General features: G+C 34.5%; 11 protein-coding genes and 1 non-coding gene across 14 annotated transcripts; 5 read left to right on the forward strand and 7 right to left on the reverse strand.

Annotated features, from left to right (window-relative positions):
* The first annotated feature begins 3,389 nt into the window (after window positions 1-3,389).
* LOC120265761 (pentatricopeptide repeat-containing protein At2g30100, chloroplastic) lies at window positions 3,390-6,111 on the forward strand. The gene is made up of 2 exons (XM_039273724.1): window positions 3,390-4,185; window positions 5,114-6,111. Exons 1-2 carry the CDS (start codon window positions 3,502-3,504, stop codon window positions 5,885-5,887), a joined length of 1,458 nt encoding a protein of 485 aa, XP_039129658.1. The 5' UTR covers window positions 3,390-3,501; the 3' UTR covers window positions 5,888-6,111.
* Window positions 6,112-6,630: 519 nt separating this feature from the next.
* LOC120265335 lies at window positions 6,631-7,223 on the reverse strand. The gene has a single exon (XM_039273204.1). It carries the CDS (start codon window positions 7,221-7,223, stop codon window positions 6,684-6,686), a length of 540 nt encoding a protein of 179 aa, XP_039129138.1. The 3' UTR covers window positions 6,631-6,683.
* Window positions 7,224-7,539: 316 nt separating this feature from the next.
* On the reverse strand, window positions 7,540-7,612 carry TRNAE-CUC. The gene has a single exon. It is a non-coding gene; the product is annotated as a tRNA-Glu (tRNA).
* Window positions 7,613-12,501: 4,889 nt separating this feature from the next.
* On the forward strand, window positions 12,502-19,313 carry LOC120264862 (kinesin-like protein KIN-5A). Its single transcript, XM_039272734.1, has 23 exons — window positions 12,502-12,645; window positions 12,821-13,036; window positions 13,135-13,264; window positions 13,371-13,529; window positions 13,624-14,097; window positions 14,247-14,344; window positions 14,435-14,591; window positions 14,682-14,751; window positions 15,033-15,109; window positions 15,239-15,292; window positions 15,371-15,451; window positions 15,531-15,642; window positions 15,892-15,978; window positions 16,081-16,256; window positions 16,396-16,557; window positions 16,643-16,750; window positions 16,854-17,012; window positions 17,104-17,187; window positions 17,872-18,077; window positions 18,202-18,303; window positions 18,399-18,508; window positions 18,595-18,746; window positions 18,846-19,313. Exons 2-23 carry the CDS (start codon window positions 12,879-12,881, stop codon window positions 19,065-19,067), a joined length of 3,138 nt encoding a protein of 1,045 aa, XP_039128668.1. The 5' UTR covers window positions 12,502-12,645; window positions 12,821-12,878; the 3' UTR covers window positions 19,068-19,313.
* A 340-nt stretch (window positions 19,314-19,653) lies between these two features.
* LOC120264863 (nuclear factor related to kappa-B-binding protein-like) lies at window positions 19,654-23,537 on the reverse strand. 2 transcript variants are annotated; one of them, XM_039272736.1, is made up of 3 exons: window positions 20,865-23,537; window positions 19,958-20,021; window positions 19,654-19,845 (listed from the first exon to the last, which is right to left on the reverse strand). In XM_039272736.1, exon 1 carries the CDS (start codon window positions 23,513-23,515, stop codon window positions 20,936-20,938), a length of 2,580 nt encoding a protein of 859 aa, XP_039128670.1. In that variant the 5' UTR covers window positions 23,516-23,537; the 3' UTR covers window positions 19,654-19,845; window positions 19,958-20,021; window positions 20,865-20,935. The 2 variants fall into 2 exon arrangements, with proteins under 2 accessions (XP_039128670.1, XP_039128669.1); XM_039272735.1 differs by having other exon boundaries at window positions 19,654-20,021.
* Window positions 23,538-24,055: 518 nt separating this feature from the next.
* LOC120264864 (nuclear factor related to kappa-B-binding protein-like) lies at window positions 24,056-25,359 on the reverse strand. The gene is made up of 2 exons (XM_039272738.1): window positions 24,937-25,359; window positions 24,056-24,853 (listed from the first exon to the last, which is right to left on the reverse strand). The coding sequence occupies exon 2, from the start codon at window positions 24,829-24,831 to the stop codon at window positions 24,079-24,081; it is 753 nt and encodes a 250-aa protein (XP_039128672.1). The 5' UTR covers window positions 24,832-24,853; window positions 24,937-25,359; the 3' UTR covers window positions 24,056-24,078.
* A 220-nt stretch (window positions 25,360-25,579) lies between these two features.
* On the reverse strand, window positions 25,580-28,312 carry LOC120264462 (protein SENSITIVITY TO RED LIGHT REDUCED 1-like). Its single transcript, XM_039272277.1, is given in 3 exon segments — window positions 25,580-25,796; window positions 27,209-27,592; window positions 27,594-28,312. Coding segments are annotated over 3 exon segments (690 nt in total). The 5' UTR covers window positions 27,893-28,312; the 3' UTR covers window positions 25,580-25,789.
* A 3,221-nt stretch (window positions 28,313-31,533) lies between these two features.
* Window positions 31,534-34,703, forward strand: LOC120265336 (WUSCHEL-related homeobox 3-like). Its single transcript, XM_039273205.1, has 3 exons — window positions 31,534-31,833; window positions 31,915-32,110; window positions 34,573-34,703. Exons 1-3 carry the CDS (start codon window positions 31,534-31,536, stop codon window positions 34,701-34,703), a joined length of 627 nt encoding a protein of 208 aa, XP_039129139.1.
* A 4,906-nt stretch (window positions 34,704-39,609) lies between these two features.
* LOC120265337 (WUSCHEL-related homeobox 3A-like) lies at window positions 39,610-40,238 on the forward strand. Its single transcript, XM_039273207.1, has 2 exons — window positions 39,610-39,906; window positions 40,002-40,238. Exons 1-2 carry the CDS (start codon window positions 39,610-39,612, stop codon window positions 40,236-40,238), a joined length of 534 nt encoding a protein of 177 aa, XP_039129141.1.
* A 9,319-nt stretch (window positions 40,239-49,557) lies between these two features.
* On the reverse strand, window positions 49,558-52,539 carry LOC120264445. The gene is made up of 6 exons (XM_039272254.1): window positions 52,322-52,539; window positions 52,098-52,233; window positions 51,448-51,532; window positions 51,324-51,371; window positions 50,168-50,268; window positions 49,558-49,996 (listed from the first exon to the last, which is right to left on the reverse strand). Exons 1-6 carry the CDS (start codon window positions 52,449-52,451, stop codon window positions 49,864-49,866), a joined length of 633 nt encoding a protein of 210 aa, XP_039128188.1. The 5' UTR covers window positions 52,452-52,539; the 3' UTR covers window positions 49,558-49,863.
* Window positions 52,540-52,657: 118 nt separating this feature from the next.
* Window positions 52,658-55,808, forward strand: LOC120265673. 2 transcript variants are annotated; one of them, XM_039273627.1, is made up of 5 exons: window positions 52,673-52,877; window positions 53,693-53,868; window positions 54,477-54,666; window positions 54,928-55,159; window positions 55,712-55,808. In XM_039273627.1, the coding sequence occupies exons 1-4, from the start codon at window positions 52,820-52,822 to the stop codon at window positions 55,149-55,151; spliced, it is 648 nt and encodes a 215-aa protein (XP_039129561.1). In that variant the 5' UTR covers window positions 52,673-52,819; the 3' UTR covers window positions 55,152-55,159; window positions 55,712-55,808. The 2 variants fall into 2 exon arrangements, with proteins under 2 accessions (XP_039129562.1, XP_039129561.1); XM_039273628.1 differs by lacking the exon at window positions 55,712-55,808 and having other exon boundaries at window positions 52,658-52,877; window positions 54,928-55,328.
* On the reverse strand, window positions 55,474-59,647 carry LOC120265672 (protein NETWORKED 2A-like). Its single transcript, XM_039273626.1, is given in 4 exon segments — window positions 55,474-55,564; window positions 55,649-57,824; window positions 57,826-58,232; window positions 59,524-59,647. Coding segments are annotated over 3 exon segments (2,664 nt in total). The 5' UTR covers window positions 59,618-59,647; the 3' UTR covers window positions 55,474-55,564; window positions 55,649-55,661.
* Between the last annotated feature and the right edge of the window lie 1,301 nt (window positions 59,648-60,948).

Here is a 60,948-nt window from a genome sequence, read left to right on the forward strand (position 1 = left end):
TAATTACAACTTATTGTCAAATGGCAGGTGTGAGTCCATTAATTTTACGTCATGAGAGAAACTTATAACATAATATATATATACATATATTTATTAAATTAAAGAAAATTATTTTATTTTATTTTTTAAAAACCAAACAACATTTTTTTATATGTATTTTAATTCACTACAGATTTTATGAATTTTATTAAGTGGAAGTGTGTTGGACTCTTCAATCCATAAATTATAGAGAATTAAAAATAAAAAAATATAATTATAATTTACAATGACTTAGCGCTTTTGTTATATAAACAATTATTTGATGTATTGATTTTATTTTATTTTAGTTTTTAAAGTATTTATAATTCTTTTAATCATTAAATTTGAATAAAGTATAGGGATGTAGGTAAAGTACCAAAAGCATATTTATCACATTTCTATTCAACCATACCTACTGACCATACATATATAAATATATATTAAGAGTTGCTTGTGGACCAGATTAAGCTGCCAAATGTTATACCTAATCCAAATCTAACCCTTAATAAGTTCTAAGGATAGGGAATACTTTTTTGGAGAAGGGAATTCAATGGTTAGTGATTGAAAAGATATATATATACCTATGTCGTAGGTTTGTGGTGGCTAATCAAGACAGGTACACAACATGCTCCCAATTAATTAACTAGTATTATTATTTTGGTAGTCAAAGATTAGAGAACAGTTGCATCCTAACTCACCAACCGGAATGACATGCTTGAAAAGTTGATAGGAATTTTGCACTGCTCCTTCCCTGACCTCTTCTATTCAACAATTCTACATGATTTCAGCACCAAATGATAGAACTTTCCATTTGTTCTAATACAAGCTTAATTTAAGATATATATATATATATATATATATATATATATATATATATATATATATATATTCTAAGTAGTTATTATGATTTCCAAAAAAACACCAAAGGATTTGTAGCCTAGTGATACTAGGGTCTTTTTCGCTAGAATAAAACACTAATTTAGTTATCTGCCGTTAAAAAAATGAGCATACTTGGTGATTGAGTATATATACTCCTCATTGGTAGAGTCAAACTCCTTGAAAATAGTTTTTCTGTGAGCTCATGTCATTGATTACGATTTGATCAAACTTAGTGGTTTTTAATAAAAAAATTTTATAAAAAAAATTTTAAAAAAATACAGTATTTATGATAAATTTTTAAAAAATACATGTGGAGGGGTACATTAGAAGTTCAACTACCACATGTGATTATAGGCTGAAAAAATAAATAAATAAGTAAAAATATATAAAAATTAAATAGCTTCCATGAAATGTTCTCCTAAGGTGATCCTTAATTCTATGGCAGGACCATGAGATCAGCATTTAGCCTAACTCTTTTGAGTTCATAGAGGATTATTCTTCCATGTCTACTGTGTTTCTACTGAGATTAAGGCTGTACATGATGATTGCAGCAAATTTTTCAAAATTCATTTATATGTAAAATACCTAAGCTATGCATATATATAACAGTTCAACCAAATCAATTTTATTTTTTTATATAAAAAAATAAATTAACTATAATTTATTGAAAAAGAAGACTATATAAAGATGTAGAAAAAAAAAAACAAATAACCAAAAAACTCCATAATAAAAGGAGTTAAAAGATTTAAAATTATAAAATAAATAAAACAAAAGAAACTTTTCGTCCACTAAAGAGGTGAATAAAAGAATTACGCAAACACTGGAGTAACTGACAGACAGACAACAAAACAAAATCATGACAAATAGACAATAAAACAAAATTAGATTGCGGGATCTGGCAGATCTCACTGAACTCTTTCAGAGAGAGTAACCAAGGGTTTCATGAAATTGAGACTCTTTTTGATCAGCAAGAAAGTGACTCTTCAAATTTCGTTATTCAAGAGCCTGGAGCCGAGGCACCAAGTCAATAGACCCCTCTTGCCCCTTGTCCCTCTCCTCCCGTCCTACCACCCTCTCCTCCTCCCCCACGTTTCTCCACGGTTCGTCCCTTGCCCAGTTGCCCTCTATTGTTTATCTATATACAATTTGTGTGGGGCCATTGTGTGTGAGAGGTGAGAGATTTGGTAGACATTGAAACTTTATCCAATTAGAGAAAAAATAATTAATTTATTAAAAAAAAAAAAAATGATATAGTTTGGATGATGATAATAACGATTTTTTTTTATATTCGGTAGAGATAAAAGAAGGGTGGGTGTTTCATGTTAATCCTTAAAAATTGATGCATTTCATAATTTATAAATTAATATATTTTTAAAAAAAATAAAAAATGATAAAACTTTACGGATAAAACTTTTTTTTATAAATATGATGAGTTCATGTTGTAAAGGTTTATTTGATATTTTGATCGTGATGAATAAAATAGTGTCACACGGCGGTGGAAGGTTTATAAAAGCCTTTGTTGGTATTCGGGATTGTGTTCAATTCGAATGAATCCATCACATGTTTTATACATGGACACATATAAAAATGCGCATAAAAAAAATCTTCAAATATTAGTCGTAGACTCAGTGTAATATACTTACCTATAAATTTATAAACCAAACTTTAGTATTAAAGATATTTTTCTATCATTCATTGTTAATTTTACAGTATTTTTATTTTATATTTTAAATAGTATGCCTATTGTTTTATTTTAAATTTCTAATAATAAAAATTTTGTTGATTAAATATTTTTAGTTTATATTTCGCTAGTCTTGAGCTACATTCACCCAAGTGATACGCATATATTAATTTTAAAAATATTCAAACAATTGGGACAGATAAGATGCGGTTATTTCGTCCAAGTCTTCAACTAAAATATCACACCAACTTATTTTTTCCAAGGGATAAAATAGTTAGGGGCTTTTTGTAGGTGTACCCCTAAATAATTTTGAAATTGTATATTTACCCCTGAATAAAAGTTAATTGCATACATACCCTGAATAATATACATAATTGCGTATATACCCTTGGGGTTCAAATTAGTTGAAAAACCATCCATTAACAAATAACAACCAATAAATATATAAAACTACCATTATACCATTGCATATATACCCTTGAAAAGTTTTTTTAAAGTTGTACAATGGTTATTTTGAACCTTTTGTATATCTTAATCCAAGTTATAACCATAGTTAATCAAGTTTGATTACCGGAATCTAACAATAAGGGGCATATCCATAATTATCTATATTTTTTAAGGGTATATATACAATTATGTTTTTTCTGAGGGTAAATATGCAATTATAGAATTTTTGAGAGGTTTATAACCAAATCTCCCAAATAGTTATTATGCACAGATTCATGGGTCAAGAGAGCCCAAAATGACCCTTCATGGGCCGTGTTCTCAAATGCAATGGGCCCTGAAAACAGAAATGAATGCGCTTGTTGGTCGTCTCGTGGCCACGTCTCTTCACTCCCACCTCAGTGGCTGTCGTCTCCGACGACCTTCTCCAAAGCCCCTAGCCCTAACCCTAACCCTAATTCCATGTTTGAACTCTAGATATGGCGATCCAATTTCCCATCCCCACTCGCTTCCTTGTCTCCTCCCCTCCCTCTCGTCATCTTCACCTTCTTCCTCCCCGCTTCGGGACTAGCTTTCAGCATCCATGGCTGAGCTTCAGATTGCCGTTCAAGTCGCTGAAATCTGTCAGATTTGACCAGATCCTGACGAGCTCAGAGGAGGAGATGGGGGATGGCTTCTTCGAGACTATTGAGGAGCTGGAGCGGATGGTGAGAGATCCCTCTGATGTTCTTGGTGGGATGATTGAGAGGCTATCAGTTCGTGAGCTGCAACTCATGCTGGTATACTTCTCGCAAGAGGGGCGGGACTCGTACTGCGCTCTTGAAGTCTTCGACTGGCTTCGGAAGGAGAACAGGGTGGACGGGGAGACGATGGAGCTGATGGTTTCGATAGCGTGTGGATGGATTGAGAGAATGGTTGGTGGAGAACACGCGGTGGCGGATGTTGTGGGGCTGCTGAACGAGATGGAGTGCGTCGGAGTGGAACCGGGTTTCAGTATGGTGGAAAAGGTGGTATCTTTGTACTGGGAACAAGGGAAGAAGGACGCAGCAGTGGCGTTTGTGACGGATGTGATGAACAGAGGGGGCGTTGGAGGTTATAAGATCGGAAAGCAAGGTGAGAACGAGAAGGAGGGGCCGGTTGGGTATCTCGCCTGGAAGATGATGGTATGTAGTTCCTGAATCCTTTAGTTTTGCTTAAAATTCAGTGAAGAATTGCAATTAGTGATCTTGTTAGTTCTCCGTGTGATTGCTTTTATGGATTTGTGTCTTCTATGATTCATTTTTATCATAAACAAGTTCACTGCATAGTGACTCAATTTTCTAGTTGATGAATTACTGGGGCACTTGGCTTGAATAGCTCTTTGAATGATGTGAGTGAAATGAAATACTGGACAATCAAGTCCATGAGTTTATATGACATTCTAGTGTTAAATGACAATGCTTGGTCATTGAATGGCATTTTCCTGACTTCAAGAAAGACAATTTAATTAACTCTTTGTATGTAGAAATTGTGTGCAGGGCTCCGCGTAGGTAATTTTTAGATAGAAAAAGTATTGAGGTGATCTGGAAGAGCAAACGCTTTTATGCTGTGTAGTAGATTGACCCTATCCCATTTTCATTTATATGACTTATTGATTGGATGTTTATGTTTCTCCTGTCGCTGATGTTCTATATTTTTGTTGTCACTTGTTAGTAGATTCCTGGAAGTTCATTATGCAAATTAGCTCACTTCTTCCATTTCACTTTGAGTACTAACTGCTGAATACCTCATCTTTGCAATGTTGGTTGTATTTGCTGTTCATCCTTTTTCAGGCATGAAGCATTGAAGGGTAAACCAAGTCACCACATGTTTATTTGTGGACAATTTAATGATTTGAGTGTAAAAGAATAAATGAGTCTTAGTCTTAGAATAGTCGGCGTCAACATGTTATAATTAAATACTCTCAAGTGTTTCTCTTTGATTGATTTTCTTTTATCATATTACAGTAGAGATTTATTTTTCTATCACAGAACAACATTGGTTTCAATGTTCCATCTAGGCAATCAGTGGTTGGATGACCTCAACAACATTCTTTGTTTTTGATTCTTACAGGGAGATGGCAACTACCTGGGTGCAGTCAAATTGGTTATAGAATTTAAGGAGTACGGATTAAATCCTGAGGTATACAGTTACCTCATTGCCTTGACAGCATTAGTTAAGGAACAGAAAGAGTACTCCAAAGCTTTACGCAAGTTGAAGGCATCAAGAAAAGCTGCCTTGGTAGCTGAACTCGATGCTGTTGATCTTCAACAACTTGGAAAGTATCAATCGGATCTTATAAGGTATGGAATCCGCCTGTCAGATTGGGCAATTAAGGAAGGGAGCTCTGTAATTCCTGGAGCTGTCCACGAGAGACTTCTTGCCATGTACACTTGTGCTGGATTTGGGTTGGAAGCCGAGAACCAATTGTGGCAAATGAAGCTTTCAGGGAAGGAGCCTGATAGGGAGCTTTATGATGTGGTTTTAGCTATCTGTGCTTCTCAGAATGAAGCTGATGCTGTGCGCAGGCTGCTAGCCGGAGTAGAGGCTACTAGTGCAGCACGCAGGAAAAAGACCTTATCTTGGTTACTTCGAGGCTATGTTAAAGGAGGTTACTACATTAATGCTTCAGAAACCCTACTGAAAATGCTGGATTTAGGCTTATGTCCAGAATACTTAGACAGGGCTGCAGTGTTGCAGGGACTAAGAAAGGCCATCCAAGAATCTGGAAATCCAGAGCCATACATCAAGCTCTGCAAGCGCCTGTGTGATACAGATCTAATTGGACCGTGTCTCATTTATGTGTATATAGATAAGTACCGCCTTTGGATTGTGAAAACTATATGAAATGCCACGCTGTAGAATATGAGTGATTTGTTGTACAATTGTATAGCAGAAATGAAGGTAAACCACACATACAGATTCAGCTGTATAAGATGTGTATATATGTTCAAAACCTGTTGAAGAGAGTGAATTACTATGTCAACTTTGATGTCTGTAAATTTGCACATTTCTCTATTCTTGTGTATGTTTTTTCTTTCTTTATGTGAATCGTTTGTGGAAAAGCATTTCTCTGTCCTGGTTGTGCAGAAATCACATGAATAATGTTATTTGTATTTGGTTCAATGAGGAAGCTTATTTAGGGCTTGTCTGGAATAATTTCTACAGAACGCATTTATTTTTTAATGGAAATTTTTGTAAATATTTCTTTTGAATAAATTGAGTGTTCTTTTGCTCCCTGAGTTATTGCACTTTTTATGTTCACCAAAGGTGTTTTTTAAAGATCTCTCAGAAATGGGATGGCTTAACAATAGTTTTTTTTTCATCGTTTCTGTTTTTCTTTTTTAAAAACCAATATGCAGTGAAAAATAGATTAAGAAATGTGTGACTAATGAAAATAAATATATCTTATCCTGAAATATACCAATCCAATTGTCCAAATAAATTTAGTAAATACAAATAACAACATGTGTTTTTTATTCCCCCACCAAATTTACCAGGAATGAATGCATAATACTCTTACAATGTTTCAAATATAACTGGCAAAAGTACAAAGTTAATGAAAACAAGCAGAAAAACGCAACAAACACTTGGGAAAAAAAAATCAAATAACAAGCAACATATATAAACTTCACAACCAAATTCAATAATGGACAGGAGGGAGACAGTGAGCAGGACGGAAAGCCAAAGGCCCTGCAGAATAAACCACAGCCCCAGACACCAACTTCTTCTTCTTCTCATCTCTCAGTTTTCCACCTTCAATCCCTCCATTAATATTAGTGAGAACATTACAACCCATATCAGCAGATGATACCAATCTCACAGAGCAAGCATGAATTGGATGACCAAGATAAAACTTATAATTATTAATATCAAGACCATGAAGTGGTGAATAAAAATATCCTCCAAGATCAGTCTTGACAACCTGGTAATGCTTAACACGGTTCTTGTGATCTTTGCAAGAGATGCTAACCTTGGCTGATGGCAGTGGTTTGGCTTCAGCTAGTGACCATGATCCTGCAGCTTGTTTGCAGCTCTGGCACATGACCATGCCTTCAATGATGATTGTTGGTTCTTTGGGAGTGTTTGGTGTTTTCTCTGAGTGAGAGGTTTCTGGGTTTGCAGTGATGATGGTTGGGAGAAGGATGAGGAGTAGGATGGGGATGAAGTGTTTGCTGGCCATCTCTTGTTGATGTCTTTTGAGTTATGTATGTTTTGTGATTTGAGGAATGGGATTATGTACTACTTGTATGATATATATATATAGAGAAGAGAGGTTGTTTGGTTTGTTGTTTGGATGTTTGTTTATTGGTTTGATTGGAGACATGTCAGTGAGTGATTGCTTGCATGATATGAACGTGAAGGCCATGAAGCGGAGAGAATGGACCATGAGAGTTTGAATTTTATTGTGGAGATTTTTTTTTTTAAAAAAAAAGAATTATTATTTAAAGAAGACTGATAAAAGTGCTAAATAAAAATAAATAAAGAGGAAAAAAAAATTCCGTTGCCGGGACTCGAACCCGGGTCTCTCGGGTGAGAGCCGAGTATCCTAACCAACTAGACTACAACGGATTTATGATGATGTAAAAGAAATTTATTTTACTATAAAATATTTAAAAATAATCTAAATTATATAGTCTGCTATGGTATTAAAGTATGGAAATTTATTGTAATATTTTTTATTTTTCTCTCATTTCTTCTTAAATTTTTCTCCACCCGGTTCCCTTCTCATTTGTTAGCAATTTTTAAAAATAAAAAAATAAATAACATATATTAGTAATGCCACTAAATTTATATATCATTTTAAAATTTAAGGGAAAACTAATGATACATTATTAAACACACCTGTCAAGAATTTTCTCAATATCATTTTTTTACTATATGTATTTTACTAATAATCATATAAAATATTATTTTAATAAAATTTGGACAAATCACATCAAAAATGTACATAAGTGTGGAGTTAATATGTCAACAAATCTATACTATCACCCTATACGAATTGACATACAAACGTATCTCCTTAGCATGATAAAAAGCACATTACATATATTGAGGGCCCGATATTAACAGACTAAAAAATCATTAGCACATAAAATAAGAACTATTTACGTTTTTTTAATTGTGGACATAATATAAGTATGATTCAAACCCTCAATCTTTTAAGTAGAAAAATGAACCAAGTACCAATTACCATTGTTACAGAGGAAGTCAGTTTTTTTTTTTTGAAAAAGTGAATATACCATTTCGAATTAAAAGAACAAGCATTACAAAAGATCATTTTAGAAACATTTTAGCGAAAAGGTAGTCAATCTTTTACTTTAATAAAACATCATTTAGCGAAATAAGTTCCGACAAAACATTTTAGAAAATGAAAAAAACCAAACCCATAGCCAAATCAACAAATCATTTTCAAAGTCACTGATTCCCAACGTTTAAACAAACATGAGTTAAGCTGTAACTCATGTGCATACAGTATCCTATCCTTTCAACACCTGCAGTACCTCTGTGTGTTCTTTCTTTCTAATCAAAGCAACAACAAAAAAAAAAACTGAAGATTATTAGTTGTCATTCATTCATTCATTCATTCAAATATATTTATATGTATATATGTCAGTAAAACATAGAAGCAACACTTGAACTCCAAGTTGAAGCAATATGAAAGCAAAAGCTCACTCAGAGTATCTCAACATGGAGTGAAACCAAAGCCATTCTATCCACATGGTCTTTGGGTCACATACATATATCTAATATCTAATATCTTCACTTCCAATCCCTCTTTCTCTTTCTTTATCTCTCTGTTATCCTTTTATTTTATTTTGGACACTGTCTTCCTGTCTTGCATGTGGTCTTTTTTTTCTATAATTTTTTTTATATTGATAAATAATAATAATAATAATAATAATACTAATAATAATGTTCTTTGTTTTGAGGCGAAAGACTTCTATCCTTCTATGTACGGCAACTTGAGTTATTTATATGAAAAGAACTATTAACAGTAATTTAGTTCAAGGTGTTTGTTTTGGTTTGGTTGGACCATTGCTACTTAGTTTGGATTGGACCACCATTATTTTTTTGTCTGTCTTATTGAGAATGATTTTTGTAAAGAATTTTTAAATCAAAATTTATCAAAAATTATAATTAAAAGTAAACATGAATAATTTTTAACAATCAACAAAATTTTAAAATTATTTTTAAATCTTTTTCTTAAATATGATTAATTAAATCACAAGGTAAAAACTACAAGCACGTAATCCTTTACTTTAGAGAAAAATAAAATAAAAACTTTATGTATACATTTTTGAAGAGAAAAAAATACAAATTCCAGCTTTTCAATTAAATTACATTTTGTTGTTCCTTTAAGAGTTTATCATCTCTGGTGACAGACTTTTTTTGGTGGCTTTTCTAGTCTTTGATTTTTTGATATACTAATTGTATTTATTTATTTGTTATATTTTTCAATAAATTTATGATTTATTTATTTATTTTTTTAAAAATTACAGTATATAACATTGGAGCTAACTTAGGCGTTATGTATCACTTTGCTCCCTCTGATGCCACCTTAATATGATTGATGAACAAAAAAAAAAAAAATCAAATCAATGGCGTGAATTAAGATTATAATGATTTATTTATCTAAGTAATAATAAAAACAACTTTATTATGTCACTTCTGTTTTCCAATTAATATGAATGGAAACTTGCACAGATCCAATGATGAAAGATTCCTTAACACTGTTCAATTGAAGTTTTAATGAAAAACAAGAATGAAAAAGAGAATAAAACTTCTTCAAAGAGCCAAAAAAAATAAAAATAAAATAAAAATAAAGGCAAATAAAATTTATATTAAAAAAAGGCAAAAGAGATGCTACAGTAATGGGCTTGGGAGACCAAAGGATCACGTGCCGGGGCCCCACTCATCCTTCCATCACGTGGGATACATTTGACACCACACAAACAAAAACAAATAATGAAAGTGATACAACTTCATTGACTATTATTTTTCTTTTAATTTTTATTTTATTGAAATAATTAACTTCATTGACTCATTAAATATCACCTAAATTTAGTTTCAATTTCAAAGAGTTTTTTTTTTAATGTATAACTTCTCAATCATTTTGTCCTTCTAATGATTCTTACAATAAAGTAAAGAAGACAAATTTACCGTGATTTAAGATCTTTATTTATTTATTTTTCTCAAGCTCTAATTATCATTAATGAATAAATCTAATTATCATTAGTCCCATTCAATTTATGAATGACCAAGTATAAATTAAATGAAATAATCCATCACTTGATCACAATAAGACATATCTAGAGAGCAATACATAAACATATATATAATTAATAGTTTTTGAAGCAATATCTATTCTTGAGCAAAAAACAGAACACCAAAAAGACAAATTAAATAAAAGATGATTTGGAAAACTTGAAATGGTTAACATATTAAAATGTATGAATATCTTGGACTCAAAGTCTTGTTGTTTTGTTGAAAAATTGTTGCTTTAGTTATCTAGTGTTTGCATGAAATGTGATGAGTGATGATGGCATGGCATGGATCAAAGGGCACACACCAACCACTCACCATCTTGTTAGGTGATTTGGCATTAGGACATGTCCCCATTCTCATTGCATGTATCCCTCTTCCTCATTCATCACCTTCTTTTGTTTCTAATATTCCACCTCACCAAAAACCAAAAGCACTTGTGAGTTTGTATCAACTTTTTTTCCTTTTGAGTTGGTAATCTAGTGCTTTTAATTAGATTGTGTTTGATTTGAGGCAGAAGAAATTCCTTTTTTATATTTTAATATTATCATTAAATAAAAATTAAATTTAAATAAATAACATGAACTCCTTCTGTTCGATCAACCTTAATGACCTAAGTGAAGTGAGGACACCCAATACCAAACTAGCTAAGTTGATTACTCATTGTGTCGTTTTTAATAAATAATTCACCTTTATTGATTGTTTTATGTGCTCTTGGGTTTGAGTTTTTTATTAAAATTCATTCATACCACGGGTTAAATATGAAGTTTTGTCTTAATTTATTTTTCTATTTGTATTATTTTATATTAGTTATTTTTAACTCGTTAATTTTAATTTTATATTTTCAAATAAAATTATGTATTATTTTATCAATACAAATTATGATACTTTTAATTTTTTATAATGCATAAGTTTCTTTGTACAAGCGAGAACAAATGATTTTGAGCAAAAAAAAAAAAATTATTTTCCAGATAAGACATAATTTTTTTTTGTAATATGTATAAATCACAATGCATATACCCATTATATCGCAACTATATTTAAAAAAAAAATCAAACTTTTAGTCTTCTACATAAATTATCATAAAATATAAAAAAATTAATTAAGAAAATTTCAAAAAAAGGTACGAGGCGTACCAATCCTAAAATTTCACTCCAATTAAATCAGAAAAAAAATTCAGATTTCACTGGAGTTGATAACAAAATACTAAATTATTATTATTTTTTATTAATATAATCACACAAAGTCATTGACAAACAAATGTATGGAATTAAACAATATTTATTCCGCACGTTATCATAACACTGTTCCTTAGTCAATAACTAAGGAGGTGGATAACTTAAATATATCAAGTAAGAAAATATGTTCACATACATAGATTTTAATCACTAGTAATGATTAAAATATTGAATTATAAAATAATATGAAAAATATAAATAAAGCAATGAGAGGAGGAAGTTAAATTAAAATCGCTCACTTAACACAAAAAGTCAAACTCTAATTACTAAATCTAATTTTATGTATGTATATTTTCATTGATCAGAAAAGTTAAAGGGAGAAGTTAATACTATACTTGATTGTGGATGCTGAAATCTCCATGATGTTGAAAAATTTTTTTATTCATTCAGAGTTTATTAATTCTCATATTTTAGAATATTTCAAAAGTATAAAACAATTAGGTTTTACTTTTAAAAAAAAAAATGGGGTCATTCAGCTAATTTCCCAACCCCCACCCCTAAATTACTCTTTAAAATCAAAAGACAAATCTTTTGATTTTGGTGGGCTGATTGAGTTGTTAATGCTAATTAAGTCAATTAAACATCACCATCAATAGTATAATTAATAATAAACACCAACAAGTTGCCAAATATTTCCCAAATAACACAAAACAAAAATGCATTTTTAATCTATAAAATTTTTAAAACTAAAAATATATATATATATATATATTTACTTAATTCAAAAATCAAAATAAATATTTAAATTACCACAGTGACCAAATGGCGAACTTATCGAAAAAAAGCATTATTACAACGGCCAATGGTTTGTCCATCTCTAACGGTTGTAGACGGCAAATTGACGGCGTAAGTAATTCCGTCACCGTTAAATTTCAAAATCCCTCTACGTTTAACGGCATCCACGTTATCTCTTCAAGTAGAGCTCTTGAGCTCCTTTCGTTCTCTACTCCGTTTTATATATATATTCAAGAACGAGTCTTTGAGAGAGATTGAGACTCGATCGACGATTCCAAACCCTTGTTCTCGGTTGCTCCGGCAGCTGGATCCTTCACCGGGATTCGATTTCTCTCCGATCGGCTATCGCCGGCCGTTATTGTACTGGTACATTTGGTTTCTCTCTTGGTTCTTCTCGCCATTGCTGTGATTTGAGGTTGGGTTGTTGGTTCTTGTTAATTTTCTTGGTGTGTTTGGCCGATTTGGGGGTTTTGAGCGAATCTGGGGTTTTTGTGTTGAATTTGGTGGGAATTTTGAGTTTTAGTTTGATTGGGTTTTGTAGGTGGTTCTGGGGTTTGTTGTTGTTGTGTTTGTGATCTGAACTGTGGGGTGGTGTGAGAATGGAGCAGAGGAGAGGTGGGCAGGTGTCGATCTCGCCGTCTGCGACGCCAAAATCGAGTGATAAGTCAGTGAGAGATCTCCGATCTAATGAGAATGGGAGCTCGAGCAAGCATGATAAGGAGAAGGGAGTCAATGTACAGGTCCTTCTTCGTTGCAGGTAAAAAGCAATGAATTCATGGAATGCTAGAATTTTAGATATGTTTATTTTTTATTTTTATTTTTTCGGATTTTTTAATGGGTTGTGGATTTTTGCAGGCCTTTAAGTGAGGATGAGCTGAGGGTGAACACGCCGGTGGTTATTTCCTGCAATGAGCACCGGCGTGAGGTCTCGGCCATTCAGAACATTGCCAACAAGCAGATCGACAGGACCTTTGCTTTTGATAAGGTTTGATGAACTGTGCTTCTTTCTTAAAGCTCTTTTCTTTTTGCTTTTTAATTTATTCTTTTTGATGAATTTTCTTTTTCTTTGTGACTATGATGGATTTATATAGGTCTTTGGCCCAACATCCCAGCAGAAGGATTTGTTTGATCAGGCTATATCACCTATAGTGTTTGAGGTGCTCGAAGGCTACAATTGCACCATCTTTGCTTATGGACAGACTGGTACTGGGAAAACTTACACAATGGAAGGAGGAGGGAGGAAGATGAAGGTAGTTTAGTTATTATCCCTACTGAAGGTAGTTGAATTTTAGTCTTACTTGATGTTATTTATAATCCTTGTGCAATCTCTTAATGCCATTGTAGAATGAAGAACTTCCAAGTGATGCTGGCGTCATCCCAAGGGCTGTTCGCCAGATATTTGATATCCTTGAAGCACAGAAGGCTGAGTACAACATGAAGGTTACATTTCTTGAGCTATATAACGAGGAGATAACTGACCTCTTGGCTCAGGATGAGTCGAAGTTCCCGGATGATAAATCTAAGAAACCCATTGCTCTCATGGAGGATGGAAAAGGGGGTGTGTTTGTGAGGGGACTGGAAGAGGAGATAGTCTGTACTGCTGGTGAAATTTACAAGATTTTAGATAGAGGGTCTGCAAAAAGACGAACTGCTGAGACTCTACTCAACAAGCAAAGTAGTCGATCCCACTCCATATTTTCCATCACCATTCACATTAAGGAGTGCACTCCTGAGGGTGAAGAGATGATCAAGTGTGGGAAGCTAAATCTTGTGGATCTTGCTGGTTCTGAGAACATCTCAAGATCAGGTGCTAGAGAGGTGGGTTTTTCATCCTAAACTTGAAGTGACTGCTCTATCTTCAAAACAGAGATTTTTTAAAAATATTGTTCTCTTCAACCAAGGAATGCCATGAATAGTCTTGGGCAATGCTTCTATTAAACCTAATGAGATTTTTTACTTTATCCCAGGGTAGAGCAAGAGAAGCGGGTGAGATCAATAAGAGCTTGCTTACTCTTGGCCGTGTGATAAATGCTCTTGTAGAGCACTCTGGTCATATACCATACAGGTGTTAGTGTTAACAACTATCTGGCTTTAATTTTCCATTTTTGAGTTTGATGCGATTCTTGGGTTAACTTTCCATTATTTGATATTTTAGAGATAGCAAATTAACAAGATTGCTGAGGGATTCTCTGGGAGGCAAAACTAAGACTTGCATAATTGCCACCATTTCACCTTCCATACACTGTTTGGAAGAGACACTGAGCACCTTAGATTATGCGCATCGTGCTAAGAATATCAAGAATAAGCCAGAGGTAAGTACTCCTTACATAGCCCATTGCAAACCTATAGAATAAGGATATTCTTTTATTAGCACACCTCAATTCTTGCCTCTAATTCTCCAGGTCAACCAAAAGATGATGAAGTCTGCACTTATCACAGATTTATACTCTGAAATCGTCCGCCTTAAACAAGGTTTGTGTGAATTTGATTTTTAAAATGAATTATTAATGCCCTCTTATGTTGACATTCTCTTTATGGATTCTAATAATTCATCACTAAATTCATGTGCCTTTTCTGCATTGTTTGAAATATTTGAGAACTGCAAAGTAATAGAGCTTGTCAAGTTTTAGAGTTCCTCATTGATGAGTTGGAAAACAACCCTTTTTCTGGCACTCCAGTAGTGCTAGTTGCCGTAGATTTGTATGTGGATGTTTCTTGTTGGATGATTGTTTACCATACTTATTTGTCTCCAGAGGTTTTTGCTGCCAGAGAGAAGAATGGAATATACATCCCACGGGATCGATACCTACATGAAGAAGCTGAGAAAAAGGTTCTCCCTCTCTCTCTATCTCTGTCTCTGTCTATCTCTCTGTATGTGTGCGCGCGCGCTCGCTTGTGTGTCTGCGCCCTTGTGCGGATGTGTGCTTGTGTTTGTTAATCATTTCATGTTATATGTCAGGCCATGACAGAGAAAATGGAGCGCTTAGAGCTTGATATGGAATCCAAAGATAAGGTAATTTTGGTAAATTCTTCTGGTTCGTATGTTTGCTTTAATTTGTGGTCTGACAGAGTTATCATGTGATCTGAACAGCAATTAGTCGAGCTTCATGATCTCTATAATTCTCAGTTATTATTAACTGCAGACTTAAGTGACAAACTGGAAAAGACCCAGGTAAAAATTCCTCCTTTTGTTCCATTAAACTGCATGCTATCCGCTTTGTAATAATTCTAAATATATGCTCTCACCACAGAAAAGGCTGGAGGATACTGAACATGCATTATTTGACTTGGAAGAAAGATATAGACAGGCAAATGCCACAATTAAAGAAAAAGAATATTTGATATCTAACCTCCTAAAATCTGGTGAGTGAGGTGAAACTGGAGTTTTATGGATTTCATTTAAGATCTATCTCTTTAATGTATGTTGCGTCTTAGGGATTATCTGTTGTAACCCAGAGCATGTTTTATATTTGTGCTGAGGCCAGATTTTTTAAACTGTCAATAAGGTGTCTATAAGTTAAATCATCTAATTTGATTCTAAATTATCTTTTCTGAAATGTTTATTTCTACAAGTAATTCTTGGATACTGATGTTTGGTCCCTGTACTTTCAGAGAAAGCACTCGTTGAACGTACTTATGAGCTTCGATCAGAACTAGAGAATACAGCAGCAGATGTTTCTGGCTTGTTTTCTAAAATTGGTCAGTCATTTATTTGATTTATTTTCTACAATGGATTAGTCTTTTAATGAATAAGTGTTGTTCCTCCTCTCACTAATATTAGTATTCCTTCTATTGCTACAGAGCACAAAGATAAGATAGAAGATGGCAACAGGGTTCTTGTCCAGAAATTCCGGTCTCAATTGACTCAGCAGCTGGATATCTTGCATAAGACTGTCTCAGATTCTGTAATGCAACAGGAGAATCAACTAAAGGAAATGGAAGAAGACATGCAATCCTTTGTATCTACAAAGGCTGAGGTATTTTTTGCAATCTAATTTAGTCTTTCAGACAAATATCAATGATGACAGTTGGTCTGCTTAAATTCTCTATCTATCAACATTAATATGAATTAATAGCAGACAAGAACTGTTATTTACTTGTCTCCTTTGTACTCAGGCCACAGAAGAACTTCGTGGACAGGTCAAGAAACTGCAAGATATGTATGGCTCTGGCATCAGAGCATTGGATGATTTAGCCGGTGAACTGGATAAGAACTCTCAATCAACTTATGGGAAATTGAACTCACAAGTATTGATGCACTCTACCACACTTGATGCGGTATGTATTGTTGGATGCTTCTTTGAAATGACTCCTATTAGTAGTAGTACGATTTTTTTGTTATAATGTTTTCCCTGTTGCACAGAGTTTTAAAGCTATTGCTGGAGAAGCAGATCAGTTACTTAATGAACTTCAAGGCAGCCTTAATAAGCAAGAGGACAAGTTGGCTGCATTTGCACAGCAGCAGCGTAAGGTTAGTGCTCAGTAGCAGCTAAACACTAGATGCTTCTATTACATCAATTCTCAAGGCTTTCTTTGGATACATTTGCTTATTTATATGGGCAAAAAAAAAACAGGGACATCTCAGAGCTGTAGAGACAACAAGGTCTATTTCAAAGATTACAACTGATTTCTTCCACACCCTTGATGTGCATGCTTCAAAATTGAGCAAGATATTGCAAGAAACACAAGCAGTTCAAGATCAGCAACTCTCTCAGCTAGAGAAGAAGTTTGAGGTAATTCTCTTTTGACTTATGAAGTGAAATGGCCAGGACAATATAAGTGTCATGTTGAGAATTTTTTATTCACACCATACTGTGGTTGCAGGAATGTGCTGCAAATGAAGAAAGGCAGCTGCTTGAAAAGGTCGCTGAGATGCTGGCTAGTTCCAATGCCAGGAAGAAAAAACTGGTACATGCATACTGTTTCTCATTACTATCAAAAACAGAAAATAAAATCCACATTTCTTGTTTAATGTTGCATATAAATAGTTTTGCAATTCTATTCATTCCTGGGAGATGTACTGAATGAACTCTGATGATCAATGAGAAAGACGAGGATGGTTTCCCTTATGCCAACACAGGTGCCTCAAGGAGATAGCCTCTAGAGAAGAAAAACACAGAAGAAATTTAATTTCTGATGGCTAGCATTCCTTCTTACATGGTTAATTATAATACAAATGTTCATGACTGGAGCGGAGCACTAGTGGAGTACTGATATAGGAAAGCATATTTATTCATGAAGTCTCTAGCATATGTTCTTTAGGCAAGATTGGTCCTTCTCAAAATAACTGTTAATAGCATCGAACACTCAAATCTTCTATAGTTATGAAATACCTTTGAACTCAATGCTCTTTACATAAAACACCTCCAAATTAATTTCCTAATTCAATAAGTGGTTGACGAAGATTATTTCAGGCTATTCTATTAGATATTAGGATTTGGGGAAAATTCTACAAGATCCAGAAGATTTCACCTAGTTTTTATAATTCATCCAAAGAGGAGAAAAGAGAATATTTTTAAATTGCCAATTTCAAACATCTTATGATACATATATTGGGAAAGCATCTTATGATATTCCACATGTTGTCTTTAGGTGCAAACAGCAGTCGATAGCCTTCGAGACAGTGCAGCTGAGAGAACAAGTGATCTGCAGAAAGAAATGGCAACTGCTCAGGATTTCACATCATCTGTTAAAGGTCAATGGGTGGTTTATATGGAACAAACTGAAAAGCACTATGTGGAGGATACTGCTGCAGTGGAGAGTGGCAGATGCTCCATGGAAGAAGGATTTAGAGATTGGTATATTTTTTGTTTTTTCAGAATTCTTTCACTGCTACAACAAACAATTTTCCTTAAATTCTTTGTAGCATATCAAAATTACATTTTTGCCAACCTTTTTTCCTGTTTTATGTGGATAATGCAGCATGGCCAAGGCAAGAATGGGTTCAGAACAATGGAGAAACGCGCAAAACTCCCTGCTGACTCTGGGGGAGAAGAATTTAGCATCTGTGAAGTCCATTGTCAGGTGAATGCAAATTCTCCATCACTTGTACTCATCCTAGATTATAATAATGCATTGTAGTAATGACTTAAATCATTCGCTTATTTTCTAATCATCAGAGACGGAATGGAAGCAAATGTACAACTCCGGTCTAGATTATCCTCTGCTGCCTCAACGGCTCTGGAAGATGTTAATATTGCAAACAATGGTCTACTTTCTTCCATAGAATGTAAAGTTTCTTTTCCGCACTTTATTTTCCACACAGAATTACAAACCAAAAACACTTGTTATTTATGAATAACGTTCAACTTCCAGCTTCTTTGAAACTCGACCATGATGCATGCGCCAACATGGATTCCATGATTATTCCTTCACATGAGGAACTAAGGGAGCTAAAAGGCGGGCATTATCACAAGATCGTTGAGATCACTGCAAATGCAGGAAAATGTTTGGAAGAAGAGTACATGGTAAGTGTGTCTCTGGATAACACTGATCAATACAAGTCCTTTTCTATTATTTAGTAGGTTTATTGATGCTCATAGTGTTAATCATTCGGCTAACAACAGGTGGATGAACCTTCTTGTTCGACCCCGAGGAAACGATCAATCAATATACCAAGTTTAACATCCATCGAAGAGCTAAGAACTCCGCCTTTCGAGGAGTTATTGCAGGCATTCTGGGAGGCTAAGTCTGGTAGCAAGCAAGCAAATGGAGGAGATCTGAAGCATTTATATGGTACATATGAGTCAGTTAAGGACTCCAGAGTTCCACTTACTGCCATAAATTGAAGAAAAACCAGGGGGGGAAGTGGTAAAATTTTTATGTACAGATATAAAGGTTGTTTTAGTTCGTTGCTAAGTATTTTTATTATGTAAGCTATTCATTCGTTTTTCCAATTTTTTTTTTGTTGGTTTTATTTTTCTCATTCCGAGATAAATGTGTGTGGAGATAGAGATACGTATATCGTTGCCTGACATAACAAATATATCTTTTTTTTTTTTAAACGAATCATGTGACTGTTATTGTTTTTATCATTTACTATGCATTTCTGGAGATTATATAATTAAAGCACGAGCAAATCATGTGGTTTTTCACTTTGGCCTCTTTTTGTTTTCTTTGTTTTTTACAATAACTTTTTTATATCTGATATCAGGACCAAAACTTTAAGAATTACGGATCGATTATTAACTTAGCTCAATGAATCATTTTGTGTTTTTTTTTTTATTTGTCTAATTTTAAGTAAAGATTACAAAAGACTTAAACATGCTCAAGGAGCAAAATAGTCCAAGAGACGGTGGATTTAAATTGATATACAATTGTTCGCGAGACTTAAAATGCCTGATTCCCTGGTTCTAAAATCTTGCAAAATTAATGTAAAAACCATGGCCATGAAAATCATGAGCCTAAAAATAATATTCCACCACATAAACTTGAAATATCAACCATAATTTTAATCCTAATCAAATAACAATATATAAAAAAATAAACATAAAAATAACAGCCTCACCGAAACAAAGAAATTGCCGGCGGTCCACTACGGTTTCTAAAGAATGGTTCTTCTTTCGCCTAAGATCAAACACAACAATATTATTATCAAGGCACTGATGGTGCCAAGAAAATAACATTTGCTACTTAATAATTCGATGTTAAATGAGAAAAAACCCGAAAAACAATGTACATGTAAAATTGCTATCCCACAAGTGACAGTTAAAGTGGACTAAACTCGTCTTGAGGCCTTCATCCTGCAAAATGAAACAATGATTAGCGTCGGTGATGTTCTTCGAGCTGAAAGAAACATTGCAAGTCAAAAACAAGTATTCACAGAAATAAAAATCTTGAATCTTGTAAAATTTTGCACATTATGTTCATCATACAAGATCTGAATATGCAGTGCTCCTCCTCGAGCCTTTTTCTCATTCAAGAATAGCAACTTCATTTTAATGAATTATTGGCAAGACACTGGTATCTAGAAAATTGATGCTATTTCAACAAACTATATTTACCAAATACCAATTCATTGACAACCACTAACTTTTTCTGGAGATCTCCAACACTATCTCATAATCTCTTGGAAAGTTATCAACTTAATCATCGATGAGCATCAATTTTTCACGCAGGTCTCCAACAACACAAAGTCATAATTACTTAAATAGTTAACAACTTATCAATGAGCTGCGAAGTTTAACAATGGGAGATCTAACTACATATCACCATCTTAAAGGTAAGAACTGAACAAAGAAACTAACTATACACAGGATTGCAATCTTCCAAGCAAACATTTATTTATTATGTAAACCACATTGATGGAAAGAAAACATCTAATGTACAGTTAGCTAGAGACGGAGCCTAAAAATGGAAAAAAACACTCAGATTATCATCAAATTAAAAGGACGCCCAGAAACAACAAATAACATACACCTAGATACGCTTGACAAGGTGTGTAACCATCAATAATAAATTAACCATCAATAACTTAACAGCATTGCTGACATTTAAAAGAAGAAACATAGTTAAGTAGACAGGACTAAAGCTATCTGAGTTGTTGAAAATTGCTCATAACCCGTAATAATAAATTCAGAAGATACCTGAAGAAGGTATTGAGCACATCGGAGCTATGCAACCCTCAAACCAAGTTCATATGCTAAATGCTTGATCATCAAAAATCTTCACTGGTGAAGTTCTCCTGACAAAGAATTTTGTTTTCTCGCAAAGCATTCATTCCAAGAACATCTGAATTCAATCCATTGTTCTGATTCCTACTGACTGATGACGAACCAATAAATGTTTGGATATTGTCTGTACTAGGCCTCAAATCACTGTAGACAAGTTCATCTTTCTCATCAGCAGGGATAGATGACGTCCCAGCATTCAGATCAGTATTGAAGTCATATCCAGTAGAAGATATACCTCCTCCTGGATCTCCACCTGCTTGATAGCTCGCATCACCGGCTGTTCCCAGTTCAGGCTGCTCAGAGGGATCTTTCCTCTGCCTTTTCCATTTCTTCGTAGAAGAGGTACCATCATCTTCAAAATCTTCCTCCTCCCTGTCCCTGTGCAGATAAACCCAGAGTTTTCTATCAGGATCAAACTGCACACAAGGATCACGTTCATAATGCAACCGATCCAAAGCCCCGCTGACAACTTGATTAACCTGTACATCATTGACATCTTCAACAACATACTGTGAATCCCTGATCAGAGTACAGACATCTGCTCTGGTGCCAATACTTCCAGGCAATCTTGCAGCTGCATCCCTTACAAGGCACAAAATGGTCACATGTGGCGGTCGATCAGGCTTTAGCATAAAATGATCTCGAGCTTTTGCTGTTGGCTTCCCACCACCTCTTCTTAACGGAGCTACAATAGATTTTTTCCCATCAGCAGCAGTGTAGGAAAATGCCCTGTCTGGAACTGAGTATCGTAACAGTTCCTCCCTACGGAAGTAGGACCTAACTTCATCAGAACTCGGACTGATTGTGCTCAAACTCTTCTGTGCTCTTAAGTCCCTGAACCTTTCCTTCTCATCCAAGCACGGTGGCATTATAGGTGGTGGCGGAAGACTTCCAATTTGCTGAAGAGTCTCTTGGCCACTTTTCAGCCAGTTTGCAAATGCATCGACCAACTTCACAAGCATCTTGTGGGGAATACTCCATGCCTCGGGCGAAGTTTCCTCTTCAACTGTATCATTATCTGACAAGCTCAAAGAAACTGGACCAATCCAAGACCAGCTTTTATTTGATTTCTCATAGGATACAAGAGGTTTCCACCCTTTCGCACCCAAAGGTGCTGTCTTAGATGAAAAAATCTTCAAAACCCCTCTGACCAAATCATGAAGTGGTTCCTGTGTTTCCAGAATACAGGGATCTAATGGGTTTGATTTAACTCGACTAACGATCTCCTGAACTGTCAGAGAAGGCAAATTCTTCAATCCAGCAGACTCTGAGGTATTCAAATCCATGTTATCAGGAGCAAAAGTTTGGTGCTCTCCATTTACTACATCACGAGAACCTTTATTCTGTTCTTCCCTTTTCTGTTTCAGCCTACCCTCATCCTTCTCTAATTTGCCAATAACAGTACTATCTTCTATTTGAGAATTAATAAGTGCCTTCCTAACAGCAGAGAGGAGATGCACAATTGAGAATGAAAAGCCAGTGTGAACAGTAGGTGTGATAAGAGTGAAAGGCTTCTTCTGTATCTTCGGCTCTGGCTCTATATCCTTTTCTGGTATGATCAACTCAGAATTTCCAGCAGTCAAAGGTCCAGCACCACTATCAACATTCTTCTTGCCCTTCCTCTTATGACTGAAGTCATCAATCTGCTTCTTCGGACTAGCATGTAGGTAAATTGCATCATCTAGCTCACCCTGATTCACAGCCTCTGACTTCCCTTTCCTCTTCTTTGACGTGGAGTTGCATGTTGATAATGGCATATTCACCTTTTCATGATGATCAGCTTCAGAAATATGAGAATTGGTAAATTTCTTTCTGTTAACTGATGCCTTGCCTTCTACATGACTATCAAAATCTTCATGTTTTATGCCACTGGCATAGTTATGCATGTAATTTGACTGTATCAATGCGGTATCTGGATCAGCCATACCTTTCCGTTTTTTCTCACCTGAGTAAGATTTTGACACTGGTGCTTGCTGTTTTTTCTCATATGGCAGCAGTCCCTGGCCCTTATTCTGTAAAACAAGTTCATGCAAATACTTGAGCTCACTTGTTCTACCTTTCTGCTTCTCTTTCAAAGTGTGTGGTCTAACATCTGGTGAATGAACTCCTGTAACTCCATCAACAAAAGACGAATGCATCTTGTTCTTTTTCCCAACTATGCTAGCCCTTTTATGATCATAAACTGATTTAACTATTGGATATGCAGCCTTCTTCACCACGAGGCTAACATCCACATCCTCTTCACCATGCTCTGAGGAATCAGATTCAGTGTCTTCACCTTGAACGTACATAGGATGGCTTTTTGAATGCTCCACAATTGTTGACCCATTTTGAGCATATTTACTTTTGATCTTCTCTTGTGATGACTTGCCTCTTTGATCAGACCAGCCATATGAATCATCCAATTGTGCTTGATATGCTTTGTGAGATACAACTTTTGAATCCATCCCTCCCTTTTGGTTTCCTACCTTTGACATTCCACTCATGAAATTTTTCTGAGGCCATATCATCTCCATGTGTCTTGCTTCGTCGAAAGAGTTGAGCATCATCCAACCAATCAACATTAGCTCCTTTTGCCACTTGATCTTTCACAGAATAGTCCCATTCCCTCTCAGAGTACTTAGCCTTCTTTTTTGCATCACGGGAATAATGACCATAGGAAGCTATAGTTACCTTCTGATCAGCTTTCCTACTCCTATCATGAAACTGTGGTGTCCCTGCATAGCCATCAGGATCTTCACCATGGAACTGAACCGGACTCCGTCTACCATAAGTTCTCAGCAACTGCCTCTTTCCCTGCTTCAGCGAGCTACCTTTCACTGCATTGCGTTCACCTTGTGAGCCGTAAAGATAACCCTGCTCATTAAAGTCATACTCATCATCATCCTCGTCCACCATCATCTGACCACTCCTCTTCTGAACACCTTCCACATCGTAACCTGCAACTTGCTCCCGCCAAGGAAGAGCTGATAATGGAGACTTCTTATCCACCTTATGCTTTACGGTAGCTGGATATCGATTATCTGCTCCTTTGTTACCCTGTTTAACTGAACCTTTTGGGGCAGTAACCTTCAAAATCCCCTTTGCGTTCTCCTTCCCATGCTTGACCTGCTTCAAACCCACCACATCAAAAGATGGCTTTGACACCCTTAGCCCTCTTGCTCCAAATCCTCTCTCCAGAATCCTCACTCTCCAAATCAGTCTCAGACCCTGCCACATCTCCAATGCCACCTAGATTCCCGTTGATCCTCAGGATGTTCAAAAGATTAAGCCTTTCCTGGATATCATACCCAGTGTAGTCCTGCCAAGCATCTTTAATCCACGCAAGACCCCGCACCATGGAATTATGATACTCTCTAAGCCTATGATAATGCTTGCGCCTCTGAAAAGAATTCACTCCCCGCCGGCACAGCACAACCCTCGGTTCACAGAACCCACCCTTCATCTTATTGAAAAGGTCAGCAAGAGGGCTACCAAAGTGGAAGTTAGCGCCGGAGAAGAGTTCAAAAAGAGTAAGGCTAAAGGTCTCCTGGTCCATATCCGGGAGATAAACCGAGAGCGCAAACCGGTCCTCCTCAGAGAGACACTCATTCCAAGTCTCAACAGAAAGAACATCACCAAGCCCAGGAAGGTCATAAAGCTCCAGCGGGATGCTACAACTCTGATTCCCAACCTGGCAAAGCTCCGTCCCAGCCTCCCCAAGCTCCGAAACATCATACTCATCCGATCCCATCCCAGAATCCTCTCCATCCGACTGCAAAGACGCATCAGAAGCCGCCGCCGGCGAGAGCCCATCCTCATCTTCATCGCTTGACGCAGTCCCCGGCGAGAGATCACCATCAAGCTTCGAAACCCTAATACTATTCTTCACGATCGCCATAAAATCCCGCAAGAAACCCCACCTAAAACGACGCAAATCGAAAACAAATCCCAAAATCGAAACCCTAGAATCAAGAAAGAGAGAAGGTGAAAGAGGAAATCATACCAGAGCGAGGGCGCAAGGGGTCGGCGAGATCTGGAGACGAAGATGAAACCCTAGAAAAAGGGAAAGCGGTTAATAAATAGGGGATCGAGACGACGAAGAAGACGACGAGGACGTGGAAGTTTGTGGAGCGTCGGATGAAGTGAAAGAGAGAGATGAGAGGAAGGAAGGGTGGAGTTGGAGTTTTGGATAAAAAGGATGTGAAGAAGAGGGACTAAATTGTAAATATAAAATCATATAGGGTTCTAAATGGAAAGAAAAAGAAAGATTTAGAAGAAGAAGAGAGAGAAGAGAGAAAGAGAAGAAGGGGCGTGGTAGAGGTGAGAAGGAGGACGGAGACCCGGGCGGGAGAAAGAGGAGGAAATGATCTTGGCCGTTGGATTTGAAGATGGGTTTGTGTGGGGTTTGATTGAGTGAATTTTGACCGTCGATTGGGTTGATCTCTTTTGTGAGAGTCGTTGGACGTTGGGACTTTCTTCATGGGCCTTTTTTTCTCTATTGGGTTTTGGTTGAACCAACTTGTGGGCTTTTTTTTTAATACTTATTTTTTTTAATATAATAAGGAAATAAATGGAGGGTTTTGACTTTGTTTCAAAGTCAAACTACTAGTTTTTTTTTAAAAAAAAAGTCAAATGAGCTAATAAAATAAATTATAGATTTCAGATATCCATCAAAATCGTGGATAAGCTTAGCTTTTCAGTATGTATGAATTATAGAATATTTGTTTGTGGTGATAAAATGAGTGAGATTTCATGGAGGTTGGTGAGAAGATGGATACATATTGAGATGATTTCTTTTCTTTGTCATAAGGTTGAAGAAGCACATGAATGGAGATGATGAGTGGTAGTAGCCTCCATTAGGACCTAAAAATCATAAAAATATGGAGGTTATATTAATACATTTCATCATCTTTTGAACATCAAAATAATATCAAGAATTGAGATTTCATACACATTGAAAAAACATGACATGTATTATAGATTATTTCTATTGTTAGCGACTCTTAGAATTTTGAAACATACAGGTGAATTCATGATAAAATTATTTACCAAATTTCTATGAACTGAATAAGAACTCATGATAAAATTATCTAGCAATTCATTCTTTTTAAACACAAGAGAGAAACCTATGTTTTTTCTCTTGCAAGATTCTATACAAATAGATTCACTTCACTGATCAGTTATCCATAGTTTCAACTATTTTGCATATCACTGAAGCTAGTATGACAAATGTGGTAGCTAGTAAAATCAGAGATGAAATGTATCTACAATTAAGCATCACAACATTCGCGATTCCGGAATGTGAATCATCAACTTAATCAGGATGCATGCAGTGACAAAGTTGAGTTTGTCTTCAGTTCAGATAGCATATGAAAAGTGAGGAAACTCTTAAGATAGCATTGGAATTGGATAAGCAGAAACCAGTGGAAAAGAAAAGAGTTGAAATTCTATCAACACATTCATCAAACACATGAGAACATAACCTCTAGACTTTCCTCTTCCAAAATTCTAACTGTGTTTACCCTCGACTAATCAGTGATGTCATGATCTTCAATTATTTTGTGAATAATGGAAGAAGCCGTAACTGTAACAGCTAAGATAATAAGAGGTCTAGCTTGAGTTTATCCATAAATACTATCAATTCAATTGTTGGTATACACAATGGCAAAGTAGAGTTTATCTTCAGTTCATATTAAGCATAAAACTGAGGAAGCTTGTAAGATTTATGCTCGCAATCGGATTGACTGAAAATAGAGGAAAACACAGAGAGCAGAAATTTCTAGCAATGCATTTTCTTTCCGATCCAACAGAACAGCCTCAAATCTTCTCCTCAAAGATTCTACACAATACTTCACTCCATTAATCACTCATCCCATGGTCTCAACTTTAAACTATTCCTTGTATAACTAACATAATCAGACATCCAACCTATTGCATAAATACTACCAATTCATACAAGATTACAGAATACCAATCAACTCAATCCTCGAGGCGCACTGTAAGTAGAGCTTTATCTCCAGTTTCATATTGCACAAAAACTGAAGAAAGCACTAAGACTATGTTCGAGATTGGATTGATTGAAAACAGAGGAAAAGAAAAGAACTGAAAAAAATTCCAGCATGCATTCTTTCAAACACAAAAGAACAATCACCTCACTTTTCTCTCCTCATTCTAACAATTCTAGCAATGCAGGCAGCACTATTGACAAATGAAGCCATAGAACTTAACAATCAGAGAATTACTGATGAAAACAGAGAAAGACAAGCAGGGCATACCTTAATTGTGAAAGCTGAACATTCAATACAGTACCATCTTTCAAATCAAAAAAATGCCAACTTGTAGACCAAAGAGCGCCAACCAGCGCACTATCTTCATCACTCTCACACTTTCTCTTCAGATCATCCTGCCTCTCCTCCAGCGCCACCTCCCTGACGTATTGCCGCACTGCCATGGCATACGGCGCCACTATCTTCGGTTTATCAGACTTATATTTCTCTTCAACCCATGATAGATAGAATGCATACTCGGCAAAGCTATTCCCCAACAGCACGATCCTGTTCAACCTCGCCGGCTCCCAGTTCGCACTGAGTAGGTTGTCATACAGAGCGGCATCGCAATGCGGCAAGAAGAACAACGTCGGTGCCGACACCACCCGCCGACCCTTCTCGTTCTCTGCCAGAAACCGAAAGGCCGAGGCTTTTCAGCACCGCGCACTCGGAGCCGGATAGAACCGGGTCGAAGATTTCCATGGATGTGATCGGGAGCTTGTCGCGGAGGAGGAGGGCGAAGGCGAGCTGGATTCGGGATATCTCAGAGGAGGCGATGTTGCCGATGCCGTAGATCACCATGGGGAACTCCGAAGCCGAGGATAAGGCATGAGAGATGCCGGATTGGACCTCTGGAGATTGGAGGCGATCGAGGACGCGGGCATAAAAGCGGGAAGTCTCCAACCGATTCATGGTGAATTGGATCTTGGAAAGGACCTCAACTTCGAGTTCCCGCGAGGTGGAGGGGATCCGTCGGCGTCCATGGAGATGGGGGAACAGGGTCTAGGGTTAGGGCTTCCATCGAGAAGAAGGGGTTGCTAGTGCGGCCTGCGCGGTTGTGGCCGGTGCGATTCCGGCGATATGAGACGATGGTCCAGTCGGAGTGAGGCTTAGGGTTAGGGTTAGGGTTAGGGTTAGGATCTGGGAGTGCAGACATGGCGGCGGTGACCGGATATGGGGAAAACGGTGCCGCCGCCGCCGCGCCGGAAAGGGAGGATGATGAGGGTTGGGGGAAGAGATCAGGGCCGTTGATTGAAGGAACAAGATGAGATGATGGGGTTTCAGTTCAGTTCTCTCGCTCGTGGACAAGATCTTGCATACGATGGGCTGGGTCTAACTTTGGGCTTTGCTTGTATTTATTTGGGGCCGAAGTGATATACTATAAACTTTCATTTTAATAAATAATAAATATAGAAATATTTAAACTTTGGTCAAACATTGGTTCTGTAATTATTGTGAGATATGAGAAATTTATTTTATAGCTAGGTTTGAGATGATGTTAAATTTATAAATAATAAGCAATGATAAATTTTTGATTAAATATTATATGTTAGTTTTTTATACTGAAAAATATTGGGTTTAGATCGTGATGTTATTTTTACTGAATAGATTCACATGATAAATTTTCCGAATGACGTGGATACCAACTTGCCATCCACGTTATTATCCACATCATTTTTTTTTGTATATAAATTCAAATTTAAGCCTTTAAAATTTTTAAAAAATTATAAAACCATATCAAATCTTAAAAAAAAAATATACAAAATTTTATAACAAAAAATTTAAAAATTTAAACCCTAGATATAAATAATAAACCCTAACATCCTAAATACTAAACTCTAAACCCTAAACCCTAAATCCTAAGCCCTAAACTCTAAATAGTAAACCACAAACCCTTTACTTTACAATTTATTAGAGTTTAGGGAGAGAGTTTTTGGTTTATCATTTATAATTAAAGATTTAAATTTTACAATTTAGATAATAAAAAAAATTAAAAAAAAGGATGATATGGATACTAACATGGATGTCAACTTGACATTCACATCATTTGGTAAACTAATTCGGTAAAAATAACATTACTCTTTGGTTATAGGATGAGTTATAAGGGTTTAGATTTAGGGTGAAAAAGAGGAGCATAATAAAATTAATGTAATAATTGCTACTTTCATGAAAAAATACTTTCATCAATCAATAATATTATTTATTAAAAGAAAATTAATCTTTGTTTCAGGCTTTTATTATATATATCTATATATATATATAATAAATGTGAATAAATTATAAACTTTAAACCATTAGGTTGGGAGGGATTCAAACGTTCGGAATTTGGAATATCTTTTATCTATTCTAAAACCTTTTTTTAGCAAATATTAAAAATAAGAAATTGGTATATATACAAAAGCAAATTAAACAAAATTAGGATAAGATAAACCCAAATTTGGCAAGCTTACAGATGACTTGATATATTTTAATGACAAATATCACATATTGTATGCAAGGATTTTTCCAATAATATATATATATATATATATTAGTTTTGGGAGAAAGAGGTTATGGATCTACAGTGAACAAAATAACTTGGTCATTAAGAATTAATGAAAACTGATATGGGTGTGTGACAAGATAGATTACAATATTGTGATGAATTTGCGTACTTAATAAAAAGATAGAGGGTGAATTCAATACATGAATAAAATTTGTTAGGTTTAATTCATTGGATATGACAATATAAATGGAAAATGAATTTCCTTATTGATCTATGTCTATCAAATGGAAACTAACACAATGAGAAAAAAAACTGATCATTTACCTATAAGAATTTTGAGTTATAAATTCTTTTTTAAGCTTTTGAAAAAAAAAATCAATGAATTGTTGTTTACATATATATATATATATATATATATATATATATAATAGTTAAGAAAATTAACTACAGCAATATGATACACATTTGATCAGTTTTGCTTAAGTACACATGATAAGAAAAGCCCACATTTGGCAAGCATATATATAATAAATAACTTGATATTTCAAGGGCAAACACTTATCGTTCACAAGGATTTCAATATATATATATATATATATATAACTTTTGACAGAGGTTCAGAATCTACAGTAAATAAAATAACTTAGTTAATAATGAAAATTGAATGGGTGACAAGAAAAATTAATTATAATGTGATGAATTCGTGTACTTAACGCGTTTCATTGTTTTAATAGGTTGACATTGAATGGGCAGTTCAGGGAGATTCAATGAGAAGTCCTATGTATATAGTAGAGTTGTTTGGCATAATAAAAAGATATATAATTAAGAGGCTGAATTCAATATATACATGCAAAAATTAAATCTGTTTGGTTAGTTCATTAATATATAAGATCCAATAGACTTTTACACCCAATGGAGTTATGCACTTCTACCTTCCAATCCAATATTATACATATATATTAAATTTCATCTGCAATTATCTGTAGATATTCACAGATGATGAAAAATAAGAGAAAAGTAAAAGAGAAGGATGATGAGCCAGAGAAACAGGTTGGGTTAATGAGATGCATGCATATATATATATATATATACATCATGATTATTATGTGATATTTGGAAGTCTGCATGCTTAATATATACTTCCATGCTTAATATATATATATATATAGATTCTAAGGTCTAGCATGTAAATGTTATAAATATGGCTGTCTGACTTATGTTACTGCACGTGCATGAATAGAAAGACATTGAAGTTTGATGAACAGGCAGCAAAGGGTGGCTAAAATTATGAATCACCTTGAGAGAATAGTGCTTGCATGCAGGCACTGTGTTGAACTAGGACAGCATCTTCTGCACCACTAGCTAGCATCAATAATAACTCTTTGAGTTGGGATTGTTAAATAATGCATCAGAGCTCTTTCAGAAAGCAATAGATTTCAAGTCCTATATATATATATATATATTTGGACGTTTATATATGATGACAATGAAGCAATATTTGATACTCTATAAAAGCCCATAAAGAGGAAGGACTTGATGTGTGCATTGTACCTGATGAATTGTGCATAATATAAATAGTTGGGTTGAGATTAGTTGAAACTTTAACTGATTTGTTGCAGAAATGACAGCCAGTATACTGTTCCCTAAGAGCAATAATGTGTGCAGGAAGAGTTGAAGAGAGGTACATGTACGTGCATAGAGAATAGAAATATGATATTTAATTATTTTTTTTTTTCTTGTTTTGTTTATGTTAACTATGAGCGAGATACAAAACAAACATAGGATCTAAAAAGGTATAAACACAACAAAACATAAAAGAAGGAGAAACATTGAGAGAAGAAAGAGATCCTGTTGACTACTCCTTGTCCATGCTTGCAATGATACAAACACTACTACTTCCCCTCTTCCTAGCAACCCAGTCTAATGCATGCAACTTCAGCCACTTTCATGCTCTTCTCTGAATCTACCAAAGCTTTTCTCTATATAAACACCTCCTCAAACTTCAACAAACTACGTGACAAAGACAAAGAAAAAGACAGGCCACACACACACACACAGAGATTAAGACATGCCTCAAACTCCTTCAACAAGGTGGTGCCCAACATCAGAGCAACGGATGGAACTTGAGAACATGTATAGAAGTGGGTTGCACAGCCCAGATGTTTCTCAAATACAACTGATAACAACATACTTGTCTTGTTATGGCAAGATAGAAGGAAAGAATGTGTTCTATTGGTTCCAAAACCACAGGGCCAGAGAGGGGCAGAAGCTCAGAAAAAGAGTTGCTAGGCAGCTAGTCCTTCATAACCCTAACCTTAATAACCAGTTAATCCACACCTTTGAAGAACCTCGTCTTCATCCTCAACAGGTCTCTTTTTTATCTTATATTTCTTAATTAGAAACTCTTGAATACATGCTGTTTATATATATAAATTGTTTCAATTATCAGCTGGGAGGAGCTCAAGATGCAGACCAGGCAATGAATTTGCTGAGCAAGTTGGAGGCTGAAGAAGGGCAGGATGGAATAATCGGCACGGCCAATGGAATTGGTATCAGTTATGGTTATGATGTTCATCCAAGTTGCAGGCCTCTCATAGCTCTGGAACTTTTCCCTTGCAAGAGTAGTGGTCTGACAGATGAGTGCAGTTCCTCCTCCAAGAACTCATCTTGCTCCACTTCCACTAGCTGATCTATAAAATATTTCAAATGGTTCATCTCTAGTCCGGCATAAGTAGTGTTTTTGTTGTTAAGGCTGTTGTCTTTGTAGTCATTTTGGTGAAATTTTCATGCATGGCAACTACATGGATTACTTATTTCCCCATTTTCACTTTCTTTTTTGTTTATTTTTTATAGAAACTTATGCATTCATGATTATTAGAAGAAGACTGGCCATGCCAGTGATATCTATGATTTAAATAAACAACGTTTAATTTTAGAGTTCAGTCTGAGCATATATACAATAACTACTTCATTAATTACTACACAAGTGTACAAATAATTAATAAGTCTCCCAGTTTAATTTAAAGTCATCACAGTGAAGGAAGATACTCTGATTATTTCCTTATTCATTGCTCATAAATCCTCAATGCAAAGCGGGATGAGTTGTAACCATTGGATAGCCCAATGGTATGACATCAAAGTATAAGAGGAGGTCATGGGTTCAAATCCCTCCCCGTTCACCGTACTGTTCATATACTGTTCACCCGGGATTCTTATACTATTCTCATACTGTATATATATCAGTACATCCCGGGTTCAAGATCTGCTTTGATCTGTTTATATTCATATAAAAAGCGCTGTGTCGTCTATTATTCAAGCTGGGATGACATTCAACTGAAAAAAAAGAGTGAAACAAAATCAACATTCCAGCATGGAAAAATAATCATATTAAGTTCACTTGTTCTGCAGTGCTTTTTGCTTAAGTGGAAATCATATAATTAAAAACTTAAACTTTGTTTAGAGATTGGTTCTGTAATTATTGTGTGAAATGAGAAATATTTTTATAGGTTTGTGCTGCTGTAAACTTTATAACAAATTTTGTTTAAATATTATATATTAATATAAAATATATGCTTGGCCAACTGTCTTGTAGTGTTGTTGTCTTGCAAATGCATTTAGTTTTTAATAAAGTTATGGTTTGTAAATACTTCTATCTAAAACAAAAAATATATATTATAATTTAAATTATTGAATAAAAAAAAGGTACTTCCATATAAACATGTTATATATAATTATTATATATAATGTTCCTTAAAAAACTGAAGGAAGAAAACACCAATATAAAAGATTGTAGCCCATAAGATATCTGAATTAATTATAATTGTATTCTCTTTTTTTCTAAGTTATTTAAAAAAAAATTAATGAATTGTTGTTTGTCACCACCTTCACAATAAAAAAAATAGTAACTTCCTCACTATATAAGTGGTCAGAGGGATCAGATCAGCTTCCTCACGAGGTGAGTGGTTTGTCCCCTAAAAAAAAAAAATCATTTATCAATAATATTTTAAAAAAATATTAATACAATCAACATTTGATTAGTTTTACAGTAAATAAAATAACTTAGTCAATAATAGGAATTGAATGGGTGACTAGATAAATTATTATGTAATGAATTTGTGTACTAAAGATTCTTTGTTTTAATAGGTTGATATTGAATGGGCAGTGCGCGCAGGGAGATTCAATGAGAAGTCTTTTATATATATATATATATATATATATATAGTAGAGTTGTTTGGCATAATAAAAAGATTGTAGGCTAATTCAATATATGAATAATTTTGTTAAATTAATTCATTAATATATAAGACCCAATAGACTTCCACTCTATGGAGTTATGCACGTTTACATTCCAATTCCATATATATATATATATATATGTATATATACATACATCATGGATTATTATTTGATATTTGGAAGTCTGCATGCATAATAGATTCCAAGGTCTGGCATGTGTATGTAAATGGCTGTTCGACTTGTGTTACGTACTGCAAGTGCATATAAATATAAAGGCATTGAAGTTGAAGTCTGATGAAGAGACAGCAAAGGGTCACTAAAATTCATAGTCGAGTTGAGAGAATAGTGCATGTAGCTAGGCACTGTGTTGAACGAGGACAGCATCTTCTGCACCACAGGCTAGCATCAATAATAACTTCCAGTTGGGGTTGTTAAATAATGCATCAGAGCTCTCTCACAGACTCACAAACAATATTGGATTGCATGTCCTATGTATATTGTATATATATGGATGTGCATACATAATGCCAATAAATCATTTGATAATCCATCAATACAAGAAAATTTGTTGTTTAGAAACCGACTTTTTCGTTTCTAATTTATTTTAATTTAATTTAGAAAGGAAAAACCTGTTTTTAATTTGTTAGTTTGAACAACTCTTTGAACTCCGAGGTAGCCCTTCCTCCTTGCAAGATTTATGGGGGAACTGGCGTAAAGCTATAAAGAAACCCATGCCCTTATTTTGGGACTTACAGCTTAGAGCTATTAGTTGGAACTTATGGCTTAAGAGAAATGCTCACATTTTTTCATCTACTTGTGCCTCAACTGCTACCATTATTGTTAAAATCATTCTTATGGTTCTATTGTGCAGTGTCAAACTCTAAAAAGGCAAAACTGGTTGAGCCAATGAAGAAAATCAAGCGAAGCCTGGAGTTCCTCACTTCTAGGGATGCGGAGCTGGGTGTCCCTCCTGAGCATGTTCCTTCCCCGGGAGGTTCCTAATGCCTAAGATTTTGGTCCCCTAGAGAGTTTCCCTCTCTTGTTGGGTTCCATGTTGTTTCTATTTTGTTTGTAGTTGGGTCTCTTGTAGTTGGCATCTTCCAGTTTCATTCCTTTGTTGTATTTTATTCCGTATCTTTGCTTAATAAATGTGGTTTATCCACTTTTTTTTTAAAAAAAAAAATCTGTTTTTGAATTGAGAAATTGATCAACAACGGAATCAAATCCATTTCTAAATTCTAACTATGAAATTGAAAAAAAAAATTGTAATCCATTTTTTTTATTTTTAAAATGGATACACGACACCATTTTATAATTTGAAACAAAATTATATCCATTTTAGAATAATTCTATTTCTAACCCGTTTCTATATATATATATATATATATAACACTATTTTGAAGCAGATTAATTTGTTTCTAATCCCATTTGATGCGCCCCTTGTTTATACACAACAAGTACACTGGTCTTATGAAGTAGTAAAGTATACCCTAAAAATAAGGTAGTTGAATTCACAGAGAAATGCTCTTCTAGTACTAATTTACCCTTTATTATCTAGCTGATGAAATCAAATGTTAATGTTTAATCTAATTAAGAATTGGAAATTAAGAGAACGAACATAATGGTGAATTCAAGAAAAGACCAAAGGGACAGATGGTGCCCCGAATATCAATTCCCTTGAATTTGTATTGTGATTGAATACCTAAATTGACTTCAAGTTGAGAAGCTTACGACCGTGGTATTTCCTACTGTAGGGCAACCAACCCTAATCCTATACAATGATGCTAAACGGCCTATGATTTCATTAACACTCTATGAAATCCTCTTTTAGGTTTTACCCTAATCCATAAGGTTCAACACCATGCATACATTCTATCTCTAGGCGTGTACTTAAACCCTAACATCTATGGTTGGACTTAGCATGATTAATTTTTCAATCATAAATATATCATTCAAGTATGCAATTGAGCAATTAATAATTAAGCAAGCAATTACAAGCATGAAACACATAGATGATTCGCAACCAATCAACAAGTCAATAAACAAAAATATAGGAAATCAAATACAAACATATCCTCAAGGTTCAAGGTTCGAGGCACCACTAGAGGTTTAGCCTCATAGTATAAGTAATCTCAATACAACACATGAAAAGAGTAAAGATTGCAATCATAATGAAAAGCCCCCTCAAACTTCTCTAAGAGAGGAATGTGGATGAAGTTCCCCTAAAATTCAAACCCAACGACTGCAAGTGTGGCATGAATCAGCTGTTTCTCGGCTTCACAACCCTAGCATCCCTCCTTGATGTTTCGCCAAAAGATCCACTCAAAAACCTAACTTTCAGTTTTTATTTGGCACTAATGGGCTAGTGCACGGCCGTACTTCAGGGTGTGTTCAACCCGTGCTCCTCCCTAGAGGCACTTGGACTTGCTTCTGGATAAAAAATTGGGATCCATAGATTTGCATGGGTGAGAGCACACCCTGTGCTCTTGAGAAGCACTTGCTTGCTAGCTCTCGGCACCCAAACTCATGCATAAGATTGTGCTCTTCTCTGGAACTGCTTTTTTGTATATGTTTTTGTTTAAAAGTATATATTGACTTTTTACTTTTTTATGTCCTTAAAACCTTATATTTTGCACAATCTAGCACAAAATACCATGTGTAACACTAAAATAGAAAAAAAATTATGTTAAAAAACAAACTAAGTGCATATATTTATAGCACGAGGAATTTGCATTTCATGCACTCATCACCACTTCTAAATCTCCAATACATGAAGAAATAATAATAAAATTATAACGAATTAAAATCCATTACTAAATTTTAAATACATAAATGAAAAATATTCCTTTCGTGATTATTTTTATTTTTTAAAACCGATGCGCAACACCGTTTAAGAATTTTAAAATGGAATTCAAATAAAATTATATTCATTTCATAATAATTTTGTTTTCAATCCATTTCCAAATAAGAAAGATCTATTTTGAAACAGATTAATTTATTTCCAACCCTACTCCTAAAATCTCCCAATACATAAAAAAATAATAAAATTAGAATTTTATTTCATTAATTAGTCCATCTCAGTAACATCTGTTTAAAAAACTAACAAATAAAAAGTTTAGATAAATAATAATTTTATTAATACATACAATAGTTGTTTTTTTAAATTAAATAAACCACTATTTATTAAAAAGAAAAGAACAACAAAGAGGGCTTGTTACATTTTTCCAACAAAAATATTGACCAATAATATACAAAACTACAAATACTCATTAATTTTTTTAACCAAAAATATTGACAAATAATATTGATCCCATAGCTTCAATTCTAGGCAGTGCGGGTGTCTACACGTCAGGGCCGAGTGATCTTCTATTCAATGTCTTTAACCCTCCTCAATGTACTTCTTACGTTTGGATTCAACATATTGCTTGATGTTCTACATATATATTATATAATAATGTCCGTCCTGTTCTTCTTCTTTTCTCTGACTAGTCTTCTTGCTTTTAAGGCTGTTGTCCCTTGCTATTGTCCATCCATTTTTGTGAAATTCTCTTGGCAACTACATGCGCTACTTGTTTCCTTCTTCTTTTTTCCCCACTTATTTTTATAAGAGAGACTTATATATATGCACGCGTGATTATTAGAAGAAGACTGGCCAGTGATGATTTAAATAAAAAACTTTTTAAGTGTTCAGTCTGAGAGCATGCATTAACTACTCCAGTACAATGTGTACAAAAAAATTCCTTTCTTGTTTCAAGTCATCCCCTAAGGCAGGAAGGAAGCTACTCCGATTGCTTTCTTATTCATTGCTCATAAATCTATTTAATCTTGGAATGTAGGCATTAATTTAAATGATAAATTGTTATTTTGAAGTCTATAATATAAAGATTTCAGTTTATAGGAAACATAAACATTGATTCGTTTCAAAAAATATCTGTTCTAACTATATATATCAATTTTCATAAAACATGAGTGTGTATATTTTATAAAGTGGATAAATCATAATTAATTTATTAAAAAATAAAAATAAAAGATAACAACATATGAGCATATATATAGAGCTTAAAACAACAATGTAGTCTTCATGAGCTTGTTTGGATTAGCTTTTGGAAAACTCAGAAATGTTTTTTTTTATAAATTAAGTATTTATGGGTTTAAAAAAAAAATATTTGTATTGGTTTTTTTAAGAAACAGAACGCTGTAAAAATAAGCTAAAAAACTGTTTTTTAGCTTATTTTTACAGTGCTTCTACAAAAAAACCAATCTAAACACAAAATACAAAAAAATACTTAACTTATTTTAGAGAAGCATCTTTTTTCCAGAAACACTTCTACTAAACTAAAAAAAAAAATAGTTTTTAATTTAAGAAGCCAATCCAAGCAATCTAGGCAATCGCAAGACACCTCATTTGCCCATACCCTAAATTGATTGCATTTTCTCCCTTTAACATATCTTGGTATCTCTATTAGGCCTTGTGTTAAGATTGGAATAGACTTATTTTTACGCTTATGGCAAGAGTATATATCCTTGTGGAAGACCAAATTAACTCCTTTCCCTTTGAGACCAATTAACCCTTATAAACTCCGAACTCTCCTCTATAACTAATTACTTAGTAGATGTTCATTTTTAGCTTCCCTAATGGTTGCCAAGCCAATAAATTGACAAAAGCTAAAGGGACTTCCTTTGGCACTAGCCATACATTAACAACTTAATTAACTACGTAAATCTTGGGACCAAGGTGGATGATTCAATTAAGCACAGATTTGAGGCTTACGTTGTAAGACTTAAACAAAAGTCCATACATGCTGAATTTACAGGCATAGGCCAAGCTACAAGCTCAAACATACGTAAATGATTTTCCTACAACATGTAAGGTTCAAAACTCGTTTAATCCCTAGCTACCTAAAAAAATACAGTTGAGATTTTTTTTAAATATATATATATATATATATATATGTGGAAAGGTGTCAATTATCTTAATAATATACAAACTACAAAAATTTTTAAAATTTTAGTGGGTCATTTGACACGGCCTGCAATGTAGTCCGTTGGGTGGCTAGAATTCTTAGTCACGTTAAAACAATACTGCATGCATGCAGGCACTGTGTTGAACGAGGACAACTTCTCTGCATCACTGCAGGCTAGCATGCATCAATAATAACTTTCAGTTTGGATTGTTAAAAGTAATTAAAACAAGCATCAGAGCTCTCTCAGAAAGCAATAGATTTCATGTCCTGTAAATATATATACATACGGATGTGTATAATGTCAATGAATCATATCTATTTGATAATCTATGAAAATCAATAAATACGAAGGACTTAATTGATGTGAGTGATGTACCTCATGAGGTGCATAAATGGTTAGGTGTACACTACTTGAAACTTCAACTGCATTGTTGAAGAAATTAATGATAGCCATTGATCCCTAGCTAGCTACTTGCTTGATAACTACCGTAGAATTGATCGAGACGTATGTATATATATATAGATAGAGAAAGATGATGCATTCATGCTTGATTTTTTTCCTTAAAAGAACTATATATATATAAGATAGAAAAACAATTAAACATAGGTTCAAAAAGGGTATAAACACGTATGACAGAACATATAAAAGGACAAGCATCAATTAATACTCGATCTACTACCTTTCTCTAACCCCCATTCCCTGCAATCCAGGGAATTGTAACTTCAGCACTAACACGCCAAGAACATCTGGATGCACCAAACCTATTGTCTCTTGGCTCCCCATGCAAGATCGCCCTTTCATTTTTATTAATGCACATCCACATCGATCTACAGTAAATTATACCATTTGATCTCTATATAAATATCACCTCAAACTTCATCAAACTACATGACAAATTAAGACAAAGAAGACAGGTCATAGCGAGAGAGAGAGAGAGAGAGAGATGCCTCAAACTCCTTCAACAAGGTGGTGCCCAACACCAGAACAAAAGATGGAACTTGAGAACATGTTTATTAGTGGGTTGCAGAGGCCAGATGCATCTCAAATACAAATGATAACAGCATACTTGTCCTGCTATGGCAAGATAGAAGGAAAGAATGTGTTCTATTGGTTCCAAAACCAGAGAGCAAGAGAGAGGCAGAAGCTCAGACAAAGACTTGCTATGCAGCTAGTCCTTCCTAACCTTAACTTTAATAACCAGTTAATCCACACCTTTGAAGAACCTCCTCTTCATCTTCAAGTACTGGTCTCTCTTTTATCTTATATTTCTTAAATAATCCTGCATGCATGCATGCATGCATGTTGCTGATGTATATATTTTGTTTCAATTATCAGGAAGGAACTCAGGATGCAGACCAGGCAATGAATTTACTGAGCAAGTTGGATGCTAATGGGAAGAATGAAGTAATCGGCATGGAGAGTGGTATCGGTACGAGTTACGGTTATGATGTTCATCCATGCAGCAGGCCTCTCATAACGCTGGATCTTTTCCCTTGCAAAAGTACTGGTCTGAGAGATGAGTGCAGTCCCTCCTCCAAGAACTCATCTTGCTCCACTTACACTGATCTATAAAATATTTCAAATGTTTCATCTCTAGTGCTGTTCCATTATGTCCCATCTTGTTCTTTTTCTTATCTCTAACTAGTCTTCTTGCTTTTAAGGATGTTGTCCTTGTAGCCATTTTAGTGAAATTCTCATGACAACTCCATGCACTACTTTTTTTCCATATATTTTAACTTCTTTCTTTTCAGAAACTTATGCATTCATGATTATTGGAAGATGACTGTAACTACTAGCTCTTTAACAGTTCACAGAAAGAACTACTACCACTACAAGAAACTCATGAAGTTCTTCATAGCAATAAACTACATAACAACAACCAGAAATAACCACCAGAACAATAAAACAAGCCAATACAATCAAATCCCAAACAGTAAACAACATAAACATATATAGTTCTTCACTGTATGTCCCACGATGTGTCCTCTTCCATTTGGTGAGCCTTGATACCCTCTCTTCCAGTGCCAGACTGCCACGTGTCACCTTTTGCTCCTCTATGCGTTGACAGGTGGTACGTGCTCCCATGTTGACATGACTACGTGATTTATATATCTTGCGTGTATAACTTGATATGATGGGGGTATGGGTTTTTAATTTTTGATAATCACTCAAAGTTTCGGGAAAGTTAGTCATTTCACTAGTTTGATTGCTTTTTAACATCATCGAAGTTATTAATTATTTCAAATCGCGATCACCGAGCGATCATTAATCGACGTCGACACAATTTTCTAAACGCTGATCGACTTTTCACTCTGGCCCATCGCCGCCCTAACGAGGTTCGTAGAATCATTCGAGTGGTTGCCATTTGAAAATAATTAAGAACTTCGAGTGATTATTTAGAAACAAATCAAATTTGAGTGAGCAAACTACAATTTTACCAAACTTTAGTGATTATTCATAAAATTAAACCTGGGGGTATGCCATAATGACTGGCCAGTGAAAATTTTAGTTAATAAAGAAGCTCTTTAGGGTTCAGTATGGCCATGCATTAACTGCTTCATTACCATAAATGTGTACAAATAATTTAGTCCCCCAGCTTAAAGTCATCGCTGTGCCAGTGAAGAAATATCTAGGCTGATTATTTTCTTATTCATTAATTATTCGTAAATCCTCAATTTAATCTGGGAATGTAGGCTTTATTATAAAAGATAATTAATGTCACTGTGTAAGTCTATAATGAGATCATTCAAATCAAATGATTTAGTAATGAAAATGAGATTAAAGTAGGAAATATAAATATTTCATTTCAAAGTGGGATAGATGACATTCAACTAAAGAGAAAGAGTGAAACCAAGCTACATTCCAGCATGAACAAAAAAAAAAACCATATATATTTGGGCTCACTTGTTCTGCCTTTCTGCTTCTCATTGTACGTAAGTGTGTTGGTCTAATATTTTGTGAATTTTAAATAATTGATTGGTAAAAATCAAATGTGAAATGTTGTATAATATAGGTCAAAAAAGTAATGATGTATTTAAATAACAGGATGTCTCCAATAGTTTTTTCAAATGATATGGATGTCATGTCAACTTCATCCATTTCTTTCTTAAACTCAAACTTCTCTAATATTTTGTGAATTTTAAATAATTAATTAATAAAATAAAATTCGAAATATTTATATAGTTATGTAGAAATTAATTAAAGGGTACTAATGATATAATTATACAATAGGACTTCCTAAATCGCTTTTTCGAATCACATTCAAGTTGACATCCATCTCTCTCTCTCTCTCTCTCTCACACACACACACATACGCACAAACAAAAAAGAAAAGAAAAAACATATTTCTTCTCCATCTTTTTCCTCATAAACCCTAAATGCCAAACTATGTTAGCGTTAAGAACTTAGGGTTTTATAGAATTTACAATTTTATAAATTTTAGCATTTTAGGATTTAGAGTTTTTATAGTGTTTTATTGCATTTAGGGTCTAAGGTTTATACGGTTTAGAGTTTAAGATCTAGAAGTCAGAAAATGACATAGATCTTTAATGTGGATGCCAACTTTGCATATATCTATATCATTTGGATAACCTATTTTGTAAATGTATCATTACTTAATTAAAAATGTCTTCATTGCTTACTTAGCTTACATACTAGTTATCTATTTTATTTAAATATATATAGAAAATCACAAAAACACAAAAAAAAACTTGAAGAAATCTAAGAATTCCCAAAAACAAATCTAAATAATTCCCACAATATAAATAAAAAATTTAATTTAAATGAAAATTTAAAATTTTTATTAAGATGATAATTATATAAGTAGTTGTTAGTTAAGGGTGGTACACTTTAATTATCCCGATAACGGGGCCTTGGCACGTCCAATATACTCACCGACGATAAATCCTTCTTTTGGGCAAGAATCATTCCAATTCTTCCATCCTTTTATACCTGCTTCCTATTGGTTACCAAGGATAAGTCCTCCACCTCATTCTGGCACAATAGATGGTTTCAAGGCAAGCCGCCAAGGATGTTTGCCCATCTCTTTTCCATGAGAGTTTGATTCTGGAGATCTTTCTCCGGGATTTTCTAACCTGATCATTTAACTTGTCCCAATTGTTTCATCAAGCCTTGCAATCTGATGTTTTAAAGACTTAATAGTATAATTTATCCTACCCCTCACAAGCAAGGATATATAGCCTAGCTGATTCCAAATTTTAATAATTAGAAGAAACTAAAACCTTGATGATCATAATTAGATTTTTTTCAATTATTTCTCAATGGTAAGGGTGTCAAATTTCCTCCCCTAGGCCCTACAATGTAGACTTGTTTCTACCCTTTGTAATTGATCAATTTTTCAACTAGCTTGTGTGGAATAACAAAATATTGGCACTTCATAACCTAGCTAAAATGCATTTTAACAAATTATACTGATGGAATATGTGTACATTACTACATTACCATGCAGTTAAGGAAATCATAAATCATCTTTTCCTCCAATTAATGCCCCCATAAAAACCCCCATTAATTTGGAACCATTTTGAACAAATCTTTAGCCTATCGAAATTCCCAAGTTCAATGTTTGAGGTTTGAACATCCTAAATCTCCAACCTTGAGAACTAATTAATACATAGAGACTCCTATCTTCTGAAACAATTGGTTAGGAAAAAATAGCCACATTTTCAACCAATATGCATCATCTCCTATCTCAATTGTTATTAATATTGATCACTTGTTTATTTTTTTATCACGATTCTGATCAGAGGCACGTGCTAAACTCTAGTACTCCATTGCTACTATCAAACAAGACCTTGATTTTTAATATGCGCATATCTTCTGGTACGGAAGAGAGCTCTGTTGTTATTGGCATGACATCTGATATGCCTTGAGTGGTAGCACCCCCGACCTCATGCATAGGAGTCAAATGCCTTATCATTAGATCATTGTGACGATGGTTTATTTAATTAAATATATATATACACAAGCATTCCAAAAATTAATTATATGGAAAATTAGCTTAAAGGTTATCATTTTAGAAAATAGCATAAATAACTCAAAAAATTACATTTTCTAGTTGTCAGACCGAATATTGTAATTAATTTATATATTTTAGACAAACTAACGGTTAATTTGTCCCTCGGGAAACGGTTTTAAAGGAGAAGAGATCAGGGCCGTTGAATCGAGGAACTTGGTGGGATGAAGGGGATTTCTCTAATGGATAAGGGAGCCTCTCCAATGATATGGCCCGGCCCAATAACATTGCAATTTGTTTCTGATTGAGGCCCATAAACGCTTCTTCAATATATATAAATTTTTGATTTTTTTATAAAAACATTGAAAAATTATAATTATTCAGAAAATTGAAAATTCCTTTTTATAGGTTTGAGATGACGTAGAATTTATAAATGAGGAAAGATAAAATCTTGGTGAAATATTATACTTTTATATATATATATCATAGCCATAGGCTATTATCAATCATTTTTTGTGAACATATAATTCTGAATATGTTTTAACATAATATAATTTTGAATGATGAATAGAAAAGCAAATATATTGAATTAAGATAAATTGAAATTAGTTGGTAGTCAAGATCAAAATTACTAAATAAGAGATATAATATATTTAGAAAAAAAATCTCTTTATTAATGAATAATATAAATAATTTGGAGAAATCCATTTCTGTTTTAGCTTTTCATTGTATATAATTTTTCTTTGGAGAAAGTTTTAGAGTAAATATTAAAAAATAGCAGTTGAGTCATATAATCAAAATTAAGAAATCTTTTAGCTTTCAAGAATTTGCACAATATGATTATTTTTCTCCTATATTATTAAAAAAATTAATTCATGAATCGTTGTTTTTCAATAATATCTACAGTGTTATAATATACATTTGATTAATTTTGCCTAAGCTACATGTAATAAGATAAACCGAACATATTGACATTTCAATGATAACATGTATTATTATATACATGAATTTCAATATATATATATATATATATATATAGATGCCGTTTATGTTTTTTTTTTCTTCTTTTAGGAACTAAAGTTCAAAAACAATACTCTTATAAAGAATTTCTCTTTTCTAATAAAAACCAAGAAATAAAGCGAAGCAACTTCACAATAAATATCTGAACCACTTACTAATTAATTACTACAGTGAAAACAGGTCATAATTTTAGAATTAAAAACTTTATATCAAATGTATATATATATATCACACACACAGCTTTTGACAGAGGGGTCTGGATCTACAGTAAATAACATAACTAAGCCATTGTGGAAATTGAATGGATGAAAAGATAGGTTATATTGTGATGAATTTGTGTACTTAATATTCTTTGTTTTAATTGGTTGATATTAAATGGGCAGTGGAGTGGGGTTCAGTGAGAAGTCATATATTTAATACTTATAAATGGAGTTGACTGGCATAATAAAAACTTAGACGGGGAATTTAATACAAGAATAAATTTGTTTGGTTAATTCATTAATAAGATCCAATAGAGTTCCACACATATCTTCAATTCCTTTTCTAATTATAATTCTCTGTTACTCTTCACAGCCTAACTTTTTCTTTTCACTTTATCATTATTATTTTGATTTAAGGAATTCTTGCACTATTCTCTCTCTCACTATAAAAAAAAAATCACTTAAAAAGAATCTTATATGAAATGTGCGACTCTAAAAATAACATTCAAAATGATAAAAATGAATATAAGGAAGCTAAGAAAAACTAATTTTCATTAATAATGAAATAACAATGATAATAACTAGTTAACTTGATTAGATGAATGACTGAATTTTTTTGCAAATAAATATAAAATAAAACTTTTTACAATGGCATATAGATAATTTTATGGATATAATATATGTCAACCATTTTTCTTTGCGACTAATTTGGTTCGAGAAAAAATCTCAATTTTTTTAAGAAGTATATAAAAAAACAAATATATGTTTTACCAGGGCATAGGAGTAATTTCATATGTATAATATACATAAGTTGAACTATTTTCTGGTTGAACTCTGATACACATCCTAAGAAGTCCTTTTCAATTACTTTTAAATGGTGCATATATTAAAAGATAAAATGTAATTACAAGGACATAAAATGTTATTTTTCAAGTGTTTGTGAACTACATCTATCCCTTCCCTCTCTTCTTTGTACTAAGAAAGTTGAACTGCTGAACCCTAAATATCTGTCTTAGGTAAACTAACCCCTATACCTACCCTATACCCTAAACCCTAAATCTCTCTCTTCTGCAAGCTAAACCCTTAACTCTTAACCTATCTCTTTTATAAGCTAAAAACAATAAACCCTAAACTTTTAATCTATATCTTTTATAACCTAAACCCTAAACCCTGAATCTCTCTCTTGTGTGAGCTAACCTAAACTGTAACTTCTTTCAAACACAAAAACACACAGAGGACAAATGCATGTATATGCATGTACATAAGCAGAAAAGTATGCAAGAGTTATAATGGATGTTAAATAATGATCCAAGGACCCAACAGGACTCCTGAGCTTTGTGAAGACAAACCATTCCCTATGCTTATCACTAACACTCCCAATGAGTACCAAGGTACAAGCCTGGAACACATGATAAGACCATTATACTAACAAAGTAACTCCATATTTTTCATGACAAACCCTAACCCTAATTAATAATATATTGCATGCAGTACACCCTTCTTTACTTCTACAAAAAAGTACACCTTCTTAATTCTGACTGCTCCTAAAGTCCTATCTCACAAAATACAAATAGAAGAGACAACATACTCATTGATGACCATTCATCAATTAATGTCTATATCTTTCTTATTTCAACATATTTATAACTATCTAATTATATATCTTTGATGCCGACACAGCAGTTCACTTTGCTTAATTTTCATTGGATGATGATGATGATGATGATGATGATGATGATGATGATGAATAAGAGAGTCAGTAATGGTGGCTCAAACTCTTGTCACGTTGCAAGAACAGTGGATGCAGGAACTGTGTTGAATGGTGAGAGTTTCTTTTTGGCTTTGAGTTGTGATTGTTAAAGCATGCAGCAGAGCTATCTCAGGAGCAATAGATTTCATGTCCTGGTATTCAATACTCCATTGACTCTCTATTTATATATATGACATTGCTGTCATGCATGCATGCACTCTCTATATGTATATATATCTACTAACATTATTTATATATATATATGTTTTGGTTTCCTTTACCTGAACCAATAGAAGTTCCTTAATTTGTTTGTTTGTTTGTTTCTTTCTTTCTTTATTTGTTATAGATTTGATCATGAATGTTTTTCTGAACAGATTATATTTACATATGAATGTGCATGCATGTCTAATATGAATGAATCATTTTATCATAATCTGTACGTGAGAGTTAATAAGAAGGGAAGGACTAACTGATGAAGGACTTGATGTGTGTACACTGTACCTGATGAAGTGCATAAATAGTTAGGTTCAGATTAATTGAAACTTTAATTGGTTTGCTGCAGAAATGACAGCCATTGTCACTTAACAACTTGTGCAGGTGGATGGACATGTGGGCATTATATATATCTATATCTATATATATTTATATAGATTGATGATATTTGAAAAGGGTTTTTCTTTATATAATTAACTCTCAGATATATAGAAAGAAATTCATATTTAAGTGATTGTTCAAAAGTTTCTCTAGTGAAAGCTTTTTCAGGTTATCATTTATTAACCAACACATCACGTCATTTGATTCAAGGGGTAATTGATTGGCTCATCAGCTTCTATTTATTGACATGCATTATTTTAGACTTTAGAACTGAAACATAATAATTGGAACTCTGTAATTTTTTTTTTTTGTTTTAAATACTGAAACTAAATAAGACTATATATTTGAAGATTAATTATATTGTATGTAATATTAACGAGATGACAAATTAATTAAAGAAAAGAAATATAAATGAAGTTGATCTTCCTCTCATAAACCAATAAACCCTAATCTCTTTTTGAAAACATTAAACAACACATTCATGCATGTGTGGTTAAATAATAATTAAGAGCAGGGATCACAAAGACAGTAAAAAATAAGTCAACAAAAAGAAAGACTTGTTCTATATATATATATATATATATATATATATCTCCCTTTCAAAAATTAACCTTTGTTTCTAACCCTAATTACCATCTCTCTCTCACTCTCTCTTTCTGCAACACAAAAACAAAACATAAACCCTAAAATGCATAAATTAACACAACAGAGAAGGAAAGACAGTGAGAAAAGAAAGAGAAAACCGTTAACCACCAACATTGAATAGTACCGTGTCCCCTGTCCATGCAGACAGTGAGACAGTACTTCTCCCTTTCTCTTCTTCCCCCATCCATTCACCCTAGTCTCTCCTCCTACAAATTAACTCAGCCACTTCCATACTCTCCTCTGAATCCACCACACCTTTTGTCTCTTGTAACCACTCCTATATATACATGATTAATCCTTTCATTCCTATACATGCATTTTTCATAATATGAATAGATATATATATATATACACACACAGACAGCCACATGCAGCTACAGTAACACAGTAAGACTTCTCTATATAAATACCACCTCAAACTTCATCAAACTTCAAGGCAGAGACAAAGAAAAAGACAGGTCATAGAGAGAAGGATAGTGAAAGACATGCCTCAAGCTCCTTCAACAAGGTGGTGCCCAACACCAGAGCAACTGATGGTACTGGAAGACATGTATAGGAGTGGGTTGAAGACCCCAAATGCTTCTCAAATACAGCAGATAACAGCATACTTGTCTTATTATGGCAAGATAGAAGGAAAGAATGTCTTCTATTGGTTCCAAAACCACAAGGCCAGAGACAGACAGAAGTTTAGAAGAAGACTTAGCAGGCATCATCAACTAGTACTCAATCATAACTCTAACCCTAACCCTAACCCTAATCCTAATCAACAGTTATTCCACACCTTTGAAGAGCCTCCTCTTTATCTTCAACAGGTAATTTATATTCTATATTATATTTCTTAATACTATATTGCTGCATGTTCTTTATATATATAATTAATTGTTTCAATTATCAGGGAGGAGCTCAGGATGCAGACCAGGCAATGAATTTGCTGAGCAAGTTGGAGGCTCAAGGGAAGGATGGAGTAATCGGCCCGGCGAGCGGTTTCGGTATCAGTTACGGTTATGATGTTCATCCATGCTGCAGGCCTCTCATAACTCTAGACCTTTTCCCTTCCAAGAGTACTGGCCTGAGAGATGAGTGCAGCTCCTCCTCCAAGAACTCATCTTGCTCCACTTCAACTAACCTATAAAATATTTCAAATGGTTCATCTCTAGTATTGTTCTAGCTAATATGTTTATCTTGTTATCTTTCTCTTTCTATTGCTAGTGTTCTTGTTGTTGATGTTGTTGTACTTGAAGAAGCCAATTTAGTGAAACTCTCATGACAACTACATGCATTGCTTCTTTCTTTATTTCTCTCTTCTTACATGCATGATTCTTGAAAGAAGAGAAAGGGGAAAAAGACATAGATTCAGACTATATAACTCAAAGCCAAACATGATTGGCATTCAATTCTTCAATTCTGTCAAGATGCTCAGGCAGTCATGTCCCTAGCTATGAAGGAAGTTGGCCAGTGATGATCTAATTAAATAAAGAAGCTTTTTAGAGTTCAGGCTGGGCATACATTAACTTCTCCATTACTTTATGTACAAATAATTTAGCATCCCAATTTAAAGTCTTTGCAGTGCCAGTGAGGGAAAGTTATTCTGATGATTTTCCTATTCATTGCTCATAAATCCTATGAGGTGTTGGAAATTCAATTTTGGAATATAGGCATTAATTTAAAAGATAGTACCGTTATAGAAGCCTATAATGAGATACATTCAAATCAAATAATTTAGTACTGGAAACGAGATTTCATGTGAGGCCTGTTTTTAGATATTCCTGATGAGCAACAATTCAAAGTGGGAAGATCTACAACCAAAAGAGTGAAAACAAGCATTCCAGGGATGAAAGAAATCATCCAACTTCATTTCACAGGCAGGAATGTGATAACACAACACAAATCCTGTTTTATGGATAACTAAAAGGACTGGAAACTAATAAGTGTTCAGATTCTCAAAATGCCGGTAAACTTGGGGGGATTGTAGTTATGAAGTATTCCAAGATGAACAATGAACTCGAGGATCCTTAATTACTGTAGAAACCGAACCGTGACGGGATTATTGAGGCAGAAACTTCTGTTCTTTGTGACGTAGGCATTCATAGCATCGATCCGTGAATGAAAATGGGCAATTGCAACTCTCACAGTCTGGGCCATACCAGGCCTGCAATTTTTCACAGATAGAATTCAGAAAGTAATTGACTCGAGACTTCGCATCATAATTAGGTTTACAAAACGAGATTACCAACATAGATAGGCTCCACAAAGTTCAAAAACAGTATAGAAGGGTGCAAATATCAAACCAGGGATAAGAAGGCAGTGGCTATAAACTTACCGGTTAATTAACTGTAACTTAGATGGATCATAATTGAAGCCAGTCAAGAAACGCTCTACATCCACAAAAGTAGTATTACGAGGGATCCCTTGCAGTACAATCTGTTCAACATACAGAATAAACCTGAATGAGACATGTTATGTTGTGGAAAAAATGTGAAGAATTTTATGCATATGAATGCATTATAGCATAGCATAAGTCATAAACACCAAACTTCGCAATCAATATCCCACATATTCAAGACAATAAAGATTGGTGCATGGGCAGCTGAAACCAGAATTAAATTGCCAAAAATAAGTCTACACCATCAAGTACAATTTTTGGATGAACTTCAGTAAGTGGGTGCTTTATGACTTAAGCACAATATGTGAGATAATGTCAAATCACCTCACAATCTCCAGCAACATATAGATTTAAGAAGCACATAGGGTTTTAGGCTTTTAGCAGGGAAGAAATCATAGCATCTCCTATGTGTTCTAGCACAAAACAAAAGCAGCAGATTGTGAAAATGGCAGAGCCAGGTGGCAAGAAATAAGTTAGCTTATGTTTCTTCTTCAAACTCGATACGTGCTCTTGTTGAGCAGCACGAGTAATTCTGGTTAAAATAGTTCAGAGAAAGAGTTAAAACAACAGAGGATTATATTTGTGCCAGTATTATACAAGGCCCAGAAAGTTGTGATGTTCTTTGGGTTTCACTAGTGTGACAGGAATCTCAGTGCCTAACTGCCGTTACAGCTGTAATTGTTGCTGTACAAGATGCAACTTTTCTTTGGTAAAGTGTGGTTTCAGACTATCAGAATTCTATCCAGTATGCAGCAGAACAGAGTAACTTAATTTCCATTTTACTCACAAAAAAAATCATTTCCAAAGAATAAACAATCTCATGCTTTAGCATAAAAAAGATAGTTATCAAAGGTGGCATACATTAATCAAATAATTTTCTGGTCTTCATGGATTATAGCACAATCCAGAATTTAGCTGTGCATGTAAGGTTTGTTCTATGAATTAAAAGAAACATTATAATATAAAATACTATATACCAGTTATTGAATAAAGGAGTTATTGTTCACCAAAGCATGTGGCAACTTGGATGTGAAACCAAATAATGAAATAGAACGATGTTTACATATCTTGGCATTTAAAGACTACTACTTACAGCTTTTCCATTATACGCTAACAGCTCATCCCATTGAGAGCGATCTACCTGTTGATAAGAATTCGAAGATAAGCTTTCATGCGTAAGACTCCAAAATTTTTTGCAAAGGGCATTGAGACAGTACCTTGTCTAACCTGTACAAGCGTCCCGTCCTAACTGATTGCCTCACTGCCATGTCAAATGCAGAACGCGAGGGAAATTGCAGAATCCTATTATTCAGAACCACAGGTTATTACTAATAAAATTACCAAGCTATCTCTAAATAAAACAAAGTAGAGGCATACAGAACTTCTAGAAAAGTCATAAAGAAAAGGTAGGCAAAGACATGGGCAGTGCAAATACCATTACAGATTGTCTTAATTCAGTTGCAATCCAGGAGAAGCTAATTTTAATTAAATTCCTATGAAATGGAAAAAAAAAACCCTAACAAAGATCAAAGTGGGCTATCAAGAAGTGGTGGTGCCAGAACAAACTCATGAAGTTAAATTGCTCTTCCTGCCAACTGGGGAAAAAAACCTACTTTTCAATTAATATGCTAACCAATTTAAAGTATGAACCTAAATGACAAAAGCTACATGAAAATATTGCTCCATTCCAACTCCAACTTAAACATCAAAGTAATATCTAGAATCAACTCTGAATGATGTAAATGAGCTACATGATAACATTCAAAGTATCACTGTTCTAATATCAGAATTGAAATTCTGTGAATACTAATCTATCAATGAAATGATAAGAAAGAAGAAGGGAAAAGGTCGTAAAAGCAATGCTCACATGCCAACCAGGCTATAAGCTCGATTATAAATAACTTTGATGTCCTCCGGGGAAATAGCACATCCTTCAAAGAAGTTAATAACATCAGTCTTCAGCGTGTTCCTCCCGATCCCACTCAGCTTCGCGAAGACCAAACCTGCAGAGAATTCAGCCACATAAACACATCATAAGAAGCTCGGTGAAACCTCAGCCCTAGAAAGAAGCATAAGAAACAAGGCTCGCACCATCCGTGGGAGGCTCGAGGAAGGGATCCGCATCCGCCGAGAGACTCCTCGACGGGAGGAACCTAGGAAGTGAATTCGAAGATGAAACCCTAGATCTGAGAGCATTTCTCAGGAGGCTCACCTTCGCCATTCTCTCCAAACGACGCCGCCGCCGCCGCCGGGAAGAAGAAAGCTCGTTGTTTTGAAGGAAATAGGGCTTGATATTTTACACCATACCCCTCGTAAAGTCTGTATTTTTGAAAGTAAGAAGGTGAAAGCAAATTTAAACTTTTATAGGGCGTAAATATAAATTTCATTGCATCGAGATTAGTGCTAAGGAGGAACATTGACCGTTAATCCGCCTTGAGATTAGTGCCTTTGTCCAAAAAGGGCTCCTTCCTCCCGCGAAGCAAAGAACGCGAGCAGAAGGCCTCCATCTCCATTCTCCACGCCTTCGCTCTGTCTCTCTGCGATCTCTCTTCAATCTTCACCTCTTTGTATTCTTCTAGATTAGTCGGCATGAAGAGGCCTCGATTGTTGTTGCTTTTCCTCTACCACCTCTCCGGTTTGATTCCTGGTAATCCAATCCAATCAAAATCTTCTACTTTGTTTGACGATCAGTTGGTTTATGCTTTGGATTCCGTTGTATTTGTAGATGTTTTACCAATTTTTATGCTGTTTGTTTTCTATTTATGGTTGCAGCTTGATGAATGAATTGGATATGTTGTATCGTTCTCAAATACTGGGTTTGGGGTTTTGAGAAGTAGATGTTGTTATTTTGGTTATAAAACTAAAATTTCAGTTTTTTGCCTTAGAATTTTGATGTGGTTTGAGTTAAAGTAGTTAATGGTTCAGATGATGAACTTCAATGGAGCTTAATTTTGATTATCCTTTATAGGATCTAGGTATGAAGAGCATAAGATCTATTGAGCCCAAGGAGCATATCCAGAACAAACAATTAGCTCATTTATCTTCTTCGCTAGGATGAAAGTTTAAACTTTTTTGCACGGAAAACATATCAAGAATTTCATGAGGGTTTGCGCAAGCTTCTAATAGAAAGAAGTATAATCCCAAAGTGCCAAATTTTGATTAAACTGTTAACTTTCTCCTTACAAGAGTGTGAGAACTGAGCACTGTTGCTTGCAGTCAGCATCAAGTTAGTATGACATGCAATCAACTATTAAATCCATTAGTTAACTTGTGTCTTGTATGTATGTTTAAAAGGTATGATATGCTATTGGATTATTGCATTTATTATGTCCATGATGGTGCTGATCTATGTAAATTTATATAAAATGTTTATTTCTGGTGTATGCTTTTAAGGTGGCTCTTGGGCATGTAATTCTTTTTGCATCCAAGATTCCAAGGTCATGATCAGGTTTCATTCTGTAGGGATTCTTTCATCAAGAGTTGTCACTCTGGGTTCAATTGAAATCTTTGATACTCATGAGTGGTTTGGTTCAAAACCAAATGTTTATTTTCAATGTCGTGGAGAGAACAGAACGTTTTTGCCAGATGTAAAGCAGTCACACTTACAGTATACCTTCAAAGGAGAAGAATCATGGCAGGTTTGTAATCATGGTATTGTTTATAACATTTTTGTTGTCAGGCTGTGTTTCTAGGCCATAATTTTAATATGCATTATTGTGTTCTTACAATACGCTGCAGTTTTTGCTTTTTTGTCTCAAATTTGGATTAGAAGAGATAAGACACCAATTGGAACATTAAGGCCAGGATCACGTTTGGAACACTTTGCATAACAACTGTTAGTCTGTTTACTTTCTACTATCCCAACCCAATCATCCAAAACATAATGGATAGGTGTTCTTATTCAATAGATTAAAACTTGTGGATATTCTTACTTCCATAGTCGTTGATCACAATCAAACTAAGGCAGTACGCAAAACTTGATTAAAGTTCAGCTGATAGCTTATGTTAAAACCTTTTTTAACGATATATTTCATCTTCATTAAGTATGAAATCTTTTAACATAATCTGATCTTGAAATGATACGATACTTTAAATATTGACTGATGGGGATTTGGAAGATAGAAACAAATAAATCATAGTAGCACCCCATGATCTTGAAAGCATTCTTGTGACAGTCCGTTTCACATCTCCTGCCTTGGTTTGGCCATGTTATTTGCAACAATAGTAACTTATCAGCTTTATGCAGCCTCTGACGGAGCTGAACGAAAAGAAATGCAAGAGATGTGGCCTGTTTGAAATGGATTCTTTTAAGCCAGATGATGTATTTGATGAATGGGAGCTCTGTCCTGGTGATTTCGTTGATGGAAAATACGTTCAATTCAAGGATAGAGAGGTCAATGCCACACTTATATGCCTTGAATGCAGTGATTCCAATGGTAGGGGCATTCATATGATTGGTTTTATTTCTTTCTCTTTTTTCTTCGTGTTTTTGCCATTTAAATCAATGTACTGTATAAAACCCCTGTGATACAGAATCGCAAGCATGCTGCACAGAATCTTTTGATTCTTTCCATGTGTTAAAACACTGAGTAACATGCTATAGATTTGAAGTACGCCTATGTTTAAATTTTTTTCCAAGAAAAAAAATGAAATTGCTGTTATATGGCTTCTCAAACCAATTTCTGTTATCATTACAGGTACTCAAAGTTCGAGTTCCAATGGGGCTAGCATCACCAGAAAGTCAAGTGTGGCTCTTGTGGTTGTCATCTGTTTATTGACTTCTATCATTATGATTGCTGTGACGACAGTAATATATAAATACTGGCAGAAAAGAAAGAGAGAACAAGATCAGGCACGATTTCTAAAGCTCTTTGAAGAAGGCGATGACATTGAGGATGAACTCGGTCTCGATCCAGTTTAAGAATGACGGTCAGTCCATAGCTTATTTTTCAACCCTGGTCCCTTACCATCATGAATCTTTGCCCATAGACCACTGTAACATCACTATATATAAATGATGCTAAATTTTCCACTGTGTAAATTTTGATGGCAACTATACATGTGCAGACAATTATTTCTGATTAAAAGCTGGAGTTATTTAAATGAATACAAAGGAGCAAACAAGTACCTCAAAACAAGATCTCTAAGTACTCTAATTTTATTCTGCTGTAAAAACTTAAAACACCAGAACACTAAATCAGTATACAAATAAAGTTTCTGTAAACACAGAAAAGTAGTCTTTGCTTGGAAGTTCACATATGAGAAATCAATCACCATGCCTGCAATCCCCCATTGATGAATTATCTTGCAAATGTTCATTGCTCACCAGGATACCTGGTGAAATGCATCTGAAAATTAGATCACTGATTGAAGACAATAGTCTGTCAAAGAAATACGTTAGGGAAATCATAGACTTACTGTGATCTAATTTTTATGTCGGGAGTCCGGCTTGCAGATCACTGTACTGTTTCTGCAATGCAGGACTCACGCAAGCAAATATGGACGGCTTCTTAGGTTTGACACCATAAAGGAATGACCTCAATGGTATCTTAGCCTTACTTGAGAAATGCCGGAAAGGGTGACTGTGGTGGCTGCTCCTCGGTCCTGATAGTTCAAACTTCTCTTGCAACTTAGATAAAATCTTTTCAATTTCAACCTGAAGCGCCCTCACATGATCTTGCCCTGCTTGTAGTTCATCTGATACCTTGTTATTCTCCTGTTGCATGTTCAACACCTCTCCTTGAAACTTTGCAGCTTGATATTGAGTGAATTGAACTTCGCCGCCTTCTGAACTCTCCTTCAAAACTCTTGATATCTCATCTTGAATTTCACAAAGAGAAGAGAATCTCTGCTTTAGTTCACCTTTTAACATGGCATTTTGTTCTAACCATACTTGAACGTCGGTCTTTAGTTCTCTCAGCCGATTTTCGAATGGGGGCTTGGACCCAGATATTTGTGATTGGTCTGCGGAGCTTCCATCGTTGCTGTCTGGTTGTGTCTTGATATTTTTCTGCTTCACAATCTCAGCTTGAAGATCATCAAATCTAGTCTGCAATGTCTGCGCATGATGAAATGTCGTGCTGAATCGTAACCAGAACTCTAAGTTCTCTTCTAGAACACAATCAATGTCCCTTCTGAACTTCTCTTCAATTTCAGAAACAGCAGGTGGTTCTCCAATACGACATGAATTGATTTCTTCTACATTTAAGTTTGCTGTATCTGCTGAGTCTTGCTGTTTAGTACTCCTTGATCTAAATTTGGAGAAGGTTGACATGCTTTCAAGCTTGCCGAGAAACGGGTTTCCCCCATTTGCTAGAGTTGCATTTTTGCTCTCATTGGAACAATCTTGCAGTAAGATCAACTTCTCCCTTAGCAGTCTAATCTCTTCGTCTTTCATGGCATTAGAACTCTTCAACTCCTTTACTTGTACAATTATCTCGCTCTGATAATCTTGGTATTTCTTCTCTACTTCAGAGAGCTTCTTCTTGATGTCTTTGTTGTTTCGAAGGATTCCGGTGTACTCAGCCAATAAGACCTTTTCTCTATCCTCGAGACCTTTTGACAGTAATAGCTGCAAATTCCAAAGGTCATCTTCAGTATCATCATGTGCGTCGTTCGATTGAATTATATCTACTGCTTGTGATGAAACATTATCTTTGAATCTGTCATCATCCGTGTCATTCCTCAAATTTCTTGAGTCGTCAGAGAATTTAACATTTTTGTCTGTGTCTAGAGAGCATGAATCCTTGTCATCAGGAATTTCTGCAGAACTGAGACAGGAACTCTTGCTCTCTTGACATTCAGAACACTGTAATTTTTCAGAAAGATCATTGAGGCTATGGCAGGCTTCAATGTAGTGAGAACTGAGGACGTTTTTCGCATCCTTGACACATTTCTCGAGCTCCTTAATTCTCTGCAGCATCTCTTCAGCTTGATTCAACCTTTCGATCGAACTGTTTGAGTTATCAGTCAGAGTCTTTTTCTCCATTTCCAGACACTGCATGTGCTTCTGAAGCTCATCGACTTCTGATTGCAGTTTCCTTATTTCGACATTCTGTGATGAAACTGTAAGTTCCAAACCAATGACTTTATCGACAAGCTGATCGATCTTCCCTGCTAACTCCCCAACGGACGCTTCAGAGTTCTTTTCAAAATGTGTCTTGACTTTATCACAAATTAACTGCAACTCAAGTCTCTCTGGTTTCAAATCCGGAACTTGTTCTTCCATGCTTGTAATTTCATCAGAGTTATCCATCATCTGTCCTTTGAGAGCTCTCAACTTTGCATCGGCATTCTTGATTCTTTCCGATTCTATTCTCGCCTCTTCCTTCAATCTGTTCTGCTGTTCCTGCAAATTAACCAATGTATCTTGGCAAGATTTAAGGGCCGCCGCCGCCATCAAAGCTCTGGCTTCGTCATCTTCGATAACCGAACTTGCACTGAAATGATCCTGCAAGAAACATACTTCTTCCTGCATCTCTCCAATCTGTTTCTCAATTTCCCAGAATTTAGCAACTCCACTTTCATAAGAGCTTTTGACAAACTCCTTCTGAGTTTGAAGAACCAGTATCTCTTTCTGAAGCCTGTCAATCTCCCTCCTGAGCATTCTCTTTGCTGATCTGAGAAGCAACTCTCAGATTTTTCGTATTTTTATCGACCGGCTTCTCATGCCTGTTGTTGTGGATTTCTACATGTGATTTGTGAACTATGTTACTTGAATCAATCGATGTGATAGCTCTCGGCAAACCATCATTATCATCGTCGTTTTCAATCGAAAATTGAACTTGATCAGGAAATGCAGTTGCTATGGTGTGATTAGCCTTGTGCAACTCCCCCGAAATCCGGTCGTATCTTTCGGCCAATGCTCTGTAAGCCTTGTAGGTGTCTTCAACAAAGTTCATCAACTCTGGTCTCTTCTTATAGTACATTTCGGCCCTCTTTGCGAAAGAATCGGCATCTTCATCGATGATTTTCAGCATTCGTTTCACCTTTTCCTCCATTTCTGTCAAAGAAAATGTTCAATGTGAATGAATGATAAATTGATCACTTCTTCATTTATATGTGATATGTCTATTTTTGCCTCAGCTATCAACCATGAATTTTATGTTGAAGTTACAGAAGGTAAATAGGACTCAATGCATGTATTTTGTTTTTTTTTTTTAAATATTGGATTATTGGAAAAGGTTTTGACTTTATTTCTGATTTAATTATACTAATTAAAAATTTTGTTTTGGATAGATGCTTATTAATAAATTTTAGAGGTTTATTGTTACTTATATCATTTAAATAACTAAATTTTGTAAAAATATGTTGCTGTGATGATTTACATAGAAAAAACCCCCCCTGTAAGATTGTTTTTATATTTTAGTTTTTCCTTAAAAATTTTGATAATTTACTATGAAATCTAGTTTATTATATATCATTGGAATAAACAAACATTTCCATTAGATAGATGGCAAATAAACACAAATTTCTATCCAAGAGTTTGACATGAATTCTAAAATCTCATTCTCCAAAATCAATTAATATTAAGCAAACATACAAATAAATTTCACCCATTTTAGAGATTTATAAAAATTAGATTTTCCAAGCTCTATGGTACCACAAAAAACTAAATGGTACATGTGTCTTGAACAAATTAAATACATACATAAATGCCAACGATCTCTTGATCTATTTGACATTGGCTCTTTTACATAGATTCATTCAAGTCTTTAAATTTACCCATGTGCACATCTCTTAACATGGTTTATTCACATTTCGTAAATATATATATAATAATAATTATATATATATCCAACATTTTACCAAGAACCCTAAAAATCTTGTTCTCCTAAATTCCCAATGCACTAGTAATTCCAAATAAATTCACGTAACATATAATAAATTTCAGTAGTTTAAAAAAATAATAATTTTTAACCTCTATGAAATCACACAAACCCAATTGCAATGTTCCCACCAAATTAACAAAGAATGCATTTTCAAAACATAATCTCCCAATTTGACAAGAACGTCCTTAAAATCTCATTCACCTAATTAAATTCCCAATCCATCAGCATTAATCCCAACTAATCAAATTCCACCAAAATACATACTATATTTATTTATTTTTATTTTATTTTTTTATAAAAATGAATAAACCATAAATTTATTGAAATACATACTACTTTTCAAACTCTACATTCTCAAACAAAAACAAATTCAATCAATCAAACATTAATTAGAATTAATCCAGAAAGAAAGAAAAAAAAACGAAAGAAAGATGGGAGATTAAAATTAAATTAAAATAAAACCTTGGAGACTGCTATCAAGCCATTTGGACTGGCTGGACCGGATGTTGCTTGCCCACCACCATGAGTAAGCATTGCTTGCAGCTCTCTGCAACATCCTTCTCCTTCTCTTCTTGGCTACCTACTACCTACTCCAAGAGAGGAAGAAGAAGAAGATGATGATGACAATGAAAGAGAAAAAAAGAAAGAGAGAAAAAGTATAGAGAGGAAATTAATTCATTAATTAATGAGAAGAATTAATTAATTAATTAAGGACCGGGAATAAAGGTGAACCTTTGGATGTTCATGTTGAAAAAGGAGGAGACCAAGTTGAAGACCATTTGCATTGCTTCGCTATGTGCATCGTTGGCCAGCCACATTGAGTCATGCACGTACGCTAATTGCCAGCCTCTTTCAAACTGGCCCTACGTGCTTGCATGCAATATATATATATACCCATGCAAATCTTCTATATATCTATCTTTTATATATATATATATATATAGTAAGTATTTGGTTCTCCGTAATTGAGGGTCATAACTAAGAGGATTATGATTTTGTTTTAGTCACCTTGTCTTGTATTGATTTTTTTTACATTTAATTATATATATATATATATATACATAACTTGTGGGTTATAACTTATATGTTTGGTTTTTTTCAAATATTTTTTACTGTTTATTGTAATTTGCTTATAATTATAATGGAAAATTTTGAAAGATTTTTTTTAAAAAAAATGGGTAAATCACTATTTTATTGAACATGTAAAAATAATTTTTTTGAAAGAATTGATGCTTAAAAACTAATAATATTGCTATTTGAGAAATTGATTTACTGGTTTAGTGCAATGATATATGCTTGTTAAATTAACAATGAGGACTTACTCCTAATATAAAAGAATTTTATTTTTTAAAAATTATATTTGAAAATAAAAATTTATAGTCGATCGGAAATTTGTCCTTTCCAATATTTGTCTTGAAAAGTGAAATAAAAATTAACAAGTTTGAAAGGTGAAAGGTGAAAGAATTAATGTTTTCCACACATACAGCCATACTGGCCTATATTTCTTTATATAAGTCTAATATTGACGATTTACAAGTGAGAATTCTTCATGGAAGTTTTACATATCCTTAATTTTTAGCCACTAACTTGTTAGCGAAAGAACATAGCGAGTGAGAACGAGTCTTGAGGGAGGATATTCACAAGCATGTTCACTTTGTTTATCGGGTCCCCTTCAATCTCAATGGTGTAGATACTATATTGAGATTGTTGCAAAAGTGAATGAAAGACTTGGGTGAAAGAGGCTTGGTCGGAATGTCCATGATTGATCTTGAGAAGATATGAGATCGAACATCCGAAGTTTTTCGAGCAACTCTTTCTCTTACAAAATGAAAATCTACTTCAATGTGTTTTTGTTACGGCATGAAAAGCGGGGTTGGCGAGAAAGAT

This window comes from Dioscorea cayenensis, chromosome 7 (genome assembly GCF_009730915.1).
Source record: "Dioscorea cayenensis subsp. rotundata cultivar TDr96_F1 chromosome 7, TDr96_F1_v2_PseudoChromosome.rev07_lg8_w22 25.fasta, whole genome shotgun sequence".
NCBI classification, from domain to species: domain Eukaryota; kingdom Viridiplantae; phylum Streptophyta; class Magnoliopsida; order Dioscoreales; family Dioscoreaceae; genus Dioscorea; species Dioscorea cayenensis.

What these genes read in the sequence shown, in the direction of transcription:
- LOC120265335 (XM_039273204.1), bottom strand. Translation starts at nt 7,223, where the DNA reads ATGGCCAGCAAACACTTCATCCCCATCCTACTCCTCATCCTTCTCCCA.
- LOC120265761 (XM_039273724.1), top strand. Translation starts at nt 3,502, where the DNA reads ATGGCGATCCAATTTCCCATCCCCACTCGCTTCCTTGTCTCCTCCCCT. An exon ending in ATCTCGCCTGGAAGATGATG is followed by an intron (nt 4,186 to 5,113) that starts GTATGTAGTTCC and finishes TGATTCTTACAG; the next exon opens with GGAGATGGCAACTACCTGGG.
- LOC120265337 (XM_039273207.1), top strand. Translation starts at nt 39,610, where the DNA reads ATGCCTCAAACTCCTTCAACAAGGTGGTGCCCAACACCAGAACAAAAG. An exon ending in AACCTCCTCTTCATCTTCAA is followed by an intron (nt 39,907 to 40,001) that starts GTACTGGTCTCT and finishes TTCAATTATCAG; the next exon opens with GAAGGAACTCAGGATGCAGA.
- LOC120265336 (XM_039273205.1), top strand. Translation starts at nt 31,534, where the DNA reads ATGCCTCAAACTCCTTCAACAAGGTGGTGCCCAACATCAGAGCAACGG. An exon ending in CTCGTCTTCATCCTCAACAG is followed by an intron (nt 31,834 to 31,914) that starts GTCTCTTTTTTA and finishes TTCAATTATCAG; the next exon opens with CTGGGAGGAGCTCAAGATGC. An exon ending in TGGTCTGACAGATGAGTGCA is followed by an intron (nt 32,111 to 34,572) that starts GTTCCTCCTCCA and finishes TCTATTGTGCAG; the next exon opens with TGTCAAACTCTAAAAAGGCA.
- LOC120264445 (XM_039272254.1), bottom strand. Translation starts at nt 52,451, where the DNA reads ATGGCGAAGGTGAGCCTCCTGAGAAATGCTCTCAGATCTAGGGTTTCA. An exon ending in GCTTGTACAGGTTAGACAAG is followed by an intron (nt 51,372 to 51,447) that starts GTACTGTCTCAA and finishes TCTTATCAACAG; the next exon opens with GTAGATCGCTCTCAATGGGA. An exon ending in AAGTTACAGTTAATTAACCG is followed by an intron (nt 49,997 to 50,167) that starts GTAAGTTTATAG and finishes GAAAAATTGCAG; the next exon opens with GCCTGGTATGGCCCAGACTG.
- LOC120264863 (XM_039272736.1), bottom strand. Translation starts at nt 23,515, where the DNA reads ATGTTGATTGGTTGGATGATGCTCAACTCTTTCGACGAAGCAAGACAC.
- LOC120265673 (XM_039273628.1), top strand. Translation starts at nt 52,820, where the DNA reads ATGAAGAGGCCTCGATTGTTGTTGCTTTTCCTCTACCACCTCTCCGGT. An exon ending in CCTCTCCGGTTTGATTCCTG is followed by an intron (nt 52,878 to 53,692) that starts GTAATCCAATCC and finishes TTCATTCTGTAG; the next exon opens with GGATTCTTTCATCAAGAGTT. An exon ending in AAGGAGAAGAATCATGGCAG is followed by an intron (nt 53,869 to 54,476) that starts GTTTGTAATCAT and finishes AGCTTTATGCAG; the next exon opens with CCTCTGACGGAGCTGAACGA.
- LOC120264862 (XM_039272734.1), top strand. Translation starts at nt 12,879, where the DNA reads ATGGAGCAGAGGAGAGGTGGGCAGGTGTCGATCTCGCCGTCTGCGACG. An exon ending in CAGGTCCTTCTTCGTTGCAG is followed by an intron (nt 13,037 to 13,134) that starts GTAAAAAGCAAT and finishes GGATTTTTGCAG; the next exon opens with GCCTTTAAGTGAGGATGAGC. An exon ending in AGCTAGAGAAGAAGTTTGAG is followed by an intron (nt 17,013 to 17,103) that starts GTAATTCTCTTT and finishes CTGTGGTTGCAG; the next exon opens with GAATGTGCTGCAAATGAAGA.
- LOC120264864 (XM_039272738.1), bottom strand. Translation starts at nt 24,831, where the DNA reads ATGGCGATCGTGAAGAATAGTATTAGGGTTTCGAAGCTTGATGGTGAT.